The 58,973-nt window shown below is 48.6% G+C and overlaps 1 protein-coding gene across 3 annotated transcripts; it reads right to left on the minus strand.

Moving 5' to 3' along the window:
* Positions 1 to 25,129: 25,129 nt before the first annotated feature.
* Positions 25,130 to 58,394, minus strand: LOC140392548 (uncharacterized). 3 transcript variants are annotated; one of them, XM_072477850.1, is made up of 7 exons: positions 58,314 to 58,393; positions 57,972 to 58,045; positions 45,618 to 45,675; positions 39,096 to 39,198; positions 35,324 to 35,449; positions 34,323 to 34,490; positions 25,130 to 26,537 (listed from the first exon to the last, which is right to left on the minus strand). In XM_072477850.1, exons 3-7 carry the CDS (start codon positions 45,630 to 45,632, stop codon positions 25,657 to 25,659), a joined length of 1,293 nt encoding a protein of 430 aa, XP_072333951.1. In that variant the 5' UTR covers positions 45,633 to 45,675; positions 57,972 to 58,045; positions 58,314 to 58,393; the 3' UTR covers positions 25,130 to 25,656. The 3 variants fall into 3 exon arrangements, with proteins under 3 accessions (XP_072333951.1, XP_072333950.1, XP_072333952.1); XM_072477849.1 differs by lacking the exon at positions 57,972 to 58,045 and having other exon boundaries at positions 58,314 to 58,394; XM_072477851.1 differs by lacking the exons at positions 57,972 to 58,045; positions 58,314 to 58,393 and adding an exon at positions 42,372 to 42,479 and having other exon boundaries at positions 45,618 to 45,677.
* Between the last annotated feature and the right edge of the window lie 579 nt (positions 58,395 to 58,973).

Below are 58,973 nucleotides of genomic sequence, written 5' to 3' on the forward strand. Positions count from 1 at the left end.
ACGCGATGGAGAAAAAAAAAGTAAGATACGCCCCGGCCCTGAGTCATCACATTGAGGTGAAGCGGATGACGCAGGTCGAAAATAGGTTTCCCCTCCCCCATCATTCAGAGGCGTTTCATGGTCAGAATTAACTGCAGTGTTTGGATTGAAAACAAGTAAACCGTTTTGGTAGAAGCACTAGTACCAGAGGATACGCTGCAGCTAGGAACAGGAAGTCATTTAACCCGTACCCTAGCCTGTTGATAGAATGTGTTGGAGCACAGAAGGCCATTCAGCCCGCTGTCTCTGTGCCAGCTCTCTACAAGAACAAGTTGCCTCCCTCCCCCACGTCACACTTTTCACCCTGGCCTTGCAAGTTCTTTCCCTTCAAGTGCTTGTCCATCTCCCTATTTGACACTCTTAGAACATAGAACATTACAGCGCAGTACAGGCCCTTCGGCCCTCGATGTTGCGCCGACCTGTGAAACCACTCTAAACCCCATCTACACTATTCCAGATCACACTCAATTGCTGCACAAAATGGTTCTTCTCCCCCCCCCCCCCCCCCCGATCATTTTACCCGTGGGAACAATTTCTCTCTATTTACACTGTCTAGACCCCCTCAGTTTTGAATACCTTTATTGAATCTTCCATTAACCTTCTCCAATCTATCCATGTAACTTAAATCACTAAGGTAGTACAGTGGGCAGCACTGTGGCTTTACAGAACCAGGGTCCCACGTTCGATTCCCGGCTTGGGTCACTGTCAGTGTGGAGTCTGCACGTTCTCCCCATGTCTGTGGGTTTCCTTCGGGTGCTCCGGTTTCCTCCCACAGTCCCCCAAAAATGTGCTGTTAGGTAATTTGGACATTCTGAATTCTCCCTCTGTGTACCCGAACAGGTGCCGGAATGTGGCGACCAGGGGCTTTTCACCGTTAACTCCATTGCAGTGTTAATGTAAGCCTACTTGTGACAATAAAAAATATTTATTATTAACCTTGGGTCATTCTCATGAATCTTTTTGAACTCTCTTGAAAACCTGAATATCTTTGCTGAATTCTGATGCCCAGAATTGTACACAATGCTCTGGGTGAGACAAAACAAGTGTTTTCAAGGTTCATCATAACATCAATTTTGAAGTTGTGCCTTGTCCATCCATGTCTACATGCAGTAGTAAGATCATGTTTGTTGTGCAACTCAAAAGACCTTTGGTGTATATCTCTTAATATCTTTGATGAACAAAAATCGATCGGATTTGAAATGATCAATTCATCTAATATTTGATGCCATTTGCAGAAGAGGTATTATGCTGCCGGAACAGACCCCAATAGCTGTTAACTACTAGACACAAACCCCACCCAATATTTTATTTAAATTTTGTAGGACTGTGAGGAATGGATACCATGTTCCAGGAGTGGTTTCACGCACAAAAAGTGGTATGCTATATTAAAACAAACTGTATTACTAACACAGTATTACTCACTTTAACATCATAAAGACGATAGCTTTCAATTACCAGTTAAAAATGCGCAAATCCGGGGTGGCATGGTGGCGCATTGGTAAGCAGTGCTGCCTACGGCGCTGAGGACCCGGGTTTGATCCCGGCCCCGGGTCACTGTCTATGTGGAGTTTGCACATTCTCCCCGTGTCTGCGTAGGTTTCACCCCCACAACCCAAAGATGTACAGGGTAGGTGGATTGGCCACACTAAAATTGCCCTTAATTCGAAAAAAAAAATAATTGGGTACTCTAAAATTTTTCAAAATAAAAGAATGCTTAGATCCATAGAATAGAATCCCGACAGTGCAGAAAGAGGCCATTCGGCCCATTGAGTCTGCAACCCTCTGAAAGAGCACTCTACTAGGTCCACTCCCCTGCCCTATCCCTGTAACCACATCCTTGGTCTAAAGGATGTCCTCCTCAGGCGCATCTATTCTTTCCGATGCCAAGCTTTCATCCGCCTGGCCTGGAAGGAGATATTAGAAGGGGGGTTCGAAGCCTCCCATTAAGGGGCGACTTTCCGGATATTTTGGTCTGTGGATGGCATGCGGTGCCATACCTGCAAGAAGGTGGAGCACCTGTGGAAGAATTGCTACGCCTCCAAGCCACGACAGACACCAAGGTGGCCGCAGTTCGCACCGCTGTCCCCTCCTCCTCCACTGATGTTACCACCCCACCCCCACAAGGGGACACCACGCTGGCGCCTACCAACCAATCGGCTGCCGCAATGGAGGAGGGACGGCATCCGCGAGGCCTGTAAGAAGGCAAGGCCGGGATCAGCTCCAGAAACCCCGACTCCATCTGCCTGGAGAACCTAGCGCCCTGGAACTCTGGATTGGGGGCTACTGACACACCTTGCCTCGTGAACACTCCGCCTCATTTGGGGCCCATTGACGCCTCAGCATCGGGTATTGGGCCCGGCGTCGCTAGAGCGCGGGTCAACAAGGGGGTGTGGCAGTGATCAGCGAAGTCACGTCCTCAAGGCAGAGTGTCGAGGAAGTGGGAGGCGTGTGAGGATGGAAGTTTCCCCGCGCAGGCCACCCCCTGTAAGCAAGCCACCTCATGCTCTCCCCCCCCCCCCCCCCCAACCCGGGTGCGTGAGGGTGTCGTTCCGACCCCTGCCCCTCGACATCACCCCCCGCAAGAAAACTGAAATGGTTAAACACACCTTAACTCCTGAGCTGTCGCAGCCCCCCCCCAAGCAGGACGCCTCGGTGCCGGGTGTGAGCAGGTCCCCCAAGGCCTCTACCCTCTGGCCCAGTTCCCCGCGAGGAGCCCGGGAGGTAGTCGACTGTCGGTGTGGGGGGGGGGAAGATGGGATCGAGGCCGACCCAGGGCTAGTTGGTGGGTCCGTGCCACTCGCTACACTCAATGTGGTGGGAGACTCGGTCCCAGGTGGCGACTGCCCGGAGGAGGACGTTTGCTTGGTGAGGGATATAGGGTAGGATTTTGAGTCCATCTGTAGCGAACCGGTGGACTTCCTCGTGCCCAACACTGAGTCGCCCCCTCATCCCCTGAGGGGAACTCCAGGATTTTCTGTATGCAAACCGCGGTCGCCAAAACCGAGTGCAGCTAGCCTTCGACCAGTAGTCGGGCATGCACTGGTCATGAAGTCTTCCCACACCTCCGATAAAGAGGCGGGAGACGTGAAAGCAACTGAGCAGCGCTGGCTGAAATCTTTCCTTGCCGGACTCCAGAGGGACACGCGTTCCTCTGCTCCCTCCGAGCACTAAAAAGGTGACGGTGAAGGTGGAACTTTACTGCTGACATGGAGGTGATCTTAGCCAGCCTCAACATCAACGGCAGTGGGGCGCACTCTGCAGGTTCCAGAACTTCTCAGTCTGCCGGGACGGGAAGTAAGCAGTGTGCTTCCTGCAAGAAACCCACAAAGCTCCAGGTGACGAAGCCACATGGCTCCTGGAGGGACCTCACATTTAGGCAGAATGGCTATCTTGTTGGCCCCACATTTTCAGCCGGAGATCTTGGTGGTAAAGGAGCCAGTGCCAGGCTGGTTGCTGCACTTGTCAATACGCTCCCCGGTCTGGCCAGCATCAAACGACTTTCTTTGAGCAAGTGTCCACTCATCTTGGCACCATCGCCGCATGCGGGTGTATCGGCCTGGGGGCGGATTTTAATTGCGCCCTCGGGACAAAGGACTGCCTCGGTACCCAGTGCAGCTCTTGTGCGGTGGTGAATTTAAGGAACCTGGTCGGATTCTTTGACGAGTGGTGTACCCTCCCTAATGACTCCAACGTCTTCACCTTTATGAAGCCTGGGGTAGGAGCATCCATAATCAACCGCTGCTACATTTCCATCCACCTGGTCCAAGACTGGTCCATCATTCCCAGAGGGCTGATCTCTCCAGCGCCTTCCTGACCCTTGATCAGGGGAAGGCGTTTGACAGGGTAGATAACGAATATTTATTCGGAACTCTGCACACATTCGGGTTCGGGGCGCATTTCGTTGCTCGGATCCGACTTCTGTACACTGCCACAGAGTGTCTTGTTAAGGTTAACGGATCCCTGATGGCGCCTTTTCACTTTGGGAGAGGAGTGCGTCAGGGCTGCCCTTCTCTGGTCAAGTCTATTCTATTTGCGTGGAGCCTTTCCTGTACTTCTGGCGGAGGTGGTTGTCGGGACTGGTTCTCCGCGGGCCAAGCATTTGGGTGGTCCTTTCGGCTTACGCTGATGACGTGCTGCTATTGTTCACCGACACTGCTGACCTGCGGAGGATGCGAGAGTGCCAGGCTGTGTACTCCGCCGTGTCCTCTGCCAGGATCAACTGGGCCAACTGTTCCGGACTCCTGGTCAGTCCATGACAGATGGACCCCCTCCCAGAGGAGCTCAGTCCTTTCATCTGGAGCAGGACCAGCCTCCTCTACTTGGGAGTCCAACGTTGCTCGGCTGAGGAATCCTGGCCAACTAACTCACCTCTTATTGGAGACGCTGGACAGGACAGGGCTGCTCCGAGTGCTGTCTCACACCAGTGTTTTCAAACTTCGTGACCCACGCCGGTCGACCTTCAGGACACACGCCGCTCGTCTTTTACCAGGACCTTCTCAAAGTCTGAAACATGGTCGCCTCGTGCCGCAGCTCCCCCCGTCAGGAGTGGTGGCTGTCGTCAGGGAGCCACTGCTCAGGAATCCGCACCTCCACCAATACCATTTTGAGTGGTTGGTGGAGGTGCGAGCTGTGGCCGCGGGGTGACCAGGATCGGGGACGTGCTGGGTGGCGGAGGAGTAGACTGGGTGACACCCCACGAGTTAGCACGATGTTCGGCGATGGACGTCCAGCTCAAAATGGTTGTGTTCGGATCCGATGGCACTGGCGATTTGGAGGAAGCGCAGGTGTGTGGTGGTATTCCGTCTGAGCGAACCCCTGCCCGGACAGAATTCCACATTTGCCCCAGGCCCTGAAACCTCCCTCGGGGGCTAGTGCCCCACAACCCTAGTTGCCTAACGGAAATACCGTCCGTGCCTTTTTGCACTGAGCGGAAGGGTTTCCTGTACGGGCTGCTGCTGCACATCCTTCACCTCCTTGCCCTCGCCCATCGTCCGGTGGCGGAGGTCCCTATTGGAGGTCCTCTATGGAGGAGTCCTCCCCCTCAATCTTGGGGACCTGGGGTGGAGGGTATTGCTTGCAGCAGTGCCGTGCAATCACTGATTGCATCTGTTCACGGACTCCCAAGAAGTCTGCCATTTTTGCGGCCTTGTTAAAGAAATTCCCAAGGCTTTTTACACGTACATAAAAAGCAAGAGGGTAGCCAGGGAAAGGGGAAGGACAGGGGAGGAAATCTAGGACTTCCGGTTGCGGCAATGCGGAGCTAAGTCGCACATTCGGGAGCTCCAGCACAAAACGGACTTTTGGGCTCTTTTCAGGGCCCCCAACGGCATTTTTTCGACGTTTCTCGCTGTGGGAAGGAGAGTACAATAGTTCCCCGACAGTATATGGCTTTTACCAGGAGCGGGGCGACTAAAAAAGTGGTGGTGGACCCGAAGAAGGTGCGAGGGAGAAGAACAAAATGGTGGCGGGCGGGGACCAGGCAGCGTGGATGAAGTGGGCGCAGGAGCAACAGGAGGTTATCCAGCGCTGCTTCAGGGAGATTAAAACGGACCTGCTTGAGCCGATGAAGGCTTCTATCGATAAGCTGCTGGAGACACAGACGGCCCAGGGGGTGGCGATCCACGAAGCCCGATAAAAGATCTCCGACAACGAGGACGATATCTTAGGCCTGGCGGGAAAGGTGGATGCGCACGAGGCGCTCTACAAGAAATGGCAGGAACGGTTTGAGGAGATGGAAAATTGGTCGAGGCGGAAGAATTTGCGGATTCTGGGCCTCCTGGAGGGGTCGGACGTGGGGGCCTATGTGGTCACCATGTTGAACTCGCTGATGGGAGCGAGGTCATTTCAGGGGCCCCTGGAGCTGGAAGAGGCCCATAGAGTGCTGGCGAGGAGGCCCAAGGCTAACGTGCCTCTGCGGGCAGTGCTGGTGCAAATTCATCGGTTCGCTGATCGGGAGAGTGTGCTCAGGTGGGCCAAGAAGGAGAGGAGCAGCAGGTGGGAGAACGCGGAGGTTCGAATATACCAGGACTGGAGTGCGGAGGTGGCGAAGAGGAGGGCCGGGTATAATCGAGCAAAGGCGGTGCTGCACAGGAAGGGCGTGAAGTTTGGCATGTTGCAGCCGGCGCGACGGTGAGTCACCTACAAGGACTGGCACCATTATTTTGAGTCTCCGGAGGAGGCGTGGGCCTTTGTTCAGGCCAAGAAGTTGGACACAGATTGAAGGTCGGGAAGGGCGTTTTGGGATTGCGGTTGATATGTTACTTTTTGAGGGGGAGTCCTTGGCTCTTGTTTTTTTTTCTGTTTCTGGTTCGGTGAGGGTGGTTAGGGCGGGTTGGGCACTGTTTTGGTTGGGTTGGTCGGGGGGGCTATTGGAGGTGGGGTAAGCAAATGGAACAGGGGTGGATGGCCGGCAGTGAGATGGGGCCCCGCGGGGGAGGGGGAGGCCCGAGTCGGGGGTGAGGGGACTGGGCCTGTAAAAGGTGGCATGGCCGGATAGATGGAAAGCGCGGGCTTTTTCCCGCGCTGAAGACTGGAGGGGGCGGGGAAGACCAGAAGACATAGGAGCGGAAGTAAGGCCATTCGGCCCACCAAGTCCACTCCACCATTCAATCATGGCTGATTTCAACTCCATTTACCTGCTCTCTCTTCATAGTCCTTAATTCCTCGAGAAATCAAGAATTTATCAACTTCTGTCTTAAAGACACTCAACGTCCCGGCCTCCACCGCCCTCTGTGGCAATGAATTCCACAGACCCACCACTCTTTGGCTGAAGAAATTTCTTCTCATCTCTGTTCTAAAGTGACTCCCTTTTGTTCTAAGGCTGTGCCCCCGGGTCCTAGTCTCCCCTGCTAATGGAAACAACTTCCCTACGTCCACCCTATCTAAGCCATTCATTATCTTGTAAGTTTCTATTAGATCTCCCCTCAACCTCCTAAACTCCAATGAATATAATCCCAGGATCCTCAGAAGTTCATCGTATGTTAGGCCTACCATTCCTGGGATCATCCGTGTGAATCTCTGCTGGACCCGCTCCAGTGCCAGTATGTCCTTCCTGAGGTGTGGGGCCCAAAATTGCTCATAGTATTCTAAATGGGGCCTAACTAATACTTTATAAAGCTTCAGAAGTACATCCCTGCTTTTATATTCCAAGCCTCTTGAGATAAATGACAACATTGCATTTGCTTTCTTAATTACGGACTCAACCTGCAAGTTTACCTTTAGAGAATCCTGGACTAGGACTCCCAAGTCCCTTTGCACTTCAGCATTATGAATTTTGTCACCGTTTAGAAAATAGTCCATGCCTCTATTCTTTTTTCCAAAGTGCAAGACCTCGCACTTGCCCACGTTGAATTTCATCAGCCATTTCTTGGACCACTCTCCTAAACTGTCTAAATCTTTCTGCAGCCTCCCCACCCCCTCAATACTACCTGCCCCTCCACCTATCTTTGTATCATCGGCAAACTTAGCCAGAATGCCCCCAGTCCCGTCATCTAGATCGTTAATATATAAAGAGAACAGCTGTGGCCCCAACACTGAACCCTGCGGGACACCACTCGTCACCGGTTGCCATTCCGAAAAATAACCTTTTATCCCAACTCTCTGCCTTCTGCCTGACAGCCAATCGTCAATCCATGTTAGTACCTTGCCTCGAATACCATGGGCCCTTATTTTACTCAGCAGTCTCCCGTGAGGCACCTTATCAAAGGCCTTTTGGAAGTCAAGATAGATAACATCCATTGGCTCTCCTTGGTCTAACCTATTTGTTATCTCTTCAAAGAACTCTAACAGGTTTGTCAGGCACGACCTCCCCTTACTAAATCCATGCTGACTTGTCCTAATCTGACCCTGCACTTCCAAGAATTTAGAAATCTCATCCTTAACAATGGATTCTAGAATCTTGCCAACAACCGAGGTTAGGCTAATTGGCCAATAATTTTCCATCTTTTTGCTTGTTCCCTTCTTGAACAGGGGGGTTACAACAGCGATTTTCCAATCCTCTGGGACTTTCCCTGACTCCAGTGACTTTTGAAAGATCATAACTAATGCCTCCACTATTTCTTCAGCTATCTCCTTTAGAACTCTAGGATGTAGCCCATCTGGGCCTGGATATTTATCCATTTTTAGACATCTTAGTTTCTCTAGCACTTTCTCCTTTGTGATGGCTACCATATTCAACTCTGCCCCCTGACTCTCCTGAATTGTTGGGATATTACTCATGTCTTCTACTGTGAAGACTGACGCAAAGTACTTATTTAGTTCCTCAGCTATTTCCTTGTCTCCCATCACTAGATTACCAGCGTCATTTTGGAGCGGCCCAATGTCTACTTTTGCCTCCCGTTTGTTTTTAATGTATTTAAAGAAACTTTTACTATCATTCCTAATGTTACTGGCTAGCCTACCTTCATAATTGATTCTCTCTTTTCTTATTTCTCTTCTTTATTATCCTCTGTTTGTTTTTGTAGCCTTCCCAATCTTCTGACTTCCCACTACTCTTTGCCACATTATAGGCTTTCTCTTTTGCTTTGATGCATTCCCTAACTTCCTTTGTCAGTCATGGCTGCCTAATCCCCCCTCTGATGCCCATTCTTTTCTTTGGGATGAACCTCTGTACTGTGTCCTCAATTACTCCCAGAAACTCCTGCCATTGCTGTTCTACTGTCTTTCCCACTAGGCTCTGCTCCCAGTCGATTTTCGTCAGTTCCTCCCTCATGCCCCTGTAGTTACCTTTATTTAACTGTAACACCTTTACATCTGATTCTACCTTCTTTCTTCCAAATTGCAGATTGAATTCTACCATATTTTGATCACTGCCTCCTATGTGTTCCCTTACTTTAAGATCTTTAATCAAGTCTGGCTCACTACATAACACTAAGTCCAGAATGGGCTGGTCCCTCGTGGGCTCCATCACAAGTTGTTCCAAAAAGACCTCCTGTAAACATTCAATGAATTCCCTTTCCTTGGGTCCACTGGCAGCATTATTTACCCAGTCCACCATGATCGCTGTGACCTTGCCTTTCTGACATGCACTTTCTATTTCGTGGTGCATTTTGTGCCCCTGGTCCTGACCACTGTTAGGAGGCCTGGACATAACTCCCATTATGTTTTTTTTTTTGCCTTTGTGGTTCCTCTACCCACACAGGCTCCACATCATCTGACCCTATGTCGTTTAGTGCTATTGATTTAATTTCATTCCTAATTAACAAGGCAACCCCGCCCCCTCTGCCCACCTCTCTGTCTTTTCGATAGGTTGTGAATCCCTGGATGCTTAAATGCCAGTCCTGAACCCCCTGCAACCACGTCTCTGTGATCTACCACATCATACCTGCCAGTCACAATCTGGGCCACAAGCTCATCTACCTTGTTCCGTACACTGCGCGCATTTAAATATAGCACCTTTAATTCCCTTTTTGTTTTCTTAGTGTGGTGGACCTTGGTTTACTGAGCCTTTCCATACACTGTGTCATATTTTGTGGGATGGGGACTATCGTAACCTCTCCTGAGTTCTGTCTTTTTGTGCTTTTTTGTATTCCTAAGCAGCTACGCTTCCCACAGATTACTTCACCTCTTGGTTCCCTGACTTTCCCTTCCCCCCCAATCTCTAGTTTAAAGTCCTCTTGACCACCCTATTTACTCTTTTTGCCAGAACACTGGTCCCAGCTTGGTTCAGGTGGAGACCACCCCAACGGTATAGGTCCCCCCCCGTCCCAAAACTGATGCCAGTCTCCCATGAAAAGGAACCCCGGAAGCGAGGGTTGTTTCCCGCGCTTGGGATGGAAGGGGGAGGGGGAGAGCCTGCGGATGGGGAATGGAAGAGGACGGTGTGTCACACAATGGGAGGAGTCGAAGGAGAGGCGGGAGTGGCCGGGGTCAGCAGGAGTCAGCTGACTTGCGGAAGTGCAATAGGGGGAGTAAAGCAGCTAGGATGGGTCCTATATGGTGGGGGGTTGGGGGGAATCGAGTTGCTGCTGCTATGGTCAAGGGGGAGCTGAAGCGAGTGGGGGGGGGGGTCTGCTGCCGTGGGTAAAGGGCCGGGCGTGGGGTGCGGGCGCGTGGCTGGCTGAGGAGGGGTTATGGCTAGTCGGCGGGGGAGGGGGGCGGGTAGCCCCCTGATCCGGCTGATAACCTGGAATGTAAAGGGACTGAACGGGCTGGTCAAGCGGGCCCGTGTGTTCGCGCACCTGAAGGGGCTGAAGGCGGATGTGGTTATGCTCCAGGAGACACACCTGAAGGTGGCAGACTAGGTAAGATTGAGGAAAGGGTGGGTAGGTCAGGTGTTTCATTTGGGGATGGATGCCAAAAATCGAGGGGTGGCGATCTTGGTGGGAAAGAAGGTGTCATTCGAGGCGTCGAGCATTGTGGCAGATAATGGCGGTAGGTACGTAATGGTAAGTGGTAAGTTGCAGGGAGCGAGGGTGGTACTGGTCAATGTGTATGCCCCGAACTGGGACGATGCGGGTTCTATGCGGCGCATGTTGGGTCGGATCCCAGACTTGGAAATGGGGGGGCCTGATAATGGGGGGAGACTTTAACACGGTGTTGGATCCGGCACTGGATCGCTCCAGGTCTAGGACGGGTAGGAAGCCGGCGGCAGCTAAAGTGCTGAGGGGGTTTATGGACCAGATGGGAGGGGTGGACCCTTGGAGATTTGCAAGGCCGGGGGCGAGGGAATTTTCATTCTTCTCACATGTCCATAAGGCTTATTCCCGGATCGACTTTTTTATTTTGAGCAGGGCGCTGATAGCGGGAGTACAGGATACCGAGTACTCGGCGATAGCCATTTCGGATCACGCCCCGCATTGGGTGGACTTGGAGCTGGGGGAGGAGAGGGACCAGCGCCCATTGTGGCGCTTGGAGCTGGGGCTGTTGGCGGACGAGGAGGTGAGTGAGCGGGTCCGAGGAAGCATAGAGAGATACCTGGAGGCCAACGATAACGGGGAGGTCCAAGTGGGGATGGTATGGGAGGCGCTGAAGGCGGTGGTTAGAGGAGAGCTGATCTCCATTAGGGCCTACAACGAGAGGAGGGAGCAGAGGGAGAGGTGGTGGGGGAGATGGTGAGGGTAGACAAGAGGTATGCGGAGGTGCCCAAGGGAGGACTGTTGAGGAAGAGGCGCAGCCTCCGGGCCGAATTCGACCTGGTGACCACCAGGAAGGCGGAGGTGCAGTGGAGGAAAGCCCAGGGGGCGATTTACGAGTATGGGGAAAAGGCAAGCCGGATGCTGGCGCATCAACTTCCGAAGCGGGACACAGCTAGGGAGATCGGGGGAGTTACGGACAGGGGAGGGAGTGTGGTGCGGAGTGGGGTTTGCATCAATGGGGTCTTCAGGGACTTCTATGAGGAATTGTATCGGTCCAAGCCCCCACTGGAGGAGGGAGGGATGGGCCGCTTTCTGGACCAATTGAGGTTTCCGAAGGTGGAGGAGGGACTGGTGGCGGGACTGGGGGCCCCAATTGGGCTGGAGGAGCTGACCAAAGGGATAGGGAGCATGCAGGCGGGGAAGGCACTGGGGCCGGACGGTTTCCCGGTCGAATTCTACAAACAGTATATGGACTTGTTGGGCCCGTTGCTAGTTAGGACCTTCAATGATGCAAGGGAGGGGGGGTCTTTGCCCCCGACGATGTCCCTAGCACTGATCTCCTTGATCCTGAAGCGGGACAAGGATCCCCTGCAGTGTGGGTCTTACAAACCAATTTTGTTGCTAAACGTAGATGCCAAGGTGCTGGCGAAGGTCTTAGCCACGAGGATCATCCACGAAGACCAGACGGGGTTCGTGAAGGAGAGGCAGTTGAACGCGAATGTGCGGAGGCTTCTGAACGTTATCATGATGCCGGCGAGGGAGGGGGAGGCGGAGATAGTGGTGGCGATGGACGCTGAGAAAGCCTCCGATAGGGTAGAGTAGGGGTACCTGTGGGAGGTGCTGAAGAGTTTTGGGTTTGGGGAGGGGTTTGTCAGGTGGGTTTGGCTGTTGTATGAGGTCCCGATGGCAAGTGTGGCCACGAACAGGAGGAGATCTGAGTACTTTCGGTTGCATCGAGGGACGAGGCAGGGGTCCCCCCTGTCCCCCCTGCTCTTCGCACTGGCGATTGAACCCCTGGCTATGGCACTTTGGGAGTCGAGGAACTGGAGGAGGTTGGTGCGGAGTGGGGAGGAGCATGGGGTGTCGCTCTATGCGGACGACTTGCTGCTATATGTGGCGGACCCGGTGGGGGGAATGCCGGAGGTAATGAGGATCCTCAGGGAATTCGGGGATTTCTCAGAGTACAAGCTCAACATGGGGAAGAGCGAGCTGTTCGTGGTTCACCCAGGGGACCAGGAGAGGGGGATTGGCGAGCTCCCACTAAAAAGGGCTGAGAGGAGTTTCAGGTATTTGGAGGTCCAGGTGGCCAGGAGCTGGGGTCCCTGCATAGGTTTAATTTCACAAGGCTGGTGGAGCAAATGGAGGAGGAGTTCAAGAGGTGGGATGCGTTGCCGCTGTCCTTGGGGTAGGGTGCAGTCAGTCAAAGTGATGGTGCTCCCAAGGTTTTTGTTCCTGTTCCAGTGCCTCCCCGTGTTTATCCCGATGGCCTTTTTTGGGGGGGCAACAAGAGTATAATGGGGTTTGTGTGGGCGCCAGGGACTCCGAGGGTGAGAAGGTGTTCCTGGAGCGGAGTAGAGATAGGGGGGGGCTGGCGCTGCCCAACCTCTGTGGGTACTACTGGGCCACCAATGCGACGATGGTGTGCAAGTGGGTGATGGAGGGGGAGGGGGCTGCATGGAAGAGGCTGGAGACGGCGTCTTGTGTGGGTACGAGTCTGGGGGCGCTGGCAACGGCGCCGCTGCCGTTCCCTCAAAGGAGGTATACCACGAGCCCGGTGGTGGCGGCTGCCCTCAAAATCTGGGAGGCGGCATAGGGGGGAAGTTGGAACCACCGGTTCGTCCCAGGGAGAACAGACGGAGGGTTTTCGGGGTGGCACAGGGCAGGGATACGAAGGTTGGGAGACCTGTTTGTGGACGGGAAGTTCGCGAGCCTGCGTGAGCTGGAGGAGAAGTATGGGCTCCCCCCTGGGGAATTCCTTCAGGTACTTACAGGTAAGGGCGTTTGCCAGGCGGCAGGTGGTGGAATTCCCGCGGCTGCTGCCACGCACAGTACAGGACAGGGTGCTCTCGGGGGGGTGGGTGGGAGTGGGGAAGATCTCGGAAACTTACCAGGTGATGCAGGAGGAGGAGGAGGCCTCGGTGGTGGAGGTGAAAGGTAAGTGGGAGGAGGAGTTGGGAGAGGAGATTGGGGAAGGGACGTGGGCAGATGCCCTAGGGAGGGTGAACTCTTCCTCATCGTGCGCGAGGCTCAGCCTCATACAGTTTAAAAGTGCAGCACAGGGCACACATGACCGGGACAAGGATGAGCCGGTTCTTTGGGGGCGAGGACAGGTGTGTTAGGTGCTTGGGGAGTCCAGCGAATCACACCCATATGTTCTGGGCATGCTCAGCACTGGAGGAATTTTGGAGGGGTGTAGCGAGAACGGTGTCGAGGGTGGTAGGTTCCAGGATCAAGCCGGGCTGGGGGCTCGCAATATTTGGGGTGGCAGAGGAGCCGGGAGTGCAGGAGGCGAAAGAGGCCGGTATTCTGGCCTTTGCGTCCTTGGTAGCCTGGCGGAGGATTCTTCTTCAGTGGAAGGATGGGAGGCCCCCAAGCGTGGAATCCTGGATCAATGATATGGCGGGGTTTATTAAGTTGGAGAGGGTGAAATTCGCCTTGAGAGGGTCGGTACAAGGGTTCTTTAGGCGGTGGCAACCGTTCTTAGATTTCCTGGCAGAACGGTAGACATTGATCAATGGCAGCAGCAACTTGCGGGGGGGGGGGTGGTTTACTTTATTTTTGTTTTTGGTATTTACACTGGGGGGGGTCTGTGGGGGTGTATATATTTGTTGTGTTAAGTCGGGGTGTTAATGTTAATTTATCATTTATGTACAAACAGTTTTTGGACTGTTTTATTGATATTTTATGAAAACCTTAATTTAAAAAAAAAAAATTTTTAAAGGGGAGGAAATCTATGTGTGGAGCCAGAGGAAATGGGTGAGGTACTAAATGAATACTTTGCATCAGTATTCACCAAAGAGAAGGAATTGATGGATGTTGAGACTGGAGAAGGGTGTGTAGATAGACTTTGTCACATTGAGATCCAAAAAGACGAGGTGTTGGGCGTCTTGAAAATATTAAGGTGGATCAGTCCCCAGGGCCTGATGGTATCTACCCCAGAATACTGAAGGAGGCAAGAGAGGAAATTGCTAAGGCCTTGACAGAAATCTTTGGATCCTCACTGTCTTCAGGTGATGTCCCAGAGGACTGAAGAATAGCCAATGTGGTTCCTTTGTTTAAGAACGGTGGCAAGGATAATCCAGGGAACTACAGGCCGGTGAGCCTTACGTCAGTGGTAGGGAAATTACTGGAGAGAATTCTTCGAGACAGGATCTACTCCCATTTGGAAGCAAGTGGTTGTATTAGCGAGAGGCAGCACGGCTTTGTGAAGGGGAGGTCGTGTCTCACTAACTTGATAGAGTTTTTCGAGGTGGTCACAAAGATGATTGATGCAGGTAGGGCAGTGGATGTTGTCTATATGGACTTCAGTAAGGTCTTTGACAAGGTCCCTCATGGCAGTCTGGTACAAAAGGTGAAGTCACATGGGATCAGACGTGAGCTGGCAAGATGGATACAGAACTGGCTAGGTCAGAGAAGACAGAGAGTAGCAATGGAAGGGTGCTTTTCTGATTGGAGGGCTGTGACTAGTGGTGTTCCGCAGGGATCAGTGCTGGGACCTTTGCTGTTCGTAGTATATATAAATGATTTGGAGGAAAATGTAACTGGTCTGGTTAGTAAGTTTGCGGACGACACAAAGGTTGGTGGAATTGCGGATAGCGATGAGGACTGTCAGAGGATACAGCAGGATTTAGATCATTTGAAAACTTGGGCGGCAAGATGGCAGATGGAGTTTAATCCGGATAAATGTGAGGTAATGCATTTTGGAAGGTCTAATACAGGTCGGGATTATACAGTGAATGGTAGAACCCTCAAGAGTATTGACAGTCAGAGAGATCTTAGTGTACAGGTCCACAGGTCACTGAAAGGGGCAACACAGGTGGAGAAGGTAGTCAAGAAGGCATGCTTGCCTTCATTGGCCGGGCATTGAGTATAAAAACTGGCAGGTCATGTTGCAGCTGTATAGAACCTAAGTTAGGCCACACTTGGAGTATAGTGTTCAATTCTGGTCACCACACTACCAGAAGGATGTGGAGGCTTTAGAGAGGGTGCAGAAGAGATTTACCAGGATGTTGCCTGGTATGGAGGGCATTAACTATGAGGAGAGGTTGAATAAACTTGGTTTGTTCTCACTGGAACGAAGGAGGTTGAGGGGCAACCTGATAGAGGTATACAAAATTATGAGGGGCATAGACAGAATGGATAGTCAGAGATGTTTTCCCAGGGTAGAGGGGTCAATTACTAGGAGGCATAGGTTTAAGATGCGAGGGGCGAACTACACCACAAGCCCGGTGGTGGTGGCTACACTGAAGATTTGGGGACAGTGGAGAAGGCATAGGGGAAAGACTGGAGCCTTGGGGGGGTCCCCGATAAGAAACAACCATAGGTTTGCCCCGGGGGGAATGGATGGGGGATATGGAATGTGGCAAAGAGCAGGAATAACGCAACTGAAAGATCTGTTTGTGGATGAGAAGTTCGCGAGTCTGGGAGCGCTGACCGAGAAATATGGGTTGCCCCAAGGGAATGCATTCAGGTATATGCGAGGCAACAGGTGAGGGAATTCCCGCAGCTCCCGACACAAGAGGTGCAGGACAGAGTGATCTCAAAGGAGGGGGGGGAGGGGGGGGGGAGGGAGGAGGAACCAGAAGGACTCTCAGGGTTGTTAATATATACTGTATAATATGTATAGGTCGTTGCTACAGATAATTATATATTGGACTGTTAAATTATATTTTTGGAGAGTGTTACTTGTGATAAGGCAGTTGCCAATTAGGGTTAGTTTTCATTTTTGTTATTTATTATTTATCCATTTTCTGTTTATAAAATAGGTCATTGATATTTGTGTTGTTATAATATTGTGTAAAGGATGCACAATGTACTGTGTTGGTTGACCAAAAATTTTCAATAAAATATTTTAAAAAAAAGATGCGAGGGGCAAGGTTTAGAGGAGATGTACGAGGTAAGTATTTTACACAGAGGGTCGTGGGTGCCTGGAACTCGCTGCCGGAGGAGGTGATGGAAGCAGGGCCGATAGTGACGTTTAAGGGGCATCTTGACAAATACATGAATAGAATGGGAATAGAGGGCTACGGATCCCGGAAGTGTAGAAGATTTTAGTTTTGACGGGCATCATGGTCGGTGCAGACCTGGAGGGCTGAAGGGTCTGTTCCTGTGCTGTACTTTTCTTTGTTCTTTGTCCATGGAGCAAATCTATGTTAGGTATAACTTTTTAGTTTTCTGACAAATCTTTTGTTGAAGTTTTGATGCACTTCAGCCCCACGCTCCTGGTCTACAGGCACCCGGTGTGGAGAGTGGCGGGGAAGGCGGAGGACCTGTTTGTGAACCTGCTCCTGGGCCTGGTGAAGCACGCCATTTATAGGTCCAGGCAGCAGACGATCAAAGGAGTCGTCTGACCAGACTGTCTGCCCCTCTTCCCTGGCTAAATTCGCGGATGGGTGTCCTTAGAAAGGGTGCATGTGGTGTCCACGGGCACTATTGAGGCCTTTCATGCTTGGACCCCTTTAATTGCATTATCATTTGATGTTTTTAAGTTTCCGTTGATCTTTGTTATGTTCGCGCAGGGCGGCACGGTGGCGCAGTGGTTCGCACTGCTGCATACGGAGCTGAGGACCTGGGTTTGATGCCGGCCCTGGGTCACTGTCCGTGTGGAGTTTGCACATTCTCCCCATGTAGGCGTGGGTTTCACCCCCACAACCCAAAGATAAATTGACCCTTAATTGGAAAAAACAAAAATTGGGTACTCTAATTTTTTTTAAACTGTTACGTTCGGGCAGTGCCCCTATCAGGAGCGGCCCTTTTTGCTTTGTCACTAAGTTTGTTTCCTTTCTTCTATTTTGTTGGTTGTCGTCAAAAGAGTGGCCAATTCACCTAACCTGCACATCTTTCGACTGTGTGAGGAAACCGGAGCACCCGGAGGAAACCCACGCAGACATGGGGAGAAAGTGCCCAAGGTGTCACCCAAGATGGAATTGAACCCGGTTCCTGGCACTGTGAGGCAGCAGTGCTAACCACTGTGGCACCATGCCGCTTAACAACACAATGAAACAATCCTAACTGCTATCTTTATCTACACTCAAACAAAACTTATCTCAGGTCAAAATCCACTTTTAAATACAGTTAGCAGACTCAGGCAGACTTGCTGTAAAGAGATGTCTTAGATAAACCACTTTGAGAAAGAGAGATCCTTCAGTAACCAGCTGCATATTCTTGCCGGTTGTTTAAATTGCCAGCCTGAGAGACTGCTCCTGTCCTGTACACAGGCAAATCGTTAACCCACTGTCTTGAGAACAACTGCTTGTCAAGTCTGACCGCAGTCAAATCTTTATCTGAACTGTTATTCCCAGAAATTGCTACTCTGTCCACGGACGCACCTAAACTCACTGTATTGAGACCAGCTGCGTCTCTGGTCACATCCCAATGTAAAAAATGAATTTCTTTGAACCGAAAACCTGAGCACTTGACTGCTTCAGCCCTTGGCTCCTCCCATTAATTACATCATCTTACTAAAACTAAACACAATGGGAGTGAATCAACCAAAACATTTCTAAGTGTAATTTTGGGTGAGTTTGGTGGGGTGTTTCTCATCGCTTTTGGGGTGAGATCCACACCACTATGCAACTATACTTAGCCGCGATTTCATGGAAAGCGAGTGGGAACTGCCGCGAGCTTCCCGACACTCGGCCCGGCGAGGCCGTCACCGCTACAAAACGTTAAATGGTCCACTTAACGAGACCCCATGGGCTTCACGCCGCAAATGACTATTCCGCCAGCTGATTCGCCAAGACTGCATTCGCCAGCCCCCTGCTAACAAGGGAGAGCAGTAATTAAACCGCTGCTGTACAGCCAGCCCCACAATTCTGGATGCGGACCTGGCTATGCTGTTGGACGCAGTCAAAATCAGACGGGTGCCTTGTCCCCCGAGAGTGTCAGATGGTCAGCGACTGGGCAGCCAGTGCTGCCTGGGAGGAAGTAGCAGCGGCCGGCAGCTCAGGGAGCGTCACCAGGGGGCCTGGAACCCGGTGTCGTAAGGTCAACGACCACCAATGGGCCAGGTGGGTCGGTTGACACCAGGTCCATTCTCCCGCAGGATCCCCATCCGACGGTGCCGGCCCAACCAGGGTGGTCCCCACACCCCCGTGCGTCCCATGAGAACATCTCTGAGGGGAGCTCCGAGAAGACCACCATATTCGCTGCACAGTTGTCATCCCCATCCTCCACCAGCGCAGAGACACACACCTCGGTGGGACAATAGTGGGCAAGCTTCTGGGGCACATTCCAGTGAGCACCACACAGTTGAAATGAAATGAAATGAAAAATGAAATGAAATCGCTTATTGTCACAAGTAGGCTTCAAATGAAATTACTGTGAAAAGCCCCTAGTCGCCACATTCTGGCGCCTGTTCGGGGAGGCTGGTACGGGAATTGAACTGCGCTGCTGGTCTGCCTTGGTCCGCTTTAAAAGCCAGCTATTTAGCCCTGTGCTAAACCAGAGCAATGAACTGGACATTCTGAATTCTCCCTCCATGTACCCGAACAGGTGCCGGAATGTGGAGGCTAGGGGCTTTTCACAGTAACTTCATTGCAGTATTAATGTAAGCCTCCTTGCAACAGTAAAGATTATTATTATTATTTCCCTGTTGTACCTGCATGCTAGTTTTCTGCGACTCATGCACGAGGACACCCAGATTTCTCTACACTGGAGCACCCCAAAGTCTCTCCCTATTTAGATAAAAGGCGCAATAGAAACATTTCTAAGTTCATTTGTTGTGGGTTTTTCAGGGATTTTCCCGCGGGCTCTGCTGGCAAGTTCCCCACTGTTATCCAATGATACTTAGAGCGAGATTCTCCGGCCGTGCCCGCCCGGCGACAGGAAATTCCTCCCCGATGTCAATGAACCGTTACATGTTCCGTGTCCTGCCCGCAGTGATCTTGCAGCGGGCGGGGCGGGGAATCTGGCCCTTTGTCACCTTTTTGGGCCCTGGGGAGTTTCTCGCCGGCTTAGGCCATACTTAAATTTTTTTTTCAACACTGGGGAGCTGAACTCAGAGATTGGTCCACCATTTTGAAAGGGTGCCTGATCTCTAAGTGAGCTGTGGGGCCCCCCCACACCCCTCACCCATGGGCAATGTCACCCCCCACACACATGAATAGTACCTTCCCTCCCAAGTGAGGACACCCCGGTATGGGATCCCTAAGGTCCCTCTCCTCAGGCCCATCTATGCCCCCTTACAGGCCCCCCCTTCCAGGACCCCCACCTGTCACCTCCCAGAGGCCCCTACTTACCTGCCCTGCACACCCCCCACTCATCATAATCCCCTCCACCCTCTCATGGGCATGGCCCCCCCTCGGCCCCTGAGCCTTGGCAATGTCACCCTGGCACTCTGGCACTGACTCCTTGGCAGTTCTCCAGCTTGGCAGTATCAAGGGGTCAGCTGGGCAGTGCCAATGTGCCCGTGCTCCAGGGGGATGGCCAGGGAGCCACCTGCACTGACCTTGACCACCCAGGGGTCTCCGATAGCCCGGGAGACTCACACGTAGGGCAGCACGGTAGCAGAAGTGGTTAGCACTGTGGCTTCACAGTGCCAGGGTCCCAGGTTCGATTCCCCGCTGGGTTACTGTCTGCGGAGTCTGCAGGTTCTCCCCGTGTCTGCGTGGGTTTCCTCCGGGTGCTCCGGTTTCCTCCCAGAGTCCAAAGACTAAATTGCCCGTAGTGTCCAAAAAGGTTAGGAGGGGTTATTGATTACGGGGATAGGGTGGAAGTGAGGGCTTAAGTGGTTCGGTGCAGACTCAACGGGCCGAATGGCCTCCTTCTGCACTATATGTTCTATGTTTGTGTGGACCAGTGCTAAGTGGCGCCTGGCTGAGGAAGCTGGTAGATCCCAGGAGGCCGGTAGATCCCAGGTAAGTTCGCTGAAGTTAGTTTAAAACTGGCTTCGGCGTGCGCCGTTTAGTCCAGCCCCTTTGGACGGGTACCTAACTTGGACGCCTGGGGGGATTTGGGTGGATCTCATGAGGCATGAAGGCTGCCGAAGGCATCTCCCAGCATTCACCAGCCAGGGATTGAATTTAAGAGCCGTGAGGTGATGATGCAGCTGTACAAAACTTTGGTAAGGCCACATTTGGAGTACTGTGTACAGTTCTGGTCGCCTCATTTTAGGAAGGATGTGGAAGCTATGGAAAAGGTGCAAAGAAGATTTACCAGGATGTTGCCTGGAATGGAGAGTAGGTCTTACGAGGAAAGGTTGAGGGTGCTAGGCCTTTTCTCATTAGAACGGAGAAGGATGAGGGGCGACTTGATAGAGGTTTATAAGATGATCAGGGGAATAGCTAGAGTAGACAGTCAGAGACTTTTCCCCCGGGTGGAACAGACCATTACAAGGGGACATAAATTTAAGGTGAAAGGTGGAAGATATAGGAGGGATATCAGAGGTAGGTTCTTTACCCAGAGAGTAGTGGGGGCATGGAATGCACTGCCTGTGGAAGTAGTTGAGTCGGAAACATTAGGGACCTTCAAGCAGCTATTGGATAGGTACATGGATTACGGTAAAATGATATAGTGTAGATTTATTTGTTCTTAAGGGCAGCACGGTAGCATTGTGGATAGCACAATTGCTTCACAGCTCCAGGGTCCCAGGTTCGATTCCGGCTTGGGTCACTGTCTGTGCGGAGTCTGCACGTCCTCCCCGTGTCTGCGTGGGTTTCCTCCGGGTGCTCCGGTTTCCTCCCACAGTCCAAAGATGTGCCGGTTAGGTGAATTGGCCAATGATAAATTGCCCTTAATGTCCAAAATTGCCCTTGGTGTTGGGTGGAGGTGTTGAGTTTGGGTAGGGTGCTCTTTCCAAGAGCCGGTGCAGACTCAAAGGGCCGAATGGCCTCCTTCTGCACTGTAAATTCAATGATAATCTCTGATTAATCGAGGACAAAGGTTCGGCACAACATCGTGGGCCGAAGGGCCTGTTCTGTGCTGTATTTTCTATGTTCTATGTATGCCCAATAGTTTGCCTTTCCATTTTTCTGACCAAAATGGATGACCTCACACTTATCCACATTTTGGCCCACTCACCTAACCCATCCAAATCCATTTGTAATGTTCTTATATCCTGATTGCAACCTACTGTCCCACCCATTGTAGTGTCATCTGCACATTTGGCTACAGAACCTTCTATCCCTGTATCAAAAGGGTTATATAGATTGTAAATAGTCTAGTGACAATACCACTCGGCCGCCACCACTTATCTACTCTTAGGGTATTTTGTGCCATGCTCTCTCTCTAATGTAATCTAAGGTCTCCCTCAGAGTTCATTTGTATGAGACTTAGGTGTAGCAATAAATCTTTACCTTCTTACCCCTTCTTTTTACAGTCACTTCCTAGTTCTGATTTCTCCTATTCACCTTCAATCATTTCCCTTTTTCCTGTCCTTTCTCCAGAATCATAGCCCCTTTGATCACTTTCCTCAATAGGCAATAATTCCCACAAGGGGTATCAGAGCAGTGCATGAAACACTTTATCTCATGCCAAGCACAAACAATATCCCAGAGCCTTAATGTGAAACATATAGGGGAAAAGTGACAAGACTCAACACATGTAATGTGGTTAATTCCTTACTGGCATCTTTTGCTGATTATCTCCATGGTTATAGAGCAGAGTTTTTCAATCACAGGGTCGCGAACCGCAGGTGGGTCACAGGAGGGTCGTGGACCGATCGATTGTGGCATTCCCGATCGCAGGAAGAAGTTCCCAACTGCCTGGACCGGCTTTTAATAATGCCGGCCGCAGGCAGTCCCCGATTGGTTGTGGTGTTTGAGGGGGTGGGCGGTGTGAGGCTGGGCTGTGTGCTGGTCGCCGCGCGCAGAGCGGTGGGTAGGGAGGCAGTAAAATGGGCTGACGGGTGTCCACGTGGACGGGATGCTAACAGCGGTGGCCCCAGTTTGGAACTCCGCTCTATTGCTCGTCTTTTGTGCGCTGCACGGCTTGTCCCCCGCTATCAATCGGCAGTATTCAACCTGCGGCTACTTGGTCAATCCATTTAACGGCCAGCACAACATCCGTTTGCACTCCCAAGACGGTAAGCTCTGGTTGGGAAGTGGTCTGTGACTGGGGTGGATACAGTGAGAGGAAGCCAGGCCAGGTTTATCGGAGTAAGAAGTTTTACAACACCAGGTTAAAGTCCAACAGGTTTGTTTCGATGTCACTAGCTTTCGGAGCACTGCTCCTTCCTCAGGTGAATGAAGAGGTCTGTTCCAGAAACATATATATAGACAGATTCAAAGATGCCAGACAATGTTTGGAATCCGAGCATTAGCAGGTGATTAAATCTTTACAGATCCAGAGATGGGGTAACCCCAGGTTAAAGAGGTGTGAATTGTGTCAAGCCAGGACAGTTGGTAGGATTTTGCAGGCCAGATGGTGGGGGATGAATGTAATGCGACATGAATCCCAGGTCCCGGTTGAGGCCGCACTCATGTGTGCGGAACTTGGCTATTCGCTTCTGCTCGGCGATTCTGCGTTGTCGCGCGTCCTGAAGGCCACCTTGGAGAATGCTTACCCGGAGATCAGAGGCTGAATGCCCTTGACTGCTGAAGTGTTCCCCGACTGGAAGGGAACATTCCTGCCTGGTGATTGTCGCACGATGTCCGTTCATTCGTTGTCGCAGCGTCTGCATGGTCTCGCCAATGTACCCCGTTTCAATGTACTCATCGATCGACAGTTCCAACGCGCCACAGCAAAAAACCGCACCGACCTCAGAAGACAAACATGGGACATAAACGACAGAATACCCTTCGTCGTCCAGTACTTTCCCGGAGCGGAGAAACTACGACATCTTCTTCACAGCCTTCAACACGTCATCGATGAAGATGAACATCTTGCCAAGGTCATCCCCACACCCCCACTACTTGCCTTCAAACAACCGCGCAACCTCAAACAAACCATTGTTTGCAGCAAACTACCCAGCCTTCAGAACAGTGACCACGACACCACACAATCCTGCCATGGCAATCTCTGCAAGACGTGCCAGATCATCGACATGGATACCACCATTACACGTGAGAACACCACCCACCAGGTACGCGGTACATACTCGTGCGACTCGGCCAACATTGTCTACCTCATACGCTGCAGGAAAGGATGTCCCGAAGCGTGGTACATTGGCGAGACCATGCAGACGCTGCGACAACGATTGAACGGACATCGTGCGACAATCACCAGGCAGGAATGTTCCCTTCCAGTCGGGGAACACTTCAGCAGTCAAGGGCATTCAGCCTCTGATCTCCGGGTAAGCATTCTCCAAGGTGGCCTTCAGGACGCGCGACAACGCAGAATCGCCGAGCAGAAGCTTAGAGCCAAGTTCCGCACACATGAGTGCGGCCTCAACCGGGACCTGGGATTCATGTTGCATTACATTCATCCCCCACCATCTGGCCTGCGAAATCCTACCAACTGTCCTGGCTTGATACAATTCACACCTCTTTAACCTGGGGTTACTCCATCTCTGGATCTGTAAAGATTTAATCACCTGCTAATGCTCACATTCCAAGCATTGTCTGGCATCTTTGAATCTGTCTATATATATGTTTCTGGAACATACCTCTTCATTCACCTGAGGAAGGGGCAGCGCTCCGAAAGCTAGTGACATCGAAACAAACCTGTTGGACTTTAACCTGGTGTTGTAAAACTTCTTACTGTTCTCACCCCAGTCCAACGCCGGCATCTCCACATCAGGTTTATCGGAATACTGATTAATCGAGGAACACTGGAAGAAACCTACAGTCATCACTTTGTGTCGACACTCTCTGGAAACCAGGAAGTAAGTGCTTTTGGTGAGAATGGAGCAGGAGATGACTTGGATGTTTCGTTAGTGCAATGCAGTGGAACCAGTAAGAAATAATATGACATTATGCGTGTTTGACAAGTTACTTCATCTTCTCTAAAGTCGTAATTTGTAAAGTAAAAACAAGATTGTACTTTTTCTACAATTGGTTACATTTCTAAAGAAATGGGAATATATTTAAAACAAAGTTTGTGTGTAAATGTAAGGATGCACACGTTCAACTGATGTTGTTTTAATTTTTAGCAGTAAAAGTCATAAATTTGCAAAAATCATGTCAATGCTTTGGATGCAAAATCATAGAGGTGAGATTCCTCCATTGTGTAGCTGCCAGCAACAGGACTGTGTGAAGAACTGAAGATGGGTCATTTTGTAATAAGGTAGAGAGGGCCAGAAATACAAACAGAACATGATCTCACAACTAAATCTGCTGGAGAGAGCTTCTAAGGAGAGTCCACAGTAGGACAAAGCAGTGCTGGTGTGAGCTGTATCCCGAGCTCCAGGGCCTCTGGTGAACAAACAATTAAGAAGAAACTGAAATCGGGAACATAGCAGTAGAAAGATGATTTCTTGAGGTATGGCGCTCATTGTGCTAATGCAAATCTGGATGCAAAGCCCATGTGTGTTATATGCAGGGAAGTACTGGCAAATTAAGTTTAAAACCTCAAAATTTCAAAGGCATTTGAAGACTAAGCATGGAGAGTTCGAGGACAAACCTCTTGATTTTTTTTGAAGCATGCAGCAAGAACTTAAATCGTCAGCTGAGGTCCTTAGCAGAAATGTAGCATTGAATGACGAAGCAAGTGAGATCATGAGGACCAAGCAGGCCCACCTGCCACATTAAAGGTAAGCAATAATGGTGTGTCGCGAAGGTCGGCCGGCGTGGGTCGCTGACGTCAGCTGGCATGTCTCGTGAACATCGGCCAGCATGGGTCCCAGGAAACAAAGTTTGAAAAACACTGGTATAGAGGACACTTAGACGAAAACCCATAATTACAATAAAAAATTAATATCAGGATATAACTATATGTTTTATTATTGTACGTGCATCAGACATCTAATGGAATAAAGCAATTTATTAATATGAGCAAGTTTTTTGTTACATGATTTTAAATGTGATTTATTATAACAATATATATTCTTAGGCCAGGCTATCTATGTGATTCATTGACAACACACACTGCTTACAACATTTTTCAAATGTGTGATAGGTTTATCAATATTCATGCAATATTAAAATTAAACATCATTTAGTTTTATTGCAACATCTAAGAGAAACTGTCAAGTCTTGGAGCAAAGCATTATTGAAAATAACTGAGCAAAATACAAAAGCCAAGGTGAAATATGTGTACAGTATGTTACAGGAAGAAAATAGATGTGTCATCTAGAAAAAAGAAATGTATTTATTTGTAATTTGTTGATTTATTTGGGGGCTATGCATCCTTAATAGATTCCAGCAGCTTAGTACTCCGATTGTGCGGAGCTGTAGAACCAGAGCTGGGAATCGTCCCACATCTATTTCATGGAACTCATTGTATCTTAAGGATGCTTTTCTGTGGCCTGTAGTTGAATTGCCTCCGGTTTTACCTCTGGTTTTGCCTCTTGTTTTGCCTCTGGTTTTGCCTCCGGTTTTACCTCTGGTTTTGCCTCTTGTTTTGCCTCTGGTTTTGCCTCTGGTTTTGCCTCTTGTTTTGCCTCTGTTTTATTGGAAAGCTTGCAAGTAACATCCTTAAGTTGGATTAAGGAGACTGACTGATTTGAGGCAAGCTTTGTCAATACGTTTACCAATGCACCAACCTGCTTGGTCATTTGAGCCCAACTAGATTGTGAGTTTGTTTGTAATTGTTTCAGAGTATTCTCAACCTGAATGATACCATTCTTGATACCTTTGACATCAGACGTCCCAGACTTTAAAGTTTCTTGAATGCCAGTCATTCCAGTCTGTAGTGCACTCTGAATATCTGCCATGCCAGTTTTCATAGCGCCTTGCAGGCCTGTCATTCCAGACTGAATAGCAACTCGAATATTTGCTAATCCAGTTTGCATAATGCTCTGCAAGCCTACCAAGCTAGCCTTCGTAGTATTTTGAAATTCTGTTAAGGCTATGTTCCCTGCCTCCTGCAGCTTTAAAGATTCTTTAGGAAACCTTGGATCAATTGTTTGCATCAGTGTCATTAGTATTTTTGTTGATGCTAAAAGATCATGTCCACGGCCCAATTTTGGTTTTCCTGTAGTTGTTTCCGGAGCTGGCTCTTCCTTGGTAGTTGTTATTTCTGATTTAGAAACAATTTTCTTCTTTGCCGTTTTGTTCCCAAGCATTGATGGATTCCGTGCATCATCCTGACCCAAAAACTTAATGACGACGTTGTGAGTAATTCCAGACTGTGCTGTTGGTTGTGCTTCATGATGTCTAGGATCACCTAGATGAATTTCAGAGAAACAACTGTGACCATTGTATTATGAACTAAAATAATGGTGCTATTCTAACCATCATGAACAGTGCAAGTATTAATTAAAGTTATGGAATTATCAGAGCATTGTAAAGACAAAATGGGTGAACCACGTGATATCACTCTTGCTTTTGAGGGAGAGGCTTGTGTGTTCATTTGCCTCTCCAGGACTTGAGTGCAAAAATCCAGTCATGAGGGAATGCTGCACTGTTGGAGGACCCATCTTTTAGATGGGACATTCAACTGAGGCCCTGTCTGCACTCTCTAAAGAATCCCATGGCACTATTTTCAAAAAGAGCAAGAGTGTTATTCCTCGTGCCGTAGCCAAGATTTATCCCTCAGTCAACAGCCGGGATTTTCCATTCCGGAGTCTCAGTGCTCCCACCAGCGGAAAACCAGGACTAAATAAAAGCAAAATACTGTGGATGCTGGAATCTGAAACCAAAAAGAAAATGCTGGAAAATCTCAGCAGGTGTGGCAGCATCTGTAGGGAGCGAAAAGAGCCAACGTTTCGAGTCCAATGACTCTTTGTCAAAACTAACAGACAGAGAAAGTGGGAAATATTTATACTGTGGAGTGAGAATGAAAGATGAGTCAGAGCCACAGAAACCCAGGGAAACCGGGTGCTAATGGCCACAGAAACCAAGGGGAAAGAGTGCTAATGGCAGCCCCCAGAGAGAACAAAAGATGTGAAAGGTCAAACAGCAGAGAAATTAACATCAGAGGTAAACTCTGACAGATGTAGATGTGGGGGGAGGGGAAGGGGGAAGTGGAGAAAGGTAAGGAAAGGTGGATAAGATGGGGTGGGGGTTTAATCTATATTAAGAAAGACAAGAAAGAAAGAAATGGTAAAAGACAGTTAAAATGAAATGGGATGAAAACAAATGGGTCGAGGTGGGGTAGAGCTGATCATCTGAAGTTGTTGAATTCGATGTTGAGACCGGAAGGCTGTAGCGTGCCTGACCGGAAGATGAAATGAGAGAATCAAGACTGGTCCCCTCAGGCACTAGGAGTGCACCGATGAGTGCAATTCCGTGGCATTTGGAAAAAACTTTGAGAGATCGGATTTTCCTTGGCACGTCAAGCAACTGAGAGGGGCTGGACCTAATCTCTCGGACAGGTCCCCCACTTCTGAGATCCGAGCACTTCTTTCCTTAATTAGCTTCTGCAGCCTCCCCACCCCAGATCATAGGCAGGGCACCACCCCATCCTTATCGTTGGCAAGGCCCCTCCCCCCGTTAGAACTTTTTCAGCCTCCCATTCAATTCTTTCAGGCCTCACACTTCGGAAGTGCCAACCTGGCACCTTGCAGTCCAAGGGGTGGCAAGGGGATAAATACCCTCCAAACAATAGCTGTCAGGGTGTCAAGGGGTGTCCTTTCTGTGAAGTGGGGGATCAGGGGGGCTTTTGTAGGGCTGGAGGGGCTCAGGTTAGGCGTCGTTTCTGGGATGGGGCTTCTTTGGTAGCACAGTGGTTAACACTGTTGCTTCATAGCGCCAGGGTCCCAGGTTCGATTCCCGGCTTGGGTCACTGTTTGTGCGGAGTCTGCACGTTCTCCCCGTGTGTGCGTGGGTTTCCTCCGGGTGCTCCGGTTTCCTCCCACAAGTCCCCAAAGACGTGCTGTTAGGTAATTTGGACATTCTGAATTCTCCCTCTGTGTAGCCAAACAGGCGGCGGAATGTGGCGACTAGGGGATTTTCACAGTAACGTCACAGCAGTGTTAATGTAAGCCTACTTGTGACAATAATAAAGATTATTATTATTATATTTTCTCCTCTGTGGCCTTTCAAATCCATTAAACTCAGCGGTAAAAGTTAAAGTTTTTCAAAATGAAGTCAAAATGTGTTCATCTGTTCCCCTATACCATTTAGGCAGTAATTCATTATCTCATAAATACTCAAAGTGCTGTGGGGGCTGCCCCTTCACTTTCTATGCAGCAATCGAGAACAAAGAGGCTATCTCATTAAATATGTGGTTAGAGAAATAGCTGCTAACCTGACTTGATGGATCTTTGAAGAGCTATAAAAATAAACAATCTGCTTCTAGACTTTGAAGTTCCAGTGAACTGTCAATCACAATGCTTTTAGCAGCCAATGGAGTATGAATTTCAATGCAAACAATCCAGTTTAAAGCATTCACCCACCTAGCCATACACACTGCCTTCAATACTTCATAAGGCAATGAAATTGTGTGAAAACCATTTAAAAGGTTCTCATCACTTTAAAGGCATAACTTTCAGCTTCATCTCACAGACCTTAAACTTGGCATACTGACGGACCATTTCAAAAAATATATATTATTAAGACATTCCCTGCCAGAACCCCATCAGTTTTGGACGTGCCCAGAACATGTGCACATGGTTCGCAGGCCTTCCCGCACACCGCCCACACATGTCCTCTACTCCCTCAAAGAACCTACTCATCCTAGCCACCGTCATATGTGCCCTGTAAGCTACGTTGAATTGAATAAGGCTGTTGCACACGACGAGGTCGCATTCACCCTCGCAGGACCTCTTCCCATGTCCCGGCCACCACCTCCACCTCCCAGCTCCTCCTCCCATTCCCGTTTAACTTCTCCTATCGGGGCTCCCTCCCAGTCCATCAGCTCCTTATAAATCTCGGACACTTTCCCCTTCCATACACACTCCCTCGACAGCACTTTATCCTGCAACCCCCGAGGGCGGCAACCCGGGAAAGGAGGGCACCTGCCTCCTCACAAAGCTCCGGATCTGTAAGTATCTAAACCCGTTCCTGCTGGGCAACTCATATTCCTCCTTCAGGTCCTCTAAGCTCGGAAAGCTGCACCCTACAAACAGGTCCCCAATCCGATCAATCCCGCATAACGCAACACCCAAAACCTCTTGTCCAGCCCTTCCAGTGCAAACCTGTGGTTGTCACAAATCGGCACCCACACCGAAGCACCCTCATCCAATCTCAGGTGCTGCCTCCACTGCCCCCATACCCTCAAGGCCGACACCACCACTGGGCTCGCAGAGTACCTGGCTGGCGAGAACGGCAGAGGCGCTGTCAACAATGCCCTAAACCTGTTCCCCTGCAAGAGGCCACCTCCATCCGCAAAGTCCCCAAAAATGCTCATAATTCTACCAATGCCCGCCAGTGGGTTTGAAATATACAGTAACAGGTTGTCTGCGTACAGTGAAAGCCTGCACCTGCTCTCCCCCCCCACACACAATCCCTCTCCAAGACCTTAATGCTCTAAGCACCATTGCCAATGGCTCTATTGCTAGGGCAAAAAGCAATGGGGAGCAGGCACCCCTGTCTTGTCCCAATGTGCAACTCGAAATACCCCGAGCTCACCTGGTTCGTCCGCACGCTTGCTACCGGCGCCCTGTATAGCAGCCGGACCCAATCCACAAACCCCTGCCCGAACCTGAACCGTTCTAACACCTCCCACAGATACTCCCACTCCACCCGGTCGAAAGCCTTCTCTGCATCGATTGCCACTGCCACCTCCAATTCCTGCCCCTCCGGAGGCATCATAATCACATTCGCTGACATCTGCCTACCCTTCACAAACCCCGTCTGATCCTCACCCAGCAACCCCGGCACACAGTCCTCAGCACACAGTTCGCCAGCAGCTTGGAGTCCACATTTACCAACGATATCGGGCGGTAGGACCCATGCAGTTTCAGATCCTTATCTTCAGTATTTGGGAAATAGATGCCTGCAATAATGTAGGGGGGAGCCTCCCCCCCCCCCTTTCCGTAGCCTCATTGTACGTCCTCACCAGCAGAGGCTCTCCGCAACTGCCCTCTAGCCTTTCCCATGGACGCCAACCCAAACTCCATCTGGAGCCTCTGCCTCTCCTTCAACAACCCTGCCTCCGGGGCCTCCGAGTACCCCCTGTCAACCCTCAAAATCTCGTCCACCAGTCTTGCCATTTCTGCTTGTTCTTCCTTTTCCCTGTATGCCTGGATCGAAAAGAACTCCCCCCTAGCCACTGCCTTAAGTGCCTCCCACAGCTTGGCGGCTGTAACCTCCCCCATATCGTTGAGTACCATATATCCCCTGGATGTCAGCCCTCACTTGCTTGCACACCTCTTCCACTAACAATCCCACCTCCAGCCTCCACTGGGGGGCACTGGGCCCCTCTTTGGTCCCTCGCAAATCCGCCCAATGCGGCGCGTGGTCTGGAACCACGATCACTGAGTACCACAAGTCGACCACCACCGCCAGCAACGTCTTGTCCCACACAAAGAAATCAATCCGGGAGTACACCTGGTGCACATGGGAAAAGTATGAAAACCCCTTTGCTCTCGGCCTCCCGAACCTCCACAGGTCCCCACACACACACAAACTCCCCAACTCATCAACCCCTTCAGGTCCTTCGCCACCGCGACACCTTCTCCAATCTCGGGCTCGACAGTCCAAACCTGGCCTGACTGAGTTAAAGCACCCCCGCTCCATGATCAACCGGTGCGAGTCTAGATCCGGAGTCTTCCCCAGCACTCCATGTCGCCCCAGTTTGGGGCATAAACATTTACCAAAACCACCAGCATCCCCTCCAGCTTCCCACTCACCATCACGATCGTGCGCCCCCCCAACTCGAACAACATCCGCTTCTTCGCCAGCACCATCACCCCCCTCAACTTCATGTTCAGTCCTAAATGGAACACCTGCCTTACCCATCCTTTCCTCTACCTTTTATTTTAATGTTTATTATTGGCACAAGTAGGCTTACATTCACACTGCAATGAAGTTACTGTGAAAAACCCCTAGTCGCCACATTCCAGCACCTGTTCGGGTACACAGGGAGAATTCAAAATGTCCAATTCGCCTAACAAACACGTCTTTTGGGACTTGTGGGAGGAAACCGGAGCACCCGGAGGAAACCCACCCAGACACGGGGAGAACGTGCAGACTCCACACAAACAGTGACCCAAGCTGGGAATCAAATCCAGGTCCCTGGCGTTGTGAAGCAGCAGTGCTAACCACTGCACTACCATGCTGCCCTGAATCCCCTAACTTTAAATGCGTCTCTTGAAAAAAACCCACATCCGCCTTCTGACTCTTCAGGTGCATGAACACACGTGACCGTTTGACTGGCCCATTCAGCCCTCTCACATTCCACGTGACCAGCCTGGTTGGGGGGCACCCCACCCCCTTCCCGTGCCGATCAACCACATCCCTTTTTAGGCCAGCCCCTGGCCCGTGTCATGCGACCCTCCAAGCCCACTCTCGGATGTCCACTGCCATCACTCCCTTTCCCGCTGCGCCACATCAACCACATCTTTGTCAGCAGCCCCCTCCCCCAAACAAAACAACAACCCCATCCCCCTCCCCTGCACCTGATCACTCCCCACTGCGCTCCCGTTAACTAGCCCGCCAAGCTAGCCTGGGAGTCCCCGCCCAAGACCTCCAAACCTCCTATTCCGCTGATTCCCCTCCCTCCCTATTCGCACTTCTCCATAAAACAAAGTAACAGAAAAAAGGTGCCCTCACCCTTGATGCTCCCCAAGCATCGTGCCACCAAGCCCCACAAAACATCTCAAAGGAGAAAATTTCTCCAACAACCATCCAGAGAAAAATAAACAAACGCCTTCTCCAAAGTTCAGTGTCCTCCTTCTCCTGCCTGTCCATTTTCCCCAAAGAATTCCATAGCCTCCTCCGGCGTTCCCGGTTCTGGAAAGTCACCCAGAGGCGGGCAAGTACAACATCCCAAACTTCACCCCCTTCTTAAAGAGGGCAGCCTTGACCCAGTTAAACCCAGCCCTCCTCTTTGCCAGTTCTGCGCCCAAGTCCTGCTACATCTGCAGCTCGTTCCCTTCCCAGGTGCACTTCCTCATCTCCCTTGCCCATCTCAAACTCTTTTCCTTGTCCAGGAAACGGTGCAGCTACACTACCATCGCCCTCAGCGGCTCACCCACCTGCGGCCTCCTTATCAGCACCCTGTGCGCACCGTCCGCCTCCAGGGGCCACTCGAAGACCCCTCCCCCATCAACTTTCCAGCATCTTGGCCACACATGTGCAGGCGTCCTCTCCTCCTATGCCTGCGGTCATCCCTACGATCCGCAGGTTTTGTCTCCTGTAGAGGTTGTCCAGATCCACCTTCTCCTTCAGCCGCTTTTGGATCTCGCGCATCACCCCCATCTCGACCAGTTCCTTGTGCTCCCCCACTCTGAATCGGTCCAACCCCCCGCCCAATCAGCCTCCTGCTGCCCATGTGAAACCTTTCATGTAGACAGCAGATTATCAAGATCAATTAAAGCTTGATGACCAGCTTCATTGACCTTTAATTGTTCATTTAAATATGGTGGGCAGAGTGCCAAATTCGGCATATTATGGGAGTGGGCAGGAAAATGGGGGAATTGGCACCCACCCTATTCTGCAGGCCACAGCTGTCAGCACTTTGTTTTCATTTACATATAATTAATAATGAACAAACGATTGCCAAAAAATGGTGTACCCCACCTGGGTGAGAAACCCTACTTTGTTGAATCTATTCCTTGAATATTGGTCAAGTGAACAGTGTCATCTCAGTTTCCATGATGTGTAGTTTCTGGGTCATCATTTGTCGAATGAAATCTTGATTCTTTGTTAGTGGTTCAGTAGAGCAAGCAAGCTACCTGTTCAACTTGAAACCTGAAGGAACGGCTTTCACCAGAACCGTGGAAGTCTGAAGTGCTTGTAGAGATTTAGGTAACTTCATTTTTTTGACATAAAGCTGAACAAGTTATCTAAGTGAAGTTTCACTTTCTGGTTTGTAAATACCCTTGACAATCCTGGATGAGGCACAGCAGCCAGAATCAATTTCTCGTTGGGCCTGCTCCAACTCATCTTTCCGGAGAGAAGATAAGCAGCCTAAAATGTATCGGCCTAAAACAAGCGACCTACTAATGGAGACCAGATAGACCTAGAAACCCAGCGTGTAGAGGAGGCCATTCAGCCCATTGAGTCAGCACCGATCCTCTGAAAGAGCCCCCTACCCAGGCTCACTCTCCTGCCATATCCCCTTAACCCCACCTAACCTGCACATTGTTTGGACACCAAGGGGAAATTTGTAGCATGGCCAATCCACCTAACCTGCATATCTTTGGACTGTGGGAGGAAACTCGAGTACCCGGAGGAAAGCCATGCAAACGCTGTGAAAATATGCAAACTCCACACAAACAGTAACCCAAGGCTGGAATTGACCCCGGATCCCTGGCACTATGAGACAGCAGTGCTAACCACTGTGCCACTGTACCGCCCACAGGCGTTCGGAATTCATCTAATTTATTAAGATAAGATCCTTTTTTGGGCAATCCTCAGACTTTCCAATTGGCGTGTGTATTTCTTGGGCACTTTTAGTTATGGAGTTGAAAACAAGCCATAATTAATTTCCACCAACTCCAAAATCTGTTGTTCAGTCAATGTATGTCTGACCTATAATTAAAATCTTAGAATTTACAGTGCAGAAGGAGGCCATTCGGCCCATTGAGTCTGCACCAGCCCTTGGAAAGAGCACTCTACTTAAGCTCACACCTCTACCCCATCCCGCCCACCTAACATTTCTGGATGTTAAGGGACAATTTAGCATTGCCAATCCACCTAACCTGCACATCTTTGGACTGTGGGAGGAAACTGGAGCACCCGGAGGAAACCCACGCAGACACGGAGAGAATGTGCAGATTCCGCACAACACAGTGACCCGAGGCTGGAATCGAACCTGGGACCCTGGAGCTGTGAAGTAATAGCGCTAACCATTGTGCTACAGTGCTGCCCACAATTATTTACCCACAGAAGAGTTACCAACCTGGCATCATATCTTTGATGTTTGTACTTCCATTGAACAAATGTGGAATATATTTTGTGCACATGTGACATCCATCTTTCCTTTTCGCTAAGCAAATGTACCCTTCTTTGCAGTCACACGTTGTATCCTGAGTTTCTGTGCATTCCCGCACAGTATGAAGTCCAAGCTCTGCAATTTAAAAAAATCAGGTCAATGAATTCTTTGTCAACCTATAAGAAACTTGTAGGAAGCAAGAAAAACATAAAACAATAAAAGCTGCTCTTTTACTTCATGGAACTTAATATTGTCAATTCAACTTGGGAAAATATGCAATTAAAAATCACGACTTGCTTATGTTACCATGTCAACAAGGAAAACCTATTTTTACATAATTTTAAACAAATATGCTCTTTCTTCTCGCTGTTGTTAATTGACCAACCAAATTGTATAATCAATTACTGGTTCTGTGTCATATTCAGGCAACTGGATATTAATAACTATAACATTTTATTGTCTCTTATAGCCTTACTGGAGAAGGTGACCACATTCAACAGTAGCCATATGTTTCTGTATAAATCAGACACTCAGTTAAGTGTCTAACTGGTTTAGCTCAGTGGGCTAGACAGCTGGTTTGTGATGCAGAACAAGGCCAGCAGCGTGGGTTCAATTCCCGTACCAGCTGATAATTCTGAATTCTCCCTCAGTGTACCTGAACAGGCGCCGGAATGTGGCGACTAGGGGCTTTTCACAGTAACTTCATAAGCCTACTTATAACAATAAAGGTTATTTATTTATTTAATACTTACCCTTCCAACCCCAATACCTTTTATAACATTTTTTTGGACAAAAATCTAATGATTTGATTGTCAGACTTTCTAAAACATACAAAAAATACTTTTTGAAAGAAATTCAAAGATTACTCCATTTTGTTCCACGATGTGTATTCTTAAAGACAGTCAAAGTCTTTGTGGAGACATACTTGGATGTTAAAACATGACAAAAGGATCAATACAAATGTTTACCTGGATCGCAATATTTACACTTGAAACACTTTTCTAAACCATTTGAGTGTTCTGTGAAAGCTCCACGAGCACAGGGAACACATGTGGTCGGTGTTGACAATGTACAATGTTTTGAAACACGAGAACCTGCAATCAAAAAATGAAGTCAGTGCGATACCTGAAAAAGTTAATGCAGGAGATACAGAATTACCATGTTATTGTAGAAAATCAAACATTCACAGAAAATCTAATCCTATTCAGAAGAACAACAGATTCTCAGGAGAAGAATATGGTAGCCCCATCCATGAAGGGTGCAACAGAAATCAGGTACCATTTTGCTGGTGGGGAGGGGGGGGGGATGTTGGTGACAGTAAAATTGGATGGAGATTCTTACTAGATGCAATTCTCCTGATTACAAAGCCAAAAGTGGCTTTGGTAATGGTCTGGGAAAGGTTTGCCCGTAACCCTCTGACCACAAGAATTGAAGGATTATTATTAAGAGGAAAATTGAGAGCACCGTACACGACCGATATATTAAGGGAAGATATAATAAAACTCATTTTGAGGCAGTTGCAATTTTCATAAGAAAACCCAATTAACCAATAATTCTTAGAAAAATACCCAAGGTCTTTGGCCCTTGACTGCTCAATAGTTACAGTCACCAGGTTTGTAAATTTAAACACGATTACTGTTAATTTATAACAAGAACTGTAATGAAATAGGCAGCAAATACAACTGGTTAACTTTTATCTAATTCCTAATCCCCCACTTTAACTTGTCTCCACACTCTATATATATATATATATATACACACACACACTCAAGACATACAAACACAAAGGGCAGGGGAGGGCTAAAAATAATAAGTTTAAGGAAAAATAGTCTTAGTTTCAGATGGTTATCTTTAAGCAGACCTTCCTTCAAAGTAAGCTTTCAAATCCAGTTCTCTGTTTTCAGCCTGTAATGATTTCACGGTAGAATAATTCCATTCAGGTTCTCTGTAGGTTCAGAAATCCACAGTCTTTATGGAGAGAGAGGGTCCTTTCCCCTGAGTATCCAGGATTCAAACTGAACTCCTTGAGTCTCTGAAAATCATTCCACTCGAGTAGTGCCTAATCACCACCGTTACTGGGCAGAATACAGCCTTTTGGCCAATTCATTGGCCACCAATCAATCAACCGAACCAAGGCCCACCCCATCTCTAGGTGCCGAAAAGCATGGGCTCTGCTGTCCAAAGCTAGCGACACCACATACTATGTCACAACCTCTTGAATTACTCCTCTCTGCAGCTTGACTTAAAGCCCATTAAGCATCCATGGATCAAAATTATTAGAACATAGAACATTACAGCGCAGTACAGGCCCTTCGGCCCTCGATGTTGCGCGACCTGTGAAACCACTCTAAAGCCCATCTACACTATTCCCTTATCGTCCATATGTCTATCCAATGACCATTTGAATGCCCTTAGTGTTGGCGAGTCCACTACTGTTGCAGGCAGGGCATTCCACGCCCTTACTACTCTCTGAGTAAAGAACCTACCTCTGACATCTGTCATATCTATCTACCCTCAATTTAAAGCTATGTCCCCTCGTGCTAGACATCACCATCCAAGGAAAAAGGCTCTCACTGTCCACCCTATCCAATCCTCTGATTGGATCCACCCTATAACGGCAAAAATACCTCAGGTTCACCTGAGGAAGGAGCTGCAATCCGAAAGCTAGTGATTTGAAACAAACCTGTTGGACTTTAACCTGGTATAAGACTTCTTACTGAGCAAAAATAAAGAAAGGGGAAATAAAGCGATCAGCAGGAAAGATCCTTACAACAAAAAGGATTAAAGGAGAATTTGAAAAACAAGTCTATATACAATAGATGGTTAGAATGAAATAATCGCTAAAGTCCCAGAGGTCCATAGGCTGCTCTCCCCATTTGAGAAAGAGCTGACTGGTAGTGATTGAACCTGCGGTCACCATTCCTTAGCCGAGGAGCAAGGTTGAGAAGACAGGGGCCTTCATGATTAACCTCCGATAGTACGCGGATTGAAGCCACACTTGTCATCGCACCGCAGCATGAACCAGCCGTCCAGCCAACGGAGCTAACCGACCCCAAAGTCAAATACTCTGCCATTGCTTATTGTTTACGCAGAATCTATAAAAAGAGGTTTAGGATTTCTAGAAAAAGCAGAATATTAAAGGGCAGGGTGGCTGAGTGTGACAGTAATTTGGACTAGGTAGTTCGTAGAGAGGAAACACCAAGGCAGACCTGATTGTCTAAATGACCTGTTCTGGTGCTCCAACATTCAATCCTGTAAACCAGCAGTGGTCTGTTATTCTGGACTTTTCCTTTAAATACATGGGGCACGATTTAATCCGTACGAGCTGGTTAGATTGCAGGGGAGGCTTAAATCGCGAACCATGCCTAACGCAAAGCGGTTTGCGATCTAACCGGTCCACTCTCGTTGGCAGGTTCTGGACCCCGCCTCGGTGTAGCGAGAAACCAATAATCACCAATTAAGGCCAATCGCCATATTATTAACGAGATGGATGCCCTACCTAATGGCATCCTGGAATCTAACCAGCTCCCCAGCAGGAGGTCACACGAGCGCCGATTAGTGCTGGTCAACACAAATGACACCTGGAGGGTCTACCAGGTTATAGGAAGCCCTGGGTGGTCAGGGACCGGGCAGGATGGCACTCTGGCCCTTCCTTGGCACAGCCAGGCTGGCACCTTGGTACTGCTACCCTGGCACTGCCAAGGTACCTGGTGGCACTGCCAGGCTGGCAGGAGCACTGTGCCCAGGTAATAGGCTGGCACTGCCAAGGGTCTGAAAAAGGAGGCCCCTCAGCGACCGGATAATGGGGTGTCCTCAGTCGGGGGGGGGGGGGGGTAATGCCCATGTGTGTGGGGGTGGGGGCTGACATTGCACGTGGGTGGGGAACCCTCCAGCTCACTTAGAGATCGGGGCACCCTTTCAAAATGGTGGCCTGATCTTGAGGAGCTGGTCTGGGCAGTGAGTTCAGTTCCCCAGTGATGAGAAAAATTCAAAGTGTGGGCTCGGCCGGGAAAGAAACTCCCTAGGGCCCAAAGAAATTACCAAATGGGTTAGATAACGGTGGGGAACTCGGCAACAGAGCCAGGGAGAAACTCCCAGCCAAACCCGCCTGAAATGACACTTAAGGCGGGATTTATCGGTTGTTCACGCTGGTGGGATATTCCGATCCCACCAACGGACCACGGGACAAGGGGTGCAGTCAAAGGGAAATCCTGCTGACAACTGGGACCAGAAAATCCTGCTGTTGGCTGACTCCGCCGTCAAAAACACAATGGCGGGTGCTTCGGTAAATCCCACCCATAGAAATCTTCCTGCTAAATCGCACCCAATTATCCTGAAATGCTAACAAGCTCTGCAAGGAAGCCAGTTATACTCTAAACTATACATCTTCAATGTCACCTTAAAATTTTTAAAGGGGGAGGGCAGCACGGTGGCGCAGTGGGTTAGCACTGCTGCCCCACGGCGCTGAGGTCCCCGGTTCGATCCTGACCCTGGGTCACTGTCTGTGTGGAGTTTGCACATTCTCCCTGTGTCTGCGTGGGTTTCGACCCCACAACCCAAAGATGTGTAGGGTAGGTGGATTGGCCACGCTAAATTGCCCCTTAATTGGAAAAATGAATTGGATACTCTAAATTTTTATATTAAAAATTTTTTTTTTTAAAGGGGTAAGATCATAATTTATGATGGAATTCTTAGAAATTTATGTGGTAACACTCATTCAGAAAGATTGTTGTCACTCACCTGCATGGCACATGGGACAGCATAGTTCCTGAAAGGTATACTCTTCTGAGCCACAGCTTGTCACAAGCCGCAAGTTAAAGATCAATAAGAGGATGCAACAAATCTAAACGGTAATAAAATTTGGTTAATAAATATACTACATTGTGAAGTTCAGAAACTGAACAGTGGTTTTACCATAAACATAAAGAGGATAATACTGTAAGGTAGGACACTTAGGGCAATTAATTGGCAGTAAATAACAAATACTACTTAGCCAGAAGCACAATGTTGGTTGCATTTTGACATATTTATGTCCTAAAGTGAATTAAGATGACAATTAAGAAAAAGACTCCAATAATTACATTGTTAATTTAACAGTTCAGACATGAGGGGCTGAACCTTTAGCCCCAATGGAACTCGGCACTGAGGTGGGTGGGTGTGAAATTTCGTACTGCCAGCCTACATGCTGGCATCATTCTGCCCCAGGCCATTTCCCTGGAGGCAGGATCAGGGGGCAGCAGGGCCACTCGCCGATATGTGGTGGTTAAAATCAGCTTGTTAAAGGCCAATTCAGGCTTAGTTGTGGAGGCTGACTGGAATTTTCCAGTTGGCATGCAGCCCCTGAAGGGGACATTTGGGAACTGTGCAACTGCTTGGAGGGAGCCCTCCCAGCGGCCGACTGGCACGTGAAGAGGATATCCTCAATGGTGGCCCTGCTGCAAACAGTTGAATTTCACAGGTGAGTCACTGTTCCTCTGATCCGCATTTGAGCCTGACAGTGTGGTTATGATCCCCCACGTGGGAAATCCTGCCTGAAGGCTTTGATAAGTAAGCCACTGCACAACAACTTATCACTATTGTTAAAATGGGCTGGTTGAAGAATAAAGAAAGTCACACTATATAACTGGAGAAGGATCCTATTGTATATAAGGTGCAGATTTATGATGGCAAATTTTCATGTGGCAGCTATTGGAAGAATTCTGCATTTGGGTTCCACCAACATGGAACTGAAACCCAACCCTGTGTATATTTTAAAACTTTATCCTTATTACTATTTCTTATTTTAAGGCCAATTGGCTGAAAATGTTATGAGCTATTATTAAAGATGTAGCAAGGCACTTGGAAAAATGCAGAATAATCAGGCATATTCAACATGTTCAATAATTTATTGGAGTTCTTTGAAGAAGTAACATGCTTTGGCTAAAGGGGAACCAGTGGATGTCGTATACTTAGATTTCCAGAGGCATTTGTAAGGTGTGTGAGACATCTTTGGGACTTGCCAATTCTGAAGAAGTCATATTGGATTCAAAACGTTAACTCTGTTTCTCTCTTCACTAATGTTGCCAGACTTGCTGAGTTTTTCCAGCACTTTCTGTATTTATGTGTTTGTCGACTGGCTGAGTAGAATTTGTTCCCCTGATTCATTAATTTCCGTTCCAAGAATTTAGTTTCCTTTCAGTATATTTCAAGCAATAAAATGACGGTTGGTAACCACCTGTCCGCTGGGTCTGATATCGACACCTTGAAAGAAAAAAAGACTTGCAGAAAAGCACCTTTCATGACCTCAGGGTATCCCATTGTGCTTTACAAAGAATGAAGTATATTTGAAGTGTAGTCACCCTTGTAATGTAGGAAATATAGCAACCGAGTTGTGGATATCAACACAATCACAAATGAGATCATGACCGCACACTCTGTTTTGCTCTTCTTTGAGTAGTGCTGTGGATATTTTTAGTCCATTTGAGAAGGCAAAAAGAGCACAGATTTGTATCATCACACACTCCGTACCTCTGACAGTGCAGCACTCCCCCCTGTACTATACTGAAGTACCATCCTAGATTGTGCCCTCGAGTCTCTCAGGTGAGGCTTGGACCTACAACCAACTGATATGGGCAAGAATTCTACCACCGTTCTCAGAGCTCACTCCACGCAGTTCAAAGATCTAAAGGTTAATGCTTGTTATTGCATATACAAGATTTCAGGTGAGCAGCTGACAGAAGCGGCTGCTGTAACTTGCAAAAGTTTCCTACTGTAAGAGGAAAGCTACAGAGCCAGCAAGCAGAAATTCTGTATGCATGTATTTATAGATAAAATGTGTTCACCCATCCAAGGCCATAAAATGCAGCTACCTCATTCTTTTAAAGTCAGCTGGCACTTCATTTACAGATCTGCTGCTGAAATTAAATGTACATAATGTAAATGTGTTGCAGTTTAGTGGAAGGTAACCACATCCTCTTTCTTGCTGTGATGATGAGTCATTCACATGCCAAGTGCATTTTAAGAAGTAAGCCTGATTTTGAAAAATGCAAAATATAATTTCTACATATATTTAATAATATTTCCTTATATAAATATTAAACATTGTTATGAATCCCACTGCCAGTAACAGCAAAATTCATTTTTCCACGTCGCATCAAATGTAATTGCTAAATATTTTGTGTCCCCACCCACTGAAACACAGGCCGGGATTCTTCGATCATGCGCCGGGACGAAGAATCGGCGGAGGGCGCGAGAATTGCGCCACGCCACTCCAACGCCGGCCTGTCGATTCTCGGGCGCCCGCGGGATCGCCGCCGTGCTGGTCGGGGGCCATTGAAAGCGCCCCCCCCCCCCCCGGCGATTCTCCGCGCCTCGACGGGCCGAGTGCTCACTGAGTTTGGACGTGCCCCGCCGGCGTGGGTTACGTATGGTCCCACACGGCGGTATCTCAGAGTTCTGGCTGCAGGGGCCGTCCTGGTGGGGGGCAGGGGGGGACCCGACTCCAGGGGGGGGGGGGGGGGCCCTCCATGGTGGCCTGGCCCGCGATCGGGGCCTACCAATGTTCCGCTGCGCCGGGCCCCTGTAGGGCTCCGCCATATTGCCCGGGGGTTGACGCGGAGACGGGAACTCACGCGCATACGCGGACTCGCGCCGGCTGTGGCGCACATGTGGGCTTTCGAGCAGCGGACACCACTCCGGCGCCGTACTAGTCCCCGAGGAAGAGGTGAATGCCTGGAGGCCCGTTGACACCGGCGTCAGAACTTGGCCGCGGGATCAGAGAACCCCTGCCACTGAGTCTATGTCAGGCATTTTAACTAAAATTAGTTCATCTGGCAAAAATGGTTTTGCTATGCTCACAACCATGCCTTCAGCAACTTCTATTTGACTCCACTAGTAGGAAAATATTCTTCACAATACAAACTTTGTTTCACTCTTTTATATAACTTTTTTCCACCTTTTTGGATCACCTGGACTATGCACTATCTTCTGCTAAATGGGAGAGAAGGCAACTTGCACTCAGGTATCTGTTAACATTACCTTATAGAATCAATGAATCCCTGCACCGACCCTCCGGAAGAGCACATTACCTAAGTCCATTCCCCGCTCTTTCCCCAAAACCTCGCGCATCGATCATGGCCAACCCACCTGTTATAAGAAAGCATATTGGAGTATTGTGAGCAGTTTTGGGCCCCTTATCTAAGGAATGATGTGCTGGCCTTGGAAGGGGTCCAGAGGAGGTTCACAAGAATGATCCCTGGAATAAAGAGCTTGTCATATGAGGAGCGGTTGAGGACTCTGAGTCTGTACACGTTGGACTTGAGAAATATGGGGGGGGGGGGGGTGGAATCTTATTAAAACTTACAGGATACTGCGAGGCCTGGATAGAGTGGACTGGAGAGGATGTTTCCACTAGTAGGAAAAACTAGACCAGAAGGCACAGCTTCAGACTGAAGGGATAATCCTTTAAAACCAAGATGAGGAGGAAGTCCTTTAGCCAGAGGGTAGTGAATCTGTGGAACTCTTTGCCACAGAAGGCTGTGGAGGCCAAATCACTGAGTGTCTTTAAGACAGAGATAGATAGGATCTTGATCAATCAGGGGTTATGGGGCGAAGGCAGGAGAATGGGGATGAGCAAAAAAAAAATTATATATATATATATTTAAATTCATTTACGGGATGTGGGTGTCACTGGTTAGGCCAGTATTTATTGCCCATCCCTAGTTTCCCTTCAGAAGGTGGCCATGAGTTGCCTACTTGAACCACTGCAGTCCTTGAGGTGTAAGTACACCCACTGTGCTGTTAGGGAGGGAATTACAGTATGTTGCCCCAGCAACAGTGAAGGAACGGTGATATATTTCCAAGTCAGAGTGGTGACGACTTGGAGGGGGACTCCAGGAGATGGGGTTCCCAGGTATCAGCTGCTCTTGTCCTTCTAGATGGTAGTGGTTGTGGGTTTGGAAGGTACTGTCTAAGGAACGTTGGTGAGTTACTGCAGTGCATCTTGTAGATGGTACACACGACTACCTCTGTCTGTCAGTGGTGGAGGGTTTGCATGTTTGTGGAAGGAGGAGCAATCAAGCGGTCTGCTTTGTCCTGGATGGTGTTGAGCTTCTTGAGTGTTGTTGGAGCTGCACTCATCCAGGCAAGTGGAGAGTATTCCATTACACTCCTGACTTGTGCCTTGTAGATGGTGGACAGGTTTTAGGGGGGGCAGAAGGTGAGTTACTCACCGTAGGATTCCTAGCCTTTGACCTGCCCTGGTAGCCACAGTATTTATATGGCTAGTCCAGTTCAGTTTCTGATTATCAGCCATGATTGAATGGCGGCACAGACTCAATGGGCCGAGTGGCCTAATTATACTCCTATGTCTTATGGTTATTGCATATACAATCAGTTATGAAAAGCTTTGTGTTGGTCGCTAAATGTTAACTCTGTTTCCCTCCCCACAGATGCTGCCAGACTTGATGAGTTTAATCCAGCATTTTCTGTTTTCATTTCAGATTTCCAGCAGCCAGAGTATTTTGTTTTTATTTTTACAGTCTCATGTTAGTGGTGTGATTCTGCAAGAGCTGATTACTAGAAAGATATAGCTACTGGTCATGGAATACAAAGCCCACTTGGGAACTGCAGCTGAACTGCCAAGAAAATAATAATTCATATAGAAATATTAAATTCTAGCTCTACAAGTTAATCATTAATACAACTGTAATTAAACACCACGAGAGCAAAAGACATTTAACAATGCATCGGAAAAAAGTTCTGCCTCAGTGGCCAATGTGGAGTTGAGCCTATTTCATTTGTTCCGGGACTAGAACCACCTCCACTGTGTCTCAACATACTCAGCATATCTTGGGACTTTCCATGGTTTTTTTAAGCATGTTTAACTCTTGCACATCTAGAAAAATTATTGTTGAATGTCATTCAAAGATCATTTCCCCGCTAAACCTTCCCTTCAGTTTCCCCATTTACTGAAGACGGTGATCCATGTTGGAGTATGTTGACCATCTTTTGATATCTTGCCCACAAGATAATTCTTCATTTGTTTTGTAAGGGCAATGAAGAGTCCACCACACGTTAATCGAGAAACAAAGCTTATTTTATTTTACATTTAACTATTATGTACAGCTCCGGTAGTTCCCTACTGGATCTTCTCTAGTCGGGCCTGACTGGACGACACTATTTAAAAAAAATTTTTAAATTAAAAATTTAGAGTACCCAGTTAAGGGGCAATTTAGCGTGGCCAATCCACCTACCCTGCACATCTTTGGGTTGTGGGGGTGAGACCCACGAAGACACGGGGGGAATGTGTAAACTCTACACGGACAGTGACCCAGAGCCGGGATCGAACCCGGATCCTCGGCTCCATGAGGCAGCAGTGTTAGCCACTGCGTCACCTTGCCACCCCTACAGGCGAACATTGTTAAGGCCCCACCCCACCCTCTTATCGGGGGGAGCTCGTATTCTGCAAGTTCCACGGGGCAGTGAATCAACGCCAGTCCTTAAGACCCCTGCAGGTTATAACAATTTGCATGCCTGACAGTGAGTGAGAGCAGTAATGTGGCAGTTACAGTAGAACATCTAATCCTGTCCTCAGCAGATCTGCACTCCAACTGAGATCAAACAACTTAGTGCAGTTCAGGGCTTGAATTTAGGATGTTATCTTGTCTGTGACTGAGTTTCCGATTATTGAGTGCATATTTAGCACTTCGCCTGAAGAGAGTTGTCTTGCAAGAAATTGAGGGAAGATCATCTAAAAGTTTAAATACATTTTGGCAATAAGTAATTGTTTTAATAATGGAACCCAGACCTCTGGGGGTAGGGGAGGTTGGGAGAGGGCAGCCGGGAAGGAGAGCAGAGGAGACTTAAGTGGGCAAGGGGGGGCGGGGGGGGGGGTCTAGGGATCCCCCGGGGGAGAAGGTCGCTTGCAGACTCTCAGGGAACAGTGCAGGAAACCGACAGCAGCGGCACCTGAGAGGGGGGGGGGGGCGGGGTTTAGAGCCACGTTAGTTTAGTTGAACACGTGGGGCAGGGCAAACCGAGCTGACAGGGGAAGTGCTTTATTCACATGTTTATTTTTTCCCACTGTTTGTTTTCACTATGTTAAGGCTCTTTGCATACGGCCTGTTTCCTCGCTGGAAATGTTACAAATTTGTTTTAAATAAAAAATTTCAGAAAAAATAAAATAAAATAATGGAACCCAGACTGGTCCAAAGGATAATTCTGCTGTAATTACAAGCAGTAAAATAAAGAAAATATCAACGTTTACTGCACCAAATAACTCACCTCAGAATGCCCCATCCTTCATGCACTGGTGTGAGTAATCTGGGAATTAGCTCAAACTCTATGAAACAAAAAATATAATTAAAAATGTTGGGGCATCGAGTATAAAAACTGGCAAGTCATGCAACAGCTGTATAGAACCTCGGTTAGTCCGCACTTGGAATATTGCGCACAATTCTGGTCGCCACACTATCAGGAGGATGTGGAAGCTTTAGAGAGAGTGCAGAGGAGGTTTACCAGGATGTTGCCGGGTCTGGAGGGTGTTAGCTATGCGGAGAGGCTGAATAGACTCGGACTGTTTTCATTAGATCTGATAGAGGTCTACAAGATTATGAGGGGCATGGATAGAGTGGATGGGCAGGCACTCTTTCCCAGGGTGGAGGGGTCAGTCACCAGGGGGCATAGATTTAAAGTCCGGGGGGCAATGTTTAGAGGAGATGTGCGAGGCAGGTTGTTTACACAGAGGGTGGTGAGTGCCTGGAACGTGTTGCCAGGGGAGGTTGTGGAAGCAGATACATTAACGACGTTCAAAAAGCATCTTGACAAATGCATGGATAGGACGGGTTTAGAGGGATACGGCACTAGGAAGTGCTGAGGGTTTTGGCCAAGAGTGGTGATGTGTTATATGAGTTGGTTTAACACTGACTGCAACTAGATGCAGTAAAACGAGAAACAGGCTTCCAACACTGTTTTATTGAACCTGCTGATTGCTGTACATAATCTGCTGTGGGTTGACACTCTATTAATCTAAACTGATAACCTCTGTCTGGCTCTCTGTCATATGGAGACGGTGCTCACTGCACTGTGCACCCTGACTAACTCTGTAGCTGTATCCAGTGAGAAGAGGCAGAGTCTTGATGCCTCGTGTGTTTTATAGTGGTGGTGTCCCCTGCAGTGTCCTGTCTGGTGATTGGTTGTTCTGTGTCCTGTGTGTTTATTGGTTATTCTGTGTGTCAGTCACTGCCTGTCTGTATCTCATTATATACATGAGTGGATATTATGACAGGTGGTATCATGGCCGTACAGGCTTGGAGGGCCGAAGGGCCTGTTCCTGTGCTGTATTGTTCTTTGTACTTTGTATTGCTCTCCACCACTGGGTACTTGGTACAGATTGTTTTATAAAAGCATCTAATATTTCAGTGTGATTAGAGAGGCACCATCTGTTGTAACGTATCATCTACCTGATTTTCACTCCAGTTGTCTTTTGTCTATGATTTTACTGACCTGCAGTTTTGTTTGGTTGGGAATTAATATTTATTTTTCTCGTAAAGGTAAAATCAGGACATTAATACAGTTTTTTTGTTGCTGTCAGCCTACAAGCACAATGTATCTTTGAGAAAGTGTTTTCAAATGGCAGACATACACAGCAGTATTTTCCTAAATCCTAACTTTTCCAAACTGACTATTTTAAATTATATATTCCCAGGAAATCAAATGCACAGAGCTCTATATCTTCTCGAAATGTATCCTACTATACTGTAGCCTCGCCCTTTCACATAGCCCCAGATTTTGAAGTCAGTGTGAAGTCAGGGACAGCACAGTAGCACAGTGGTTAGCACAGTTGCTTCACAGCTCCAGGGTCCCAGGTTCGATTCCCGGCTAAGGGACACTGTGGAGTCCACCTCGATGACTTCTCTTTCCTTTTTTAAAATAAATTTGTTTCTTCCAATTAAATGACAATTTAGCGTGGCCAATCCACCTACCCTGCACAGTTTTGGGTTGTGGGGGAGCCCTGGGCGGCTGCCTCCTGTTCCTCTGCGGCCCGCTCCGCTGCTTCACGCTCTGTTCATCCTCCTCCTTGAGCAGCCCCAACCCCAGGGCAATGGCGACCAGCAAGAAGGCCACCATTGCTGGTTGAATTCCAATATCCATTGCAGGGGGTGAAAGGCCGACATGTTAGCATGGTGCGTACCCCTGTGCCCACCAGGTTCCATCGGGCTACAAGGTGGCCCTGGTGCCACTCTGGACTCTACCCCCGCATATTCCACCCCCCCCATCCCCGTCTGTGGTAAGCACCATGGGGACCTCTGGCCCTATGCCCATCCTTGATGCTAGGGGTACCGTCAGCTGGCACTGCCCTTGCCAGCGGTATGGTCCCCGCCCGCGCTCCCGCAGGGTCTATTGTTGGCGTTGACCTGGGTGAGCTGCCGGCGGGTGGCGGCCGGGTTGGGGGGGGGGGGGCGGGATATGGCGGAGGGTGGGGTAGGTAACCCATATGGACAGTGTCACTCTTCAGAACCAGGGGCCAAGGTGGGTGGTCAGTGGGAGTGAGCAAGTAGGTTGCCTTGCAGGCCGCAGTAATGGCAGTCCGCGATTGGACACTGCCCCAGTCACCCCGGACACTCTGCCTGTTCCCCTGTCGTCCTCCCCTCCCCCAGCCCTTGCAGCACCCCCCACCCCAGCCAGCCCGGCCAGTGCCCAGCCTGGCAGCCCACAGTCACTCCTCTTCCTGTCCTACCTCCTTTCTCTCCCTCACCAGCCACAAAGCTGGTTTTGAAATTTTTAAAAGCACAAGTGAACCGCGCCGTCGGGAACTCGATCCATCGGAGGAAGAGAATCTCAGAGGCCTCCGAGAATACTGGGTCGGGCCCGCTAATTACATGCAAACGGTGCTTTAACTGTGCGTGTGTTCCAGATCGCATTGATGCCGCTGCCGAGGTGACAGAAAATTGCGATTTGGTGTCAAATTGGCGCCCGGCGGGATTTTGGGGATGGAACTGATTCTCCACCAAATCGCATTTCGCGATTTCGGCATCAGCCATTGGAGAGTCGCGCCCAATATCTTTCCAGGCCCCTCACCTTTGGCGTAACAAGAATCCTGCCAGAGAAGGTTGGGAACCTGATTTAAATACATTAGCATCTTAGCGAGCCATCCAGCTGGGCCTTCCCCCTCACGCAATATTCATCGGCAATGGCGTTACGCTGGCGCCATTTACAACAGCTGGATAAAATCAAGAACCCGCTGGCCTCACCTGCGAAGTGGGTATCGGAGATCTACACTCAGGTCGCCATCATCCCCCAGGGTGTCAATTGCAGAATGGGCACTGGAGAGGACGTGGGCGGACCCAGGTAACTGCAATCGGTGCCTTGGCGGACCTGCATGTCTGTGAGCCTCTAGGTTTAAAGGAGTCCAGTGGCTGGTTTGCAGGCATCGCTGCCTGTATCCTCCTTGCTGGGCTTCTGGTGATATGACCACTGAGGGACTTTCCCTTCCAGAGTGGCAGACGAAAAGTGGGTGAGAGCAGGTGAATCCACCGGGTCAGTACAGGGGGTGACTGTGAGGTCGCTGGGTGAGGTCCTGTGAGATGCCAAGCTGAATGGGCTGAGTGGGGTGTGGCCATCTGGGATGGCCATTTACAAAGGGAAGTATGGCCACTTGCAAAGAATCACGGGAAATATGGCCAATGCAGGATTCAGACGAACTCAGAGCTTCAGTGTATATTTGCCACTAGATAACCAGACACGATCAAAACCCCCAGCTAATTTGCATTCTAATGGCCCATTTCCCCAGAACAAAAGGCTTGTACTCAGGTATCAGATACAGATACAGACTCATTGGTGCCACTCCCTTCACCCATGAAGCCCAAACAGCCACGGTCAATTACCGCTCAGGACACGCCCAGCCATCAAGGCAGCCGCCCCTTTATTGGCTAAAATCGAAGGCAGTAATCGAAGCCTGCCGAATTATTGGGTCCAAAGCTCAGGACCTCCCAAAAGAGCACGAAACCCCAGAAGGATAAAAAGAGACACTGCCATGTGTTCAGTCTCTTTTGGCCCCGGCGCACCGGCACTCTCTTGGCCGGCCTACGCCTGATACCAATTGCAGCATCACGACCAGAAGCAAGTTCAAGACCAACGATCGCTACCAGACAGATGAGCCCAGCAGAAACGAAGTCACTCCTCCAGACCCAGCCACGCAAGATCCGAACAAAGGCCATGTTCCTCTGCATAAAGCCGGGTGCCTGAAGTTAAGTACAGGTTGTTGTAGTGTTTAGGTGTAATTTAGCTTGTAGTGTTTTATGTTGCATGTCGAAGTAATTCTTGTGTGTAAATAAACTATCATTGAACTTGAACTAACTGGTTGGTTGGTCTTTGATCGATATCTGGTAAAACCTTGTGGTGGTATCATTTGATACCTGGCGACTCTGAAAGCAATATCCTCATTAATAACTGTCATATCAGTATCCAGTTAAAAAGAGCAACATTATTGGCGTCTCCGGTGTGAATTGGCAACATTATTGGCGACCTAGATGGGACTCGACCTAGAAGTGATTTTGTCACACCGAGAGAACCCACAAAACTTTGCATTAGAAACCCAATTGAGAAAAGTGAAAGAAACCACAAGTGTAAAGTCCGTATTGATCAAATCTCCAAGATTCGGAAATGTGTATTAACTCGCATGCGTACTAACAGGGATATAAGGTAAACTCGTTAGATTTTGTTGCATAAAACTATCGGGAGTATTGTGAACCGGAAAATAGCTTGGGCCATACCCGCTGTTCGAATCGCCGCCTTATTCCCCCTGTCCCAAATTTACGGTAGAGAAACAGAGATTACGGTAGGAAAAGAGATACTAGTAGCAATGACAGCAAAGGCAATGGAACGCCTAATGAACCCGAGGTTGCAGCGACCAGTAGAGCAGAGCAGTGCCCCATATGGGAAGAGGAATTATGGAAGTATTTGAAGGGGAAAGGATGGCCCCTTTGGCCTGAGTTTTGTTCAAGTGAAGAGTCAAGTCCAGGAAGCATAGGACAAACCTGGTGGGACAACCTAACCGAGGTACATAAAAAGAACGCAGGGAACGTGCGTAAACGATGGCAATCGCGTCCTGTCTGGCACAATTGTAAGGCACAGAGGAGGTCATGAGGACGCTCCGCAGACAGCTAATTGAGAAAGAGGAGAAGAATGAGGGAAACTTTAGTGAATGGGAGAAAAAATGTTTTTAAAAATATTTTGAAAAAATAAATTTAGAATACCCAATTCATTTTCTTTTCCAATTATGGGCAGTTTAGCATGGCCAATCCACCTACCCTGCACATCTTTGGGTTGTGGGGGCGAAACCCACGCAAACACGAGGAGAATGTGCAAACTCCACACGGACAGTGGCCCAGAGCCGGGATCGAACCTGGGACCTCGGTGCCGTGAGGTAACAGGGCTAACCCACTGCGCCACCGTGATGACCGTGAATGGGAGAAAATTAATGAGCAACTCCGGGAACAGTTGGCAGCTAAAGACAAGGAGATGGCTGATGTCAAACGGGCACACCAATCTGTTTAGTTCACCTTCGCAGCTTTCAGACCCAGTACGATAAAGCCTACCAAGATACACAGCGCGCAGTCTTGGTACGAGAAGAGACAGAACAGCAGTTAGCACAGCTAACGAGACAATGCGCGGATTTAAAGGCAGCTTTACGAGCGTTCCATAGCTCCACTACAGAACAAAGACAGAGCACAGTAGACCACGCGAAATGTAGGCAACAAATATCAAGGTTACAGTCACTGCTTTCAGTGCAAAACAGATTCAGAGACACCTTTGGACCGAATTTAGATCAGGAGAATGGCCCTGATTGCCAAGAACTCAAGGAAACCGCCCATAGATATGTAGAAGACACCGAGATTCAGAATAGAGCCCCCCAAGCCCCGAAAAGGAAAGCACCCGCATCACCGACTGCACAGGCAGCACCCACCCCCATGAATCCACCCACCACACAGCGCACGTCACAGGATCGCAAGGAGCCCAATTTCGTTTACACCACCCCACTAACCATCACACAACTGAGAGATGCGTACAACAAAATAGAACCATTCCAACCCATAGCAGACCCGCATAATTCCTTTGAGCGAGTAAGACAGCAAACGGTTATGTACGGTCGAGCCGAAAGGGAGGAAGTTAAGCTTATAGTCATGAGCCTTGACCCGTCCGTTAGCTCAGCTTTACCAGAACCACAGGAGGAGGAAGCCTCCAGGAGGTGAAGGCTGCTATTTTAGACGCGATTGGTTACAACAGAGGACACCCCGTAGGAGGTCGAGACCGATGTAGACAGAAGAAGGGAGAGCATCCGACTGCATATGCAGGACGCCTTTGGATACACTTTAAATCGGTCTTTGGGGATTTAGTCCGCGAACACTTAGACTCCGCACAACACAACCAAATGGGCCAGCACTTTACTCTCCCACGCCACAGAAGCAGGTCAAAAGGCCTGTGTGAATTATGACCCCACAGATGCCACACATAATGAAGTGTGGGTTTTAAAGAGACTCTCCAGAGCTCGGGAACAATCCCTACATAGAAAGGCAGATCAGGAGAAGGCAAAAGCCAATATGAACCCAGTCAGGACACATCAGCACCCCGCATGGGTAAATGAGGGTAGAAATAAAGAACAGCACCCCAGAGCACAAGCACCACGAGGATGCTATAATTGTGGATAGCAGGGACCTTACGCCCATGAATGCAACGTCCCCCCGAACCAGCAACGGAACCAGCAATTGCGGGATCCGGGGACATCCAGTTGAGTTCCTTTGGGACACAGGAGGGTCCCGCACCACTTTAAACTCCTCCACAATGATTCAGCGCGACAAATGGTCCACCACAGTCACCATCAGTCCTAGTGGATTTACAGGACATGTACAGCAGGGATACATTACGGCTCGTGTAGATATTCAAACCGGAAACATTAATACCAAGCACCCCGTTGTTTTAGTCGACTTGCCCCAAACAGCCAAGCACATTTTAGGAATCGACTTTATGAGCTCACACAACCTTTCCTTTGACCCCGTGAATAAGTGTGCTTGGAAAATGGCCAGAACAGCAAGAGCCCCCGCCACGCTCACAGTAGGAGACTACGAGCACAGAATATGCTCAGTGGGAGATTATTGGTTTGACCCACAAGCGATTACCACAGATAAGATGATTAGAGAGTTCCTAAGAAGTCATAAAACATCCTTCGCCCAGCACAAGCACGATTGCGGAACAATTCCAGGAACAGTCACCGTTACAGGTCCCGATCCCAAGCCCCAGAAGCAATGCGCTTTCCCACAACAAGCCGAGGGAGAAATTGCAACAGTAATTCAAATGTTTGCCAGACCAAGGCGTAATTCGGCCCGTAGCCTCAACAAACAATGCCCCAATTTGCCCTGTAAGAAAACCAGACGGTTCATGGAGACTAACCATAGATTACAGAGAACTCAATAAAGTAACTCCATTAGCAGCCCCCACCGTTGCCACGAGTCCCGAAACAATGCTAAAACAGGGACTACAGTCAAAGTATTTTATGGTACTGGACATTCGCAATGGCTTTTGGTCCATTCCTTTAGATAAGAATTGCCAATAGAAATTCGCCTTCAAGTTCCAAGGACAGCAATATACATGGACATGCCTTCCGCAAGGTTTCCACAACTCCCCCTCCATTTTTCACCGACAATTGGCAAACGGACTATTCACTTTTTCCCGACCTGAATGCCTCATTCAGTATGTGGACGACTTGCTCCTACAAACTGACACAAGGGAAGAGCACGTTAAGCTTCTTTCCGAATTACTAGGTCTCCTACACTCAATTGGATGTAAAGTTAACCCGAAGAAAGCCCAGATCCTAAAAGAAAAGGTCCTTTAAGAGAGATAGAACAGAAACACATTGAATTGATAGTTAAATTGCCCTTGCCCCACAATGTCACTACACTCCGGTCATTTTTAGATTAGTTGGGTACTGTAGGAACCATATAGATTGTTTTGCCACAAAGGCAGCCCCACTTTCCGAGCTCCTTAAAAAGAACACCCCATGGGAATGGCTTCCTCAGCACACGGACGCCATCAATGAATTAAAACACACCCTAGGTACAGCCCCCGCTTTGCAAGTTCCAGACCCATACTCTCCCTACGCCACAGAAGTAGCGACCACCGACCGAACCCTAACGGCCGCACTACTCCAAGAAAGACATGATCGTTTAGGACCCGTGGCCTATGCCTCACGAGTTTTGGATCCCGTGGAGCAAGGATTCTCAGCCTGCAAAAGGCACTTGCTCGCAGTCTTTTGGGCAGTTCAATATTTTGTATATATCACAGGCCTCAACCCCATAACGATTTTAACCGAGCACACCCCAACGCAGCTACTGTTCGATGGTAGGTTAAAGGACGGTTCAGTTAGCCAGATCAGAGCAGCTCACTGGACCCTGCTCCTACAAGGAAGGGACATTACAGTTAAACGGACAAAGACCCACACATTTTTAGCAGATAATTTACAGTATGAAGGAACCCCATGAGTGCCAGATCATTGCAGCCAAATACCACACAGGACCCTTTATTCCAAAATCGCTACACCCATGTGTAGGTAGTAAAGCACAGAATCCCCTGACCATGGATAACTCTTAAAATAATTATGTATGTGGTTCCTCCACCATTGATAATGGAAAAAGAATAACAGGATGCGGTATTCATGTGGAAGACGCGCAGGGACGCGCATTAGAGGAGCTATCTCTAAAATTGCCAGGTCACTTAGGAGCGCAGGCAGCCGAATTGGCAGCAATTGCATATATAGTGCAGCACCCAGATTCTTTCCCGACCCCCGCAGATATATATTCGGACAGTTTATATGTCTGTAACAGTTTGACGGAATTCCTGCCCTGTGGGAATCTAGAGGATTTATATCCGCTGACGGTAAACCCCTACTCTCAGCCCCATTATTGAAGCACATTCTTGAAACAGCTAAAGAGCGCACATATGGCATAATAAAAGTCAGTAGCCATCATCGTTCATCCCCACCCGGTAATGTAAAGGCAGACGCCCTAGCAAAGGCAGGATCACGACACAATCACTTTTGGCAACCCCCCGAGAGTGAGCCGATACACGCAGTCCAAGTCTCACAGACAAATATCGAAGATTTGGCCCAGGCCCAAAAGGCAGACGACACTCTTAGACAGATTTTAGACGGTACCTTCCCAGCCCCCTACGACAAATCCAAGGACACACTGACGGTACAGGATGGAATAATTTTAAAGAATGGAATTTATGTGGTCCCCACCCAGGACAGAAACCAGATAATTTGCCAGTTTCATGACGGACACGGACATCAGGGGATAGAAACCACCGTTGCCCACTTAAGACCTTTGTGCTGGTGGCCCAATTTAAAAGCCGACATCACACATTATGTTGACAATTGTTTAATCTGCGCAGAGAATAATCCAGAAAGGTACTCCAGGAAAGGACAATTAAGACACACCCGACCTGTTAATAGCCCATGGACGAATTTACAGCTCGATTACATTGGTACCCCCCCCTGCAGAAATATATTTTAAATATGTGTTGGTAGTGATCGACACCGTCACAAAATGGGGTGGAAGCATTTCCCTCCAGCACAAACACGGCTAAGGCAACAGCCAAGATTTTAATGCAGCAGATATTTACACGCTGGGGACTCCCCCGCAGCATTGAATCGGACCAAGGTTCTCATTTTACAGGTAGAGTTATGCAGAATGTCCTGACAATTTTCGGCATTAAACAGAAGTTCCATATTGCTTATCACCCCCAATCCAGCGGCATTGTGGAACGTATGAATAGGACCCTGAAAGCTACTATTAGGAAAATGGTACAACAGCATAACACCACATGGGACAAGGTTCTCCCATTCGCCCTTATGTTTATTCGGAACACAGTAGCAAGTTCCACAGGATTCACCCCCCCACAGCCTCATGACCGGACGACCCATGAAAGGAACTGAATATTTATTAGGACTTGATTTGGCCAGCCCCACAGTCACCGCCCTCACCCACGAAAAAGCAGTCAAACAGGTCACGGAAAATATTAAAGCAGCCCAGCTCACTGCAGCTGTCCGACTAGGCGCTAGGAAAAAGCAGAGTAAAGGCCTGCTTTGATAAAACAGTCCACCCAGTAGAGTATACAGTCGGTCAGCAAGTGATGGTTTCCCTATACAACCCAAGTTCGTTCCTCTCCCCTAAATTTGCAGGACCCTACTCCATTTTGGATAAAGTGAGCCCCTCTGTATACAAAATAACGTACCCTAATGGAAAATCAGGTTGATTCCCTATCAACCAGCTTAAAGTTTATGGAACCTAATGCAGCCACTCACACCATGTCTCCCTGGCAATGGCAGATGAGTACGCCCCGCCCACTGACAACCTAGCCCGACCCTCCCCCAGCCAGGACAGCACGTCCACAGACCCGACCGTGTCTCCGCCTACAGGAACGATCTTCCACCTTGAACTTGATTCCGACGCTAGCGACAGCACTCCAGACTTATTGGAAATCAACGACCAATGGCACAACCGCCCAGGCCCCAGCCGCTCCAGCCCCTGGAACCACGACCAAGACATGTTTAAAAAAAAAGAAAAATGAGGGAATCACACATGGTGATGATCCTAATGGGTAATTGAAGTTCAGAAGGGAAAGACAAACAAAACGAGATATTAACCAAGGTTAATAACAGATATTATGCTTGCACCCCCAGGAATATACGAAGAACGAAGAACAAAAAGACAAGAAGATGAAGACAGAACTGATGACCTCCATTATGATCATCGTTGTATCCCTACAGTTGCGCGAGTTGACAGCCTTTGTACCCCACACCACACCGGCCCCGGACATGACCATACAATATGAGACCCCGAGCCCGGACACCACACCTCACATGAAAAGAAACAATGATACCCCCACATGGTGCAAAAACATTGTAAAATGGTATTGCCTTTCCTATACTGTAGAAGCCCTTTTGGTAATAGCAATACTCTGCAGTGTCGTTCAGACACTTAGACTCTGCAAATGGCGAATGAGAGCCTCCCGCTCCCCGATACATACACTCCGAGCCCCTTTCCTTGGAATCCAACAAACCCCACAAACCTTTTAAACCTTTTTACTGACTAAATAAAGGTTGTATTTTTCTGAGTGTAATGACTTAAGTAGAAATGTGATGCTGTTGTTGTTTAAAATTTTGTATTGCACAAATTGAGGTAATTGTGGTACTAATTGAGGTACTAATTGAGGTACTAATTGAGGTACTAAGTGACCAATTATTGACTACATAAGGGCTCTTTCTGTCCAGCCTCAATTTTCAGGCAGACGGAAATAATTCCGAGGTATGGGGGAAGCTTGAAAATAAATTGGGTTCAAGCCTCGCGTGAGAAGTGGGGAGCATCCATTAGCAGCCCCCTTTTAACCTCAGGTGCCCAACTCCCTTAAGGACTGGTCAAACCTACCTACCCCCTGTACCTCAGTCTCTCCACTGATACCCCAATTCCCCTCTGACCACAACCCCCAGTCTTCCCCTACCTTTCCCACTTCTGTCCACTCCTCCAGTCCTCTCTTACCCCCCCCCCCCTTTTCTTGGAAGCCCAGGCCTTGTTCTGGGGACAGCTTGCAGTTCTAGTCCTGACCACTGCAGCTTCTGGCACTGCACAGATTAGAGAGCTATCGGCCAATCAGATTGACTAGCAGCTCTCTAAGGTGGAACGTCCTCCCAGGTGAGAGGCGGAAGTCCTGTCTCCAGCTAATTAACGCTTTTTGAAGCATGAAATTGCCACAGGGCAGGACTGTTGGCAGGAATGTGTTTCCCATGACTCTCTGGATAGGAATGGAAATGCCACCATCCTAAAAACCCTGGCCATGGGATCAATAATTTACCTCAACTGTCTGCTGCTGAAATTCTTATCTATTCTTTCAGTATTAGGCTTGATTACTTCCAGTGCTCTCCTTTATCATCCTTCAACTTCCATAAACTCCAACTTGTCCAAAACACAGCCAACCATATCGTATCTCATGCCAAGTCTTATTAATTATACCAGTGCTTGCTGATGTATTTCGACTCCATGCTCCATTAAGTTTTATCTCCCTGCCCTCATCTTCAAATTCCGCCACTACCTTACCCTAACCAATTTCTACAACCTCCTCCAGTCCATCCCATAACCTTTGGTCCTCCCATTCTGTTCTTTCAGATGTTTATCGTCCTCCCTCGGCTCCACCTTCTGCAACTAGCTCGATAAACATTGCCCACTCTCAGCTTCTGCTCTTTAAAAGTTGTCCCTACACCGTCTCTTTGATCCAATCAGTGCTCCTAATTCTCTCTCTTGGCTTGGTGCCCACTTCCCTTCCAATACCATTTGCAAAGTTTTAAAATCAAAGGTCCGACAAGTCATTATCACAAATTCATCCTTGCATCTCTGTCACTGCCTTCAAACATATAAGACCATAAGACATAGGAGCAGAATTAGGCCACTAGGTCCATCGCGTCTGCTCCGCCATTCAATCAAGGCAGAGATTAACTTTTTAAAAGATTAAACCAAAAGTGTAATCAATTTCAGTGATTGATGGAACTCTAGGAACCAACTAAATATATTTTAAAAATAACTCACTCACCTTGACAGGCAGCTTCCCCTGTTCCTTGAGGACAATTCTCCTGCTACTTGAGGGTCAACAACAGGGCCAAGTGCCTGGGCAGAAGCACATTTAACGATACTTACTGGAGGGTATACACCTCAGAGAAACACCAGGTACATCAGCAAGTAGTGATTAGATGGCACAAATTTGAGTTTTAAAAGTCTGAAGACTGGTGAAAAGTCTGATCCCACAAATTGAAAAGGAAGTTAATTAGCGGAATGTGCAAGTTACTCTTGATTTGCACATAACGGAGACGCAGGAAGAGTATGCAAGAAAGTGGATTTGGAGGAAAGGAATAAGAGAAACTGGATTAACACTAACCATCGCAATATGAGAAATGTTCACAGTCAGAACGGGAATCTTCTTGTATCCTGTCCAGCAGTGTGACCGATCTGCTAAAGGAGTCTCGCCAGACACTCAAACTTAGGTGGAGTTGGGCTTTATAACATTTTTGCGATGTGTCACGTGCAAGAACATCAAGAGTTGCATAAAAATGGACATTTCACAACATGTACAAACCACCACAATCTGTTTAGGTTTCCTTGCTGTTATCAGTAAAAACATACTATTCATCCTAAAACCAAGGCTAGGACACTGATGGTTACAATTCCAAAACACCAACATGATGCACAACTTTACAATACAGTAACTCTGGTACTTTGTAATTGTTTTAAAATAACAACTACTGATACAATTATCACCTTCCTATTGTGACAATACAAAATGTTCCAAGGTCAAAATAAAATGCACATTAACATCAGAACGCAGCAGTTACAATCTGAATCTTCACAACAAATAAATCCGAGCACACAACAGGGTTGTATTGAGAGAAGGCTCCTACTCTTTTTGTTAGCTGTTAAAGTGTGCCCTAAATATAAAAAAGTAGAAACTTTTTGACAGTTCTTTAAACAAATATTTTTATTAAATGATCAAATATAAACAGTAACATACATATTAATAAAGATATACACATATTATATA

The sequence above is a fragment of the Scyliorhinus torazame genome, chromosome 16 (genome assembly GCF_047496885.1).
Source record: "Scyliorhinus torazame isolate Kashiwa2021f chromosome 16, sScyTor2.1, whole genome shotgun sequence".
Classification (NCBI taxonomy): Eukaryota; Metazoa; Chordata; class Chondrichthyes; order Carcharhiniformes; family Scyliorhinidae; genus Scyliorhinus; species Scyliorhinus torazame.

Coding starts and splice junctions, on each gene's coding strand:
- LOC140392548 (XM_072477849.1), bottom strand. Junction 35,450..39,095: donor CTGTCCCATGTGCCATGCAG/GTGAGTGACAAC, acceptor TTTTGATTGCAG/GTTCTCGTGTTTCAAAACAT. Junction 34,491..35,323: donor GTGTAAATATTGCGATCCAG/GTAAACATTTGT, acceptor TTTAAATTGCAG/AGCTTGGACTTCATACTGTG.